Source organism: Pseudophryne corroboree, chromosome 12 (assembly GCF_028390025.1).
Source record: "Pseudophryne corroboree isolate aPseCor3 chromosome 12, aPseCor3.hap2, whole genome shotgun sequence".
NCBI classification, from domain to species: domain Eukaryota; kingdom Metazoa; phylum Chordata; class Amphibia; order Anura; family Myobatrachidae; genus Pseudophryne; species Pseudophryne corroboree.
Genome location: NC_086455.1, coordinates 120,876,521 through 120,948,609, shown reverse-complemented (window position 1 = coordinate 120,948,609; position 72,089 = coordinate 120,876,521). Strand labels below are relative to the sequence as shown.

The window sequence follows — 72,089 nt, the reverse complement described above, 5'->3', positions numbered from 1 at the left end:
ATTCCGATCCGTGGGTTTGTGAAACACCTCGGTACTCAGGACACCATTATCAGCCCTAATGGCAACATCAAGAAAGTGCGCATAACTAGTGCTGCAAGAAAAAGTGAACTTAATGGGGGAATCACTACCATTGATATCCGACATCAGTTTCCTAAAAGAACTTTCACCACCCTTCCATAATAGGAAAATATCGTCGATATAGCAACAGAACAATAGAATATTATCACTAGTATCCTGATTGTTAAAAAACAGTATCATCTCCTGGACAAACATATATATGTTAGCGTACGAAAGGGCCACAGGGGACCCCATCGCACACCCCCTGAGTTGCAAAAAGAACTGTCCGTCAAACAGAAAATAGTTACGACGGAGAGTTAATTCCAACAACCTGAGAAACAAATCATGATCAAACATATCAATAGGGAGATGGGAGCTCAAAAATTCCTGCATCGCTGCCAAGCCCTCAGAGTGAGGAATTACCGTATACAGACTGCATACGTCTAAACAACAAAGTAACGTCCCTTCAGGGAGTTGTCTAAAGTCCTGTAATTTCAGCAGGAACGAGGTGGTATCTTTCAAAAATGTTGATTGAAGAGGAAGATAGGGTTGCAGGATGGAATCCAGAAACTGTGCCACGGACCTGTACAAAGAATCAGGAGCAGAGATTATCGGCCTGCCCGGTGGTTTTAGACTATCTTTATGTAGTTTGGGCAGTGTGTATAACACTGGTACTTTAGGATATTTAACGGCCAGTGCTGCCGATATCTTAGCTGGTAATTTGCCCTCCTGCACCGCCGTTCTTAAAATACAGTCAAGTTCCTTCTGGTATTTGGATGTTGGGTCCATAGCCAACTTTTGATATACTTCCATATCCGCCAATTGAGAGTATATCTCCGCCTTATAATCTTCCAGGTTTAAGATCACAATGGCTCCGCCTTTATCGGCGGGCCTGATCACTATATCATCATAGGATCCCAACGAAGTGAGGGCTTGGGACTCTTCCCTGGAGAGATTAAATTTAATTTTGGACGGAGCGGCAGTAAATTTTATGATGGACTCATCAAGTAATCTGTGGAAAGCTTTTAGGGAGGCATTACTGGAAGGTGGATCATATGAGGATCTGGATGATTTTTTCAAAAAAGATGAGAAAATGGTAGTCTCAGAATCATCCCGTCGGTCTTGGAAATGTTCTTTTAGACGAAGCCTACGTGAGAATGCGTGGAGGTCCCTATTCCAATTGAAAGAGTCATGAAGATTAGTAGGGACAAAACTGAGTCCTTTGTTAAGGACCGCAAGTTCAGAGGTACTCAGCACCCGGCTTGAGAGATTAAAAATTAGCGGTTCTTGCGTTGTGTCACCGCTCTTACCCCTTTTGTTCTGGCCACCCCGGCGGGTGGGAGTGATCTTATAGGGGTTGCTGACTCTCGAGACGTGCCCTCTAAAGGGATATTTAAAGGGGCAGACACATCTTCCGTTTCTGATATTGCAAATTCACTCTCAGAGCTGGATTTAAGAGTGCCATCTTTCCGGTTAGACTTGCGGAACCACGGTCTTCTCATACGTGGCGGTCTTTTGTTGGAATCAGTAGGGTTTCCCCCAGATAACCAACGATAGACAAGATTCTCCTCGTAGTCAGTGTCCACCGTGAGTTTTTTATTCCTTTTGAATTTAAGGAGATCCCGTTTATATTGTGTGCACTGGTTCTCAAGTGTCACGATCCGGGTATCTGGACGCCATTTCTTACCCATCAGATGCCTCCTAAGGCTGGCTCAGCGCTCCAGGACCGGATCCCATCTGTTATCCTGATGTGTACATTCCTGTATCCTCTCCTGTCACTCTGGGACGCTGTCACAGTAAACGCCATATTACACCTGGCATGGCGTCTCCCGCGGCCTCCGCCGCCGTCCCTGAACTTCTGCATGCAGAGTGTCTGAGTGGCGATTACGTCAGCCGCGGCCTCCGCTGTGTCCGCGTGGTTGGATGTGCATCTGTCAGTCTGGCGCCTCCTGTCTCCGGTGGCCGGCGCCGCCATTACTGTTTTCATTACCACATGGATTACAAACCAAACTTCCCTCCAAGTGTCTGCATGGGCGCAGCCATCTTGGATTCTGTCAGCTGATCATTTCCACCAATCTGTTCTCAGTATTGATAATCTGCATAATTGCCTAGCCAATCCCTTCCTTGCTGCAGGTATAAATACACTGTGCCTGAGCAAGGAAGGCGTCAGTGCTTTGGTTGTCAAACCTAGTTCCTGTTTGTCTCTCTCCTGTGATTGTCTTCCAGGTTCCAGCTCCTGTCTCAAGACTTCCACCATAGAGACCCGCACCAGCATTCCACCTGCGGTGTAGCCTGACTCTCCAATCCATTGTGGATTCATCTGTTTCCAGCTACAACATTACCTGCTTCCAGCTCAGCTTCCAGCAGAGTACAGCTTCTCTTAAAGGGCCGGTGTCCTTTCTACACTTTACCACTCTCCACCGGTATTATTATTTCTCCGCTCTCAAGTTCTACATTTCAGTTCATATTTCATCGCTCCCAAGTTCATTTATTATTTAACTGGTTCCAGCCAGTATCCACTCCGTGCTAACAACAGTCTGGTTCCAGCCAGTATCCACAGCAGCCGTTTTATCTTCAGCAACCCAGCTTTTCCTGGAACACCAGCTGGCACAATCCTGGGTTATCTCCATTGCTACAGTCGGGCCTGGTAAGGACTTTCCATCTAGAAGATTATAAGAACTATCTCACACTACCAGTGCCCTGTGGCTCCTGCCATCCTGTAGTACCCAGGAACTGTATTTATTCTTTGCTGACTTTTACGTTTTCTTTTACTGCTGCTGTGTTGCGGAGTTGTCATAATAAACATCATTGACTTTTATCCAAGTTGTCGTGGTCACGCCTTCGGGCAGTTATTATTCATGTTACTTACATGTCCAGGAGTCTGATACAACCTCCCAGGTTCCGGTACATCTCAGCCCCTACAACTGAGGCTGCCTCCCGTCAGCTCAGGCCCTCAGTTGTGACAGTAAGCACTGACCTAATGAATCCAGCCGGAGACCAGGATCAAGCGGCCAGGCCGATGCAAGAACTGGCAGCCCGACTAGAACATCAGGAGGCTGCACAGGGCCACATCATCCGCTGTCTCCAGGATCTCTCTACTCGGCTGGATGGGATTCAGACAACTCTCCGTGGATCAGGCGCGTCTGGTGCGTCAACCACAGTGACTCCAGCTATAACCCCACCCACCTTACCCATTTCTGCTCCACGTCTTCATCTTCCAACGCCAGCAAAATTTGACGGATCTCCAAGATTCTGCAGGGGATTTCTCAACCAGTGTGAGATTCAGTTTGAGCTACAACCTGGCAATTTTCCCAGTGACCGTACAAAAATTGCCTACATTATTTCTCTTCTCAGTGGCTCAGCCCTTGATTGGGCATCACCGTTATGGGAGAGGTCCGACACCCTGCTATCTTCCTACACTGCCTTCGTGTCAACATTCAGGCGCATCTTCGACGAGCCAGGCCGGGTAACCTCAGCTTCATCCGAGATTCTCCGTTTACGCCAGGGGTCACGTACTGTAGGACAATATCTGATACAGTTCCAGATCCTGGCATCCGAACTGGCATGGAACGACGAGGCCCTGTATGCTGCATTCTGGCATGGCTTATCTGAGCGTATTAAAGATGAGTTAGCTACCAGAGACTTACCTTCTAAGTTAGATGAGCTAATCTCACTCTGCACGAAAGTTGATTTACGTTTCAGAGAGAGAGCAACTGAGCGTGGAAGATCATTTGCTCCAAAATCTTCTGCTCCTCCTCCTCGTCAACTGTCACCATCTAAAGATGAGCCCATGCAACTTGGCCGTTCCCGTTTAACTCCTGCTGAGCGCCGAAGACGTCTCTCCGAGTCTCTCTGTCTCTATTGTGCAGCTCCGTCTCACACCATTAATGCCTGTCCCAAACGTCCGGGAAACTCCAAATCCTAGCTCGCCAAGGAGAGGGCCGGCTAGGAGTAATGATCTCCTCTCCATCTCCTCAAGATTGTAATCTCCCAGTCTCGCTTCAAGTTGCTCAACGTTATCGGAACGTCATTGCCCTCCTTGATTCCGGAGCAGCTGGGAACTTTATTACCGAAGCCTATGTTAAACGGTGGTCCCTACCCACCGAGAGACTTCCTTCGTCCATTTCTTTAACTGCCGTGGATGGCAGCAAAATTTTTGATGCAGTTATTTCTTTAAGGACTCTACCAGTTCGTCTGAGAGTGGGAGTTCTTCATTCCGAACTTATTTCTTTTTTAGTGATTCCAAGAGCCACACATCCTGTGGTCCTGGGCCTTCCATGGCTCCGTCTTCACAATCCTACAATTGATTGGACGACTACGCAAATCCTGGCATGGGGTTCCTCCTGTGCTGAGACATGTTTGTTTAAAGTATTGCCTGTCTGTTCTTCCTCCCCCAGGTCGTCTGATGTTCCACCTCCTCCATATCAAGATTTCACGGATGTGTTCAGTAAAGCTTCTGCTGATATCCTTCCTCCTCATAGAGAATGGGACTGCCCGATTGATCTCGTTCCAGGGAAGGTTCCACCTCGAGGCCGAACTTATCCGTTGTCTCTGCCTGAGACGCATTCTATGGAGGAATATATTAAAGAGAACCTAGCAAAGGGGTTCATTCGACCTTCTTCTTCTCCAGCCGGCGCAGGCTTCTTTTTTGTAAAAAAGAAAGATGGTGGTCTGCGGCCGTGCATCGACTACAGAGGTTTGAACGACATTACCATCAAGAACCGTTATCCTTTACCCCTGATTACTGAGCTCTTTGACAGAGTTAGCGGAGCTACCATCTTTACAAAGCTGGACTTGAGAGGTGCATACAATCTCATCCGGATCCGTGAGGGTGACGAGTGGAAGACCGCCTTTAACACCCGTGACGGACATTATGAGTACCTCGTCATGCCCTTCGGATTGAGCAATGCTCCAGCTGTCTTCCAGCATTTTGTCAATGAGATCTTCAGTGACATTCTATACCGTCATGTCGTGGTCTATCTAGACGATATCCTCATTTTTGCCAACGATTTAGAGGAACATCGTTTTTGGGTTAAAGAGGTTCTGTCCCGTCTCCGTGTCAATCATCTCTATTGCAAATTAGAAAAATGCGTCTTTGAAGTCAAGTCCATTCCGTTTCTAGGGTACATTGTGTCCGGTTCCGGACTAGAGATGGATCCTGAGAAACTACAAGCAATCCAAAATTGGCCGGTACCCTTAACCCTCAAAGGGGTCCAGAGGTTCTTAGGGTTCGCCAACTATTACCGAAAGTTTATACGAGACTTTTCCACCATTGTGGCGCCTATTACTGCTTTCACTAAGAAGGGTGCTAACCCGTCCAAGTGGTCTGAAGAAGCCATGCAAGCATTTCATCTTTTAAAACAAAGGTTCATCTCTGCGCCTGTTCTGAAACAGCCTGACATCGACTCTCCTTTCATCTTAGAGGTGGATGCCTCCTCCGTTGGAGTAGGAGCGGTGTTATCTCAGAGGGCTAAAGATGGCCATTTACACCCTTGCAGTTTCTTCTCCCGGAAGTTCGCCCCAGCTGAGCGCAACTATGCCATTGGCGACCAGGAGTTGCTAGCCATCAAGCTCGCTCTAGAAGAGTGGAGGTATCTGTTGGAGGGAGCTTCTCATTCAATCACCATACTTACAGACCACAAGAACCTTTTATATCTGAAAGGCGCACAATGTCTCAACCCTTGTCAGGCCAGATGGGCACTTTTCTTTTCCAGGTTCGACTTTAAACTCCAGTTCTGTCCGGGCTCTCAGAATCGCAAGGCCGATGCCCTTTCCCGCTCATGGGAGCAAGAAAATGAGTCAGAGTCTTCAGACAAGCATCCTATTATAAATCCGTTGGCATTCTCCACGGTAGGGATGGACTCTACGCCCCCATCAGGGAAAAGTTTTGTGAAACCGATGCTAAGGAAGAAGCTTATGCATTGGGCCCATGCTTCCCGTTTTGCCGGACATACAGGTATCCACAAAACCCTGGAGTTTATCTCTAGGTCCTATTGGTGGCCAACTCTGAAAAAGGACGTCTTGGAGTTTATTGCATCTTGCCCAAAGTGTGCTCAACATAAGGTATCCCGCCAGTCGCCTGCGGGGCAACTGGTTCCACTATCTGTTCCCCGTCGACCTTGGACCCATTTGTCGATGGATTTTATTACAGATTTACCCATGTGCAACAAGTTCAATACCATCTGGGTGGTAGTTGACCGGTTCACCAAGATGGCACACTTCATTCCTCTCACCGGTCTTCCGTCAGCTTCCAAGTTGGCTCAAGTATTCATACAAGAGATCTTCCGACTCCACGGTCTTCCTGAAGAAATTATCTCAGATCGAGGAGTTCAATTCACAGCCAAATTCTGGCGAAGTTTATGTCAAGTCCTCCAAGTCAAGCTAAAGTTTTCCACGGCTTACCATCCTCAGACCAATGGTCAAACCGAGAGGGTGAATCAGGACTTGGAGGCCTTCCTCCGCATCTATGTGTCCTCCTCTCAAGATGACTGGGTTCAATTACTTCCCTGGGCCGAGTTCTGTCATAACAACCAGTATCATTCTTCATCTGCTTCAACACCATTCTTCACTAACTTTGGATTCCACCCTAAAGTCCCTGAGTTCCAACCGCTTCCAGCAACTTCTGTTCCCGCAGTGGATATCACCTTGCATCAGTTTGCCAATATCTGGAAGAGCGTACGATCAGCTCTGCTCAAGGCATCGTTCAGGTACAAGAAGTTTGCGGATAAGAAGCGTCGAGCAGTTCCTGCTCTCAAGGTGGGTGATCGGGTATGGTTATCCACGAAGAATTTGAGGTTAAGAGTTCCCAGTATGAAGTTTGCACCTCGCTATATCGGTCCTTTCAAGATTGAACAAGTCATCAATCCTGTTGCTTACAGACTCCAGTTGCCTCCCTTCTTAAAAATACCCAGGACATTCCATGTTTCCCTGTTGAAACCGCTGATCTTGAATCGGTTTCATTCCTCACTTCCTCCAACTCCGAAAGTCCAAACTCAACGAGGCGTTGAGTATGAAGTGGCCAAGATCCTGGACTCACGTCACCGTTACGGTCAACTACAATATCTTATTGACTGGAAGGGTTATGGTCCTGAGGAACGTTCATGGACCAATGCTTCTGATGTCCATGCTCCTGCCTTGGTCCGGAGATTCCATTCCAAGTTTCCTCAAAAGCCAAAGAAGTGTCCTGGGGCCACTCCTAAAGGGGGGGGGTGCTGTCACGATCCGGGTATCTGGACGCCATTTCTTACCCATCAGATGCCTCCTAAGGCTGGCTCAGCGCTCCAGGACCGGATCCCATCTGTTATCCTGATGTGTACATTCCTGTATCCTCTCCTGTCACTCTGGGACGCTGTCACAGTAAACGCCATATTACACCTGGCATGGCGTCTCCCGCGGCCTCCGCCGCCGTCCCTGAACTTCTGCATGCAGAGTGTCTGAGTGGCGATTACGTCAGCCGCGGCCTCCGCTGTGTCCGCGTGGTTGGATGTGCATCTGTCAGTCTGGCGCCTCCTGTCTCCGGTGGCCGGCGCCGCCATTACTGTTTTCATTACCACATGGATTACAAACCAAACTTCCCTCCAAGTGTCTGCATGGGCGCAGCCATCTTGGATTCTGTCAGCTGATCATTTCCACCAATCTGTTCTCAGTATTGATAATCTGCATAATTGCCTAGCCAATCCCTTCCTTGCTGCAGGTATAAATACACTGTGCCTGAGCAAGGAAGGCGTCAGTGCTTTGGTTGTCAAACCTAGTTCCTGTTTGTCTCTCTCCTGTGATTGTCTTCCAGGTTCCAGCTCCTGTCTCAAGACTTCCACCATAGAGACCCGCACCAGCATTCCACCTGCGGTGTAGCCTGACTCTCCAATCCATTGTGGATTCATCTGTTTCCAGCTACAACATTACCTGCTTCCAGCTCAGCTTCCAGCAGAGTACAGCTTCTCTTAAAGGGCCGGTGTCCTTTCTACACTTTACCACTCTCCACCGGTATTATTATTTCTCCGCTCTCAAGTTCTACATTTCAGTTCATATTTCATCGCTCCCAAGTTCATTTATTATTTAACTGGTTCCAGCCAGTATCCACTCCGTGCTAACAACAGTCTGGTTCCAGCCAGTATCCACAGCAGCCGTTTTATCTTCAGCAACCCAGCTTTTCCTGGAACACCAGCTGGCACAATCCTGGGTTATCTCCATTGCTACAGTCGGGCCTGGTAAGGACTTTCCATCTAGAAGATTATAAGAACTATCTCACACTACCAGTGCCCTGTGACTCCTGCCATCCTGTAGTACCCAGGAACTGTATTTATTCTTTGCTGACTTTTACGTTTTCTTTTACTGCTGCTGTGTTGCGGAGTTGTCATAATAAACATCATTGACTTTTATCCAAGTTGTCGTGGTCACGCCTTCGGGCAGTTATTATTCATGTTACTTACATGTCCAGGGGTCTGATACAACCTCCCAGGTTCCGGTACATCTCAGCCCCTACAACTGAGGCTGCCTCCCGTCAGCTCAGGCCCTCAGTTGTGACATCAAGCTTCACGATCCAATCCTGTGAACTATCCTCCTCCAGAGTTTTATATTGTTTTTTTTCAAACGTGTCAATCTTGGATCTGGTGTTAGACAATTCCTTGCTGGCCTCATCAATTACTAAAATCATCAGGTCGAATGCACATTTATTTAGTATGGCGATCCAACGGCGAACAAACTCCGGATTGTTGCGCCCTATGGTTGGCACATTTTGTACTCGGAAACCACGAGGGATTTTGTGTTCGCGGTAGTATTCAGACAAAGTGCTGCCGTGGAGTACAAAGTCTATTTCCCGGCGTTTAAGTTTCCAGATCTGATGGTACAGGATTTCTGGATCCACAGATTTATCCGAGAGAATAGCAGCTTCCTTAGACAAAATTTGCTCAATTTCCGCTTCAGAGAAGCTAAATGTCTCCCCTGTATCAGTAATGACCAGATTGCGGCAGCCAGGGAGCTCTTGTGGTGCTGACATCGTGTTGTCAGGGTGCAACCCCTCAGAGAACACACACCAAGTGCAAATAAAATCAGTCCCAGCGTAGGGTCATAAATGTATTGTTTTTCATGCTGGCGCCTCCGACCCTTTTTTTCCCCCTCGCAGACTCCCTCCCGTTTGAGTTCTGTACAGCTTGTAGCTGTGGAACGCATCGCTGTCCGACGATGGAACGCATGCTTGCGTTCCCTTGGCAACCGCCAGCCGTGAACACGGAAGTGACGCGGCGGATACAGCATGGTGTGTGATGCGAGATGGCGGAAATGAGGGACGGCGGCTTTGGCGGTGTGGGGTTCTATTTAAATCGGTAAGTGTGTTACCTTGTCTTCTTTGCTGTGTTAATGACCTGAATTAAATTTTTTCACTTCTCCAAGTTCTCTGAGTGCCGTTTTCGTCTGGATCAGTATATATATATCTATCTATATATCTATATATATATATATATCTATATAAAAAAAAATCAAATTGTGCTGAAATACCAGAATTTCCAAGAGTTACGTTAAATAACAAACATGCTTATGAGGATAGGCTGCTGACCCCAATTTGTCCCTTGCCAGTAAGGGCCATAGAATCTGATTATAGAATTGTGTGTGGGGAGTGCCTAGAGTTATAACTGCTAATAACCGCAGATTTCTTTAACAGTCTTTAAGTCCTTTATAAACCTTTTTGTAGTATGGAGATTGAAGTTGTATAATTAAGTCTGAGATAGAAACCCTCATATCAGAGTACACCCACATAAAATATTTCACAGGTTAAAAATGTATTACTAAAAACAGATGTTCTATCACATATCACACATAAGCGTATCCTTCTTGACCTTTGTGGGCCTGATGGTATAGAAACTTGCTGTCAACCCCAGCCTGGGAGAGATCACAGACAGTAAGTTAAACCATTCGGGTCAAGATGGTATCATCCAACGCATTTCGTCACTTGTGACTTCCTCAGGGGTGTCTTAAAGGAAAGTAAAAATGGGGTCTCAACATGGCCAGCAAACAAATTCATGCACAGAACATTTTTTCATATACAGACAATACAATAAATGTAATATCTTTACAATTCACATCTATTCAATTACATCTGTAACATACCGTTGTTATTATTTTGATATACATATCTATACAGTTACCATGAAAGAATAGATCTGATGATAATCAAGCTATCAGTCAATAACATCGGTATAGAGCTAAATTAATATTTTAATTCATCATTACTTATTTAGATATCTAAATAGCATACCATTACAAGTGTATGTATAATAGTAGTATTGGTCAACTATGTCTCTCTTAGTGAATTGATCAATAAATGACTTATTAAGTGTGTGCAAGGATCTCCTCTAGCAAATGCAATTGTTTACCAGTGACTGGTTACAAACTCTGCAAATAGACCACCTTTTTTTAATCACCTATTCAAAGTGTAGTCATAAAATAACACATATTGAAAATATACTTACAAATGGATAACTAAAACTTCTCAAGACTGGGAACCCCTTTCACAATTTTTGACTCCTATCAAAAATAATTAAGTCAATATTATTGGCGACCTAGACTTTTGTTATGAGGTCAATTTTAATTTAGAATAGTGAGCATTTTAACAAAGTTAACTGAGTAAAAACTAAAGGAATATTTTAGACTGAAAAATATAGTGAATGTGAAGCAATTACTATTCAGTAATAAACACAGTGCATGTGGTGCCAGTGCAGGTAAATGAGACTATGGTGGTCATTCCGAGTTAATCGCTCGCTAGCTGTTTTTAGCAGCCGTGCAAACGCTATGCCACCTCCCACTGGGAGTGTATTTTAGCTTAGCAGAAGTGCGAACGAAAGGATCGCAGAGCGGCTACAAAGTTTTTTGTGCAGTTTTAGAGTAGCTCAAAACCTACTCAGTGCTTGCGATCACTTCAGACTGTTCATTTCCTGTTTTGACGTCATGAACACGCCCTGCGTTCGCCCAGCTACACCTGCGTTTTTCCTGGCACACCTGCGTTTTTCCGAACACTCCCTGAAAACGGTTAGTTAACACCCAGAAATGCCCACTTCATGTCAATCACTCTGCGGCCAGCAGTGCGACTGAAAAGCTTCGCTAGACCCTGTGTGAAACTACATAGTTTGTTGTAATAGTACGCCACGCGTACGCATTGCACCGCATACGCATGCGCAGAAGTGGCAATTTTTTGCCTCATCGCTGCACAGCGAACGATTGCAGCTCGCGAACAACTCGGAATGACCACCTATGAGAGCTAGTTACCCTATTTATTCCAGTATGCTCATTACATCACTTCCTGTTTGTTTCTAAAGGAAAGGTGGTAATTTTTCTCTATTCGTGCAATGTGATGTATTCATTTTTTATCTCTGAAACCAATATTTACTAGAGAGGTCCAAAACAGTAGCCGTCTCAATTTTTTAATAATAATTTATCATTGAAACTAATTGACTGGAATGCATTCCAGAAACAGTATTTCCTGTTTCCTGGATGCATTCCACCCCACTTTTTCACCCACCAATAAATCATTTAGATGTCTTAATTGATTATGCATAATGACGTCTTGTTCGGGTGGTGCATGCGCTCATTTAAAAGTGGCGCTGTGTAATCCCGACGTGCTTTAAGCAAATAATCTGCTGTGTCTGTGTCCGGAAACCATCTTGTGGAACCCCCAGATCATCAATTGTTGTTGCGCTGTGCGGCGCCTGAGTCCAGAGACTGTCCTGAGGAGTGCTTTGCATTCCACCCCAGGCAGCACCTGTGTCCGGAATTAATCCTGTGGAACGCATTGCATTCCATTTGAGGTCAGTTTTGCCATCCCATCATTAAACTAGGAAGTTTCTGGTAGAACGCAATGCATTCCACCTCGGGGGGTGACATCTTGAGGACTAAAACAACATCCTGTTGATGCTGGGTGTAGTTTAGTATAGAAGACCCCACAATTAAAGGGATTAAGCTGTATAACTTTTTTTGCATACATTAAAAGGACAATATGTAAACCTAATTATTATACATAGCCGCTATCCTATAAATATATGGGATTTTTTTAAATCTCATTTTGATACCAGTGGTGTGAAACAATATTAACAGGCTCATTTATCAATGAGTGATAAATGTCACTGTGAGTGATAAATTGCACCAGCCAATCAGCTACTAACTGCCATTTTTCAAACATAGCCTGTAACATGGCAGTTAGGAGCTTATTGACTGGTGCAATTTATCACTCACAGTGAAATTTATCACTCTTAGATAAATGAGCCCATAAAAAAGGGGTTGAAGTGGAAACCGGTATGAATGAAATTGCCTACAGTACCCAAGGAGTGTCACAAAGATAGTTTAAACTCTGTGACACTACTGTGACAGCTGTACCCTCCCCAATGTCACCCAACCACATTCTCCCATCAATAAGTCAAATGATCTAAAGTTACATAAATGACCAAACTCTCTATTCGTGCAATGTGAAGCATTAATTTTATATCTATGAAACCAATATTTACTAGAGAGGTCCAAAACAGTAGCCGTTTCAATTTTTTGTTTAATAATAATTTATCATTGAAACTAATTGACAGGAATGCATTCCAGAAACAGTATTTCCTGTTTCCTGGATGCATTCCATCCCACTTTTTCACACACCAATAAATCATTTAGATGCCTTAGTTGATTATGTATAATGACGTTGACTTGTTCGGGCCATGCATGTGCTCATTTAAAAGAGGCACTGAGTAATCTCAGTGAATTTTTACACAACCGAGTTTTTCATTTCCACAAGATAATATAGGCCCTCATTCCGAGTTGATCGCACCAAGCAACTTTTTGCTGCTGCTGCGATCAACTTGACGCCGCCTATGGGGGAGTGTATTTTAGCATAGCAGGGCTGCGAACGCTTGTGCAGCCCTGCTATGCTAAAAAAGTTTCCTGCAAAACAAGACCAGCCCTAGACCTACTTACCCTGTGCGACGGATCCAGCGATGATGGGCATGGCTTTGACGTTAGACATCCGCCCTCCGTTCGCCTGGACACGCCTGCGTTTTCCTTAACACTCCCCGAAAACGTATCCAAACTGTAAGTTGCCGCCTCAGAATGCCTTCCTGCAGTCAATCTTCTTGTGGTCGCCACTGCGTCCGCTTTCTTCGTAGTCAGTATCGTTGCCCGGCGATGGCAACGATGTGCGTGCACATTACGGACCCTGCACATGCGCAGTGGTGACCCGGTCGCAGCTGTGCGAACGAAAGCATGCTGTGATCGGGTCGGAATGACCCCCATTGATTGGTTAGTAATGGGACTACATATCAATTGGATATTTCTTACTGTGGTCTACAATAATATGGCTCTTTTCAGAACTAGATGATGGTCACCAGAACTCTGATATAGGGGGATATCCAATTAGGCCCAGTTTTTTACCGGGGCTAATTGTCCCGTCGGGGGCTATCTAATTAGCCCCGATAAGATGCGGCAAAAGCGAAGCAGAATCCAAGGAAACAGCCCCATTTCCGGCTGAAAACGGGGCTGTTTCACCCGAAAACACACAGGTTTCACTGAACCTGTGTGTTTTCGGGAGAAAAGATTTTTTTTTACACCCGACTTAATAGGATAGGCTGTAAAAAATAAATCGGTGAAACATCGGAAATAAAGTCCGAAAAACGGCCGAAAATGGCCGTTTTTCGGACCCGATGTTTTAACGGGTATAATTGGATATCCCCCTTAAAACTGTACATTTAAATGATAGTCACTTTCTAGGCGGTCTTTTGTGTGTTTTTTGATCATACACCTCTTAGGGAACCTGATTAGCTGTCTCCTGGACTCTAATTGGGAATTGCCCGTTCAGAGACTCATTTCTGGATCAGGTAATTCTACAGGCATCTGTTTTTGCTGAAATCTGTTGGGAGTATTTCTCCTCTTTCTGCAGTCAGGAGTCCAAGTGACTCCTGACTGCACAGAGTGCGGGCCCCCAGTATGGGCCCCCTGTAACCAAAAAAGTCTATCACAAGTGTTCAGCGTCATATGAAAGTAATCTTCGTTACCATAACAAAGTTCGGGGCCACCACAATGAACGGTTGCCACAAAGATGGGTTGGCCTTGCAGCTGCGGTGGATCAAGAAGTGTTGTGTTGGCCACTACATTCCACAGATCTCACTCTATGTGATTTACCCTGTATCTAGGACAAAGTGAGAACAAACCCTCTTGTCGAAAGTAACACCCATTTACTCGAGCATAAGGGATTGTTTACTTTTCAGATACTGAGTTTTATTTGATAACTAGGCCACTGTAAGAGATAATACCATGAACAGGGAGATGCTCCAGACTTCTGTTCCTGCTGTTCTAAATAAAAAAAAAATGAATTTGAGCATTTATATATGTGTCTAGAAACAAGTTTCCAGTGATCTCTGCAGAGGACAAGGACGATCCTAGACAAACCATTTGCCAGTAACCTTACTGGAGGAAATCATAGCTTCCATCACCTGAGGCAAATCCCAGGGCAGGACCGCTACACAATAAGCCATTACAAAGCTGTACCACTCCTATTAGAGGTATGCAAAGCAGTCTCAGGCACATAGTTTTTCCCGAATCAATTGCTAGAGACACACATCAATATAATTCCCAATGAGAGAAAGGTCCCAGTTCCTCGGCCCAGTTAACAATCCATTTCCATATTGTATGTTAACATTATTTGATAACAAACAGCTTGAAACTATTGTCACCAAAGACTGTACACAGTGACATAATTTTGGCCTTTTTTTGTTTGTTCAAAAAGTATTATTAACCTCAATAACATTAATTTAAAGTAATTTCCGTTCAATTGTAACCACCTCACAGCTCACAATATTGGCTCTCATTCCGAGTTGTTCGCTCGTTGCCGAGTTTCGCTATATTGCGATTAGTTGCTTACTGTGCATGCGCAAGGTTCGCAGAGCGCATGCGCTTAGTTATTTTACACAAAAGTTAGGTATTTTACTCACGGCATAACGAGGATTTTTCATCGTTCTGGTGATCGGAGTGTGATTGACAGGAAGTGGGTGTTTCTGGGCGGAAACTGGCCGTTTTATGGGAGTGTGCGAAAAAATGCTGGCGTTTCTGGGAAAAACGCGGGAGTGTCTGAAGAAACGGGGGAGTGTCTGGGCGAACGCTGGGTGTGTTTGTGACGCCAAACCAGGAACGAAACTGACTGAACTGATCGCAATGGCTGAGTAAGTCTGGAGCTACTCAGAAACTGCTAAGAATTTTCTATTCGCAATTCTGCTAATCTTTCGTTCGCAATTCTGCTATGCTAAGATACACTCCCAGAGGGCGGCGGCTTAGTGTGTGCAATGCTGCTAAAAGCAGCTAGCGAGCGAACAACTCGGAATGAGGGCCATTGTTTTTATCCAGTTTAGGTCAAAAAGCTGCACCAAGCTAGCTGGCTGAGTAAGCTATGTAACAGTGAGGTGAGGCCTAGTGGCAAAAAAGACAATCAAAGAAGAATTAAAAAAAGATTAACTAATTGATTATGGTAGGCAAATGTATGGTCCACGTTATCCATATCAATGAACTCAACATACACAAGTTGTACAATTATAAAGAGCAATTCTTTTTTTACTTTTTTCGCAACTGACACATCATAGCGGAGAATCACTCTGCTTATATTTATTATGTCATCAATATAAGAAGAATAAAAAAATTGATTGTTTAATTGCTTGATTGTTTGTATTAGGCATTGGCAACTGTATGGTCCACTAGGTGCAGAAACTGGTGTGAATGTACTATTCTCTGTAAGGGGTGGTCTTCTGTATGCCGGCGGTCGGGCTCCCGGCGCTCAGTATACCGGCGCCGGGAGCCCGACAGCCGGCATACCGACACTTATTTTCCCTCGTGGGGGTCCACGACCCCCATAGAGGGAGAATAAAATAGTGTGGCGCGCGTAGCGCGCCACCGTGCCCGTAGCGTAGCGAGCGCAGCGAGCCCGCAAGGGGCTCATTTGCGCTCGCCACGCTGTCGGTAAGCCGGCGGTCGGGCGTAGTGAACCCTCTGTAAGGCCTAGCTGCAAAAGGACAATAAAAGAATAAGACAGTCACCAATGCAACCTATAATGAAAATAAAACAAGTAGTGTAAGATGGAATTGTCTTTGGGCCCTCCCACCCACTTTTATGTTTGATATTAAAAAAGACCTGCACAGTTTAACAAACCAAGCAGTTCAGCGAGAGACACTGACACTTTTTTGTGGCTAAAGTGCTTGGTTTGTTTGGGCCCCCACAAATCAATTTTTTTGGAAGGATTACCTCCGATCACTAGGAGGTTGATGATGAGGGTGTTAATTACATTCTAATCTTGTAAAATAATTTTCATGAACTCACCACAAATGACATAACATGGAGGAGGTGCCTAGATGGCTAATTTTTACTTGTACTGCTCCCCACATGTGCAGATGGTGCAGAAATGGTGGAAGGAGGCGAAAGAAGCTTCTTTATGAGGACAGTATGAGAAATGTTAGACTCACACATAGCTAACATGGACACCCCTAGACTCTCCTCAGGAATGTGTGATAGTTCTGAACACACAGTTTGTTCTACTGCCTTAGTGGTTTTAAAAAAAAATATATATATATTTTTTTTACACCTCTTCTATAAGATGCCTCACTAACAGTTACAGAACCACTTATAAATAAAGGCCAAGAACTGACTCTTTTCTTGCCACTGCATGTGGTGAATGACATGTTGGCAATTTTATGTTTTTCTGAACTAACCTTTCACTTTATTAAAAGTTTTTTTTTCTTTACTACTGTCAAATATTGTGTTTTTTTATTTCATGTGCCCTGACTTCTTTACCCTCTTGGGCATTGGCTTTAGTAGATGATGTTGAAAGACTTGTATCGCCATGACTGGGGCAGCAGCTGCAGCACTAGTATTTGCTTGCTGCTCCTGCTCTTCTCTTGACAGATCGTCGTGATCCATATTGATGAACACATTCAAGATGTACAAAAACTACAGTTTAATAGTCTTATTCATTTACTTGAACCTTTTTTTTGAACGTCACCTCTCACTGCAGAGTCACAGTACTTATATGTTATGGAAACGCAGTGGGGTACAACCTGTGTTGTCACAGTACTTGTATGTTATGGATACACAGTGAGGTATGGCCTGAAAAATCACAGTACTTGTATGTTATGGATACACAGTGGGGTACAGCACAAAAGAAAAAAACTTTCACTTTTGTTTAACTATCTTTCATTTGTTTTAACTTTTTTTTATGTGGATACACAGCTGGATATGGCCCACAATGTCACAGAACTTGTATGTTATGGATACACAGTGGTGTTCAGCACAAAAACATTTTTTTTACTTTTTTACGTTTTTTCAACTTTTATTTTTAATTTTTTTACTTTCCTTGACTTTTTTTTTTTTCAACTTTGTTTTCCTTTTTTTTTAACGCTGGATTAGATGGACACTTGACAGATGTGTTGGCAGCACTGGAGCGGATGGACACTGAAATGGTGTATCGGCAGCACTGGAGAGGATGGACACTTGATAGATGCGTTGGCAGCACTGGATGCAATAAACACTAGACAGGTGTGTTGGCAGAACTGGTGTGGATGGACACTGGACAGCCACTTAATGGACACCGCACAACCACTTTTGGATGGACACAGCACAGCCACTTAATAAACACAGCACAGCCACTTGTATATTGGGGGTCATTCTGAGTTGATCGCTAGCTGCCGTTGTTCGCTGCGTAGCTATCAGTGAAAAAAATGGCTAATCTACGCATCTGTATGCACCGCAATGCGCATGCTCGACGTATGGGTACAAAGAGCATAGTGGTTTTGCACAGGTTCTAGCGATGCATTCAGTCGCACAGCCGATCGCAAGAAGATTGACAGGAAGAGGGCGTTTCTGGGTGGCAACTGACCATTTTCTGGGAGTGTTTGGAAAAACGCAGGCGTGGCCAGGCGTTTGCAGGGTGGGTATCTGACGTCATTACCGTGTCACTCATCGCAGCAATCATCGTACAGGCTAAGTAACTACAGGGCTGGTCTTGTTTTGCACAAAATGTGTTTGCAGGCGCTCTGCTGCACGGGCGTTCACACTCCTGCAAAGCAAAAATACACTCCCCCGTGGGCGGCAACTATGCGTTTGCACGGCAGCTAAAAACTGCTAGCAAGCGATAAACTCGGAATGACCCCCATAGAGTCTGGACACAGCACATCCACTTTTCTGGAGTCTGGACACAGCACAGCTACTTGTATGGAGTCTGCACACAGCACAGCCCCTTGTATATGGCCTGGAAAGCACAGTGTCAATCTTTGCAGATGACACTAAACTGTGTAGGGTAATTAATTCAGAAAAAGATGTGGAGTCTCTGCAGAATGACTTATCTAAACTTGAAATATGGGCGTCTAAATGGAGAATGAGGTTCAATATAGAAAAATGCAAGGTTATGCATTTCGGGACTAAAAACAAACTTGCATCCTACATATTAAATGGGGAATCTAGGGGTAACAGTTTTGGAAAAGGATTTGGGGGTACTCATTGATAATAAACTTAATAACCATATACAATGTCAAAGTGCGGTAAAGAAGGCAAGTAAGGTGTTAGCGTGCATTAAACGGGAATTGAGACAAGGGATGAGGATGTAATTCTGCCGCTGTACAAATCATTGGTACGTCCGCACCAGGAATATTGTGTTCAGTTTTTGGCACCACTGTATAAAAAAAAGATATCGGTGAACTCGAGAGGGTTCAAAGGCGAGCTACTAAATTGATTAAAGGGCTTGAGGGACTAGATTACGAGGAAAGGCTTACTAGGTTGAACATGTATACACTGGAAAAGAGGTATCTAAGAGGAGACATTATTAATGTCTTCAAATATGTAAAGGGGCACTACAAAGAGTTATCAGCGGAATTATTTATTAAAAGAACACTGTTTAGGGCACTCGCTGAGGCTGGTGGAGATAAATTTCTGCACGCAACGAAGGAAAGGGTTCTTCACTGTTAGGGCAATCAGGATTTGAAATTCCTTGTCAGGGAAGGTGGTAATGGTGGACACTGTAAATGCATTTAAGAGGGGATTGGATGAATTTCTGACTGAAAAGGATATCCAAGGTTACAATTTAAAATATTGAAGTTGTTAATCCGGGTGTAACGCGATTTGTAGTTATTAACTAGTCATAAAATATCCTTCAGCAGGTACATTAAAATCAACTCTACTTAATACAATAAACAGGTTAAACGCGATGGGCATTTTTCCTCTTTTCAACCTCGAATATTATGTTACTATGTTACTGTGCTGAGTCACTGCCATAGGTCCCTTATATAGAATCCAAAACCTGAGAGAACACAACGCCAGGATGATGATGTCTTGCCTCGATTTGGAATCCGTGTGTTGCGTTAAAACCTGAGCTGCATCTTGGATTGACTCGGATTCCAGAAGTTAGGTCCAAGGAATCTGAACACAACAATAATGCTTTCTCTTATTCATGTCTTGGGTTCTGGTAAGTCTATGGCCCTCCTGTGAATTGAGTTTGAAAAAGTCTTCAACAAAGTAGACTGGAGATTTATGTTGGGGCTGCTGGGGACAATGGGCATGGGATCAACCTGCCCCCAGATGATCCTATCTATGTACACATCAGTTACCACCTGCCAGAATCAAAATAAATCAGTGGTTCTCAAACTCTGTCCTGAAAGACTCCAAATACTCTGCTCCCAGCCTTCAGATTAAGAACTAGACCACATTTCATATATGTAAATAATATACATGAAACAGGACTATGTTAGATGTTCTATCACAGCACCCCAAATTTTTGAGAGGTCATGAACCAAAGAAAACTGCAGGAACTTCAAATGAACTGAAATGAAAATGCAGCTAGTTCAGGAAGGGTAGAATGATGATCATAAATGATAACAAATGGTGAGGAAGAGGATGCTTCATGCTAATGATCACTATGTGCAAATTCCAGGGGTGCTCAACAAGCAATCCTCCAGCTGTTGCAGAACTACACATCTCAGCATGTCCTGCCACAGTTTTAGCACTCCCTATTAGCAAAACTTGGACAAGATATGCGGGGATGTGTAATTCCACAACAGCTGGAGAGCCACAGTCATTTGCTGACATATCAATTCTCGTAGAGCTCTTTTTTGACTCTTTCTGTTAAAAATATTGAATGGCATGGTCAGAAACAATTTCTTGAGGACATCCATGTTGGCAGAGTCATTATTTTATGAAGAGTGTTGATAAAATAAGGTAAAACCAATGGGAGTATAAAGTCAAATAGTCTACTACTACTCGAATGGTTTGTATACACTCTGCTGCCAGGAAGGTGCACAACAATGATATTCATAGACATCCGAGTCCATGGTATATCCGGATTATGTAATGGAAGATCACAGGGAGCTTGTCGTTAGCACAGACAGAACATGCAGAGAAGGCCACCAGTAACTTTGAGAAACGACCTCATGGTTGGAAAGATAATCTTTAGCTGTATGACCATCTTTAGGCACATCCCTGCTGTGAGATATAATATTTAGTGCCTCTCTATTTTGTCCTGGCCTCCCTTACCTGCAAACCCCCCTTCTAAGCTGTGTATAGACATTAGGCACACTTGCTCGAAGCGTAAACAAATAACCTACTTGTGATGTCCTCTCCTTATTTATAAAAGAATTTATATAGCACATACATATTTCGCAGCAGTTTAGAGAGAATATTTTAGTCATTCACATCAGTCCCTGCCGTGTAGCTTACAATCTAAAGGTCGATATGTAAAAGGTCAATAGTACAAAAGATTGACATGTGAAAGGTCGACAGTACGGAAGATCGACAGGTACAAAAGCCTGCGCAAAATTCAAATCCAGTGCAGACAAAGATTGACAGCGCATATGTAGACATTAATAAGATAGACAGTTAAAAGACAGTGCATCACCAGCTACCAATAAGAAAGTGTCATGAACTGACTGTCAGTCTTACTACCCGCAATGTGTACACCCCACAATTGGTAGCTGTCTACCCCTGGACGCGACCCCCGTACCCCGTAATAGCTATTACCCACGGGAGAAGGGAGAGATGCAGTGCCGAATTCAAGGCGCCCAGAAATTACGGGGGCATAGGGTCCCCAACAGATCAGGGCAAGGGTGGCTATGAGGGCAGTGTGGTACCTGTAGTGCCACATTTCAAAGTGGAGTCGAGCGGGCCCTTATTAACAGGGCTGTGCTGGCTTAGAATTTTGCACAGGCATTTGTACCTGTTGACCAAATGCTGTCAATCTAACGACTGTCTAACAACCTCCCACCACCCTTTGTTAGCAGCCAATCCACTTACCAATATGTTTTTGGAGTGTGGCAGCAAATCTTATAGCCCACACAAACAGAAGGAGAACATATAAACTACACACAACAGTCATGGTTGGGAATAGAACTCTTGTACTAAGGAACCCCCCACCATTAAGTTTTATTATTGGTAAAGAAGAGAGGAACCCTTAAACATTTCAAGGCTGTAAATTATTTCTCACAGTCTCTACTGCCCCTGTAACTGTGCAGATAGATATCTAAAATACTAATGTTCTTATAAAAGTCAACATTCTCATTTACAAGTTTCCAGGATCATTTGTTAGCGGCTACAGAGATGAAATACTGAACAGCCAAGCCTAGACTAACAACAGAAGCTACTGACCAAACATAAGTGCAATGGATCAATAAGATTCTATGTTTACTAATGTATCCTGGCATTATTTACTAATGGATTTATTTTGTGTCTGATGATCTAACAGACAAAGAATTCAACTGATATTTACTCCTAATTCCTCTTAGTTACCATTATTTAGAATGTTGTATAATAGAAACTGGTTGGACAGGATGAGCCTGCTGATCAGCATCTTTCTAGCAGTAACTCTGCCGTGCTGGCTGAAAGTGGTTTTTAGCATTAGTTAGAATTGCAGATTTAATCAGAGAAGTAAAAGGGAGAATCTATTGTTCATGGGTATTTTAAGCATGACATTAATTTACAGGCCTTTTTAATACACGTGCTGTAAATCTTATTATCAAATCAGATTAGTTTTGATTCATCTACCTTGTATTAGACTGTTCTAAAGTGGTATGAGATTAGCAAATGCCAGAAGGGCCGATGGCCAGGTGGGCCGGTCTGGCAGCAGCAACCCCTTCCTCTCGTCTCAACACTCCCACCTCGCTCCGGTCACTGTGCTCGCGGAGCGGAAAAGTCCTCTCCTCTCTCTTCCCACTTTCCCAGAATGCCGATGGGGGCGCGACGTTATCGCGCACAGCATTCTGGGAGTGGCCGCGTGATGGGAGAAGGGTAGATGCTAGAATCAAGTGGGCTAAGGGACTTTTTCCGTCTGGGGGAGGAGTCACAACACAAGGGGGAGGGTAGATGCTAGAATCAAGTGGGCTAAGGAACCTTTTCCGTCTGGGGGAGGAGTCACAACACAAGGGGGAGGAGCAAGGCCAGCGGGATAGTTCCTCTACTATCCACGCCACCAACTATTACCTTTAGTAATCAGGTGGCGAGCGAAGCGAGCCACCGAGCCCGAAGCGTGGTGAGCGAAGCGAGCCCGCGAGGGTACTTTTCGAGTACCCTGTTCGCCTGTAGCTCCTCCCCCTGGTGACGTGTCTCCTCCCCTAGGTACGTCAGAAGGTCCCTTCTCCCACTCCGAAATAGAATCAACCCTCCCTCTAGTCCTCACCTCTCTCTTTTGTTCTCACCCCCCCCCCCCTCTCTTGTCCTCACCTTTCTCTTTTGTCCTCACCCTCTCTCTGTTTCTTGTTCTCACCTCTCTCTTTTCCTCTCCCATCCAGATCCCTCTCTTTGTTTTGTCCTCACCCCTCTCTCTTTTGTCCTCACCCTCTCTCTATCTCTTTTGTCCTCACCTCTCTCTTGTCTTTTCCACCCCTTTTGCCCTCACCCCTCTCTTTCTATCGTCATAGCACAGAGCATTCTGGGAGCGGCTATGGGGGAGAGAAGTCCTAGGAGCAGCAGCACGGTGTCTGCCCACAAGCACCCAGATTACAGTCTGCCTGAGCCCCTGGCACTGAGGAGGAGACACGCCACCCACGCAGTCCCGGAACCCGGCCACAGCAGCACCACAGCACATGGTCAGCTGCAGCATCAGCACTGCAGGGAGAGCGCTGCCCCCCGCCAGGGTGAGTATGGGTATACCTATGCCATGGCTGTCTGTCTCTCTTTCTCTCTCTCTCTGTGCTATAATGTGAATTTCGGCTCATACTATGTGCCATAATGTGAATTTCGGCTCATACCGGGTGCTATAATGTACATTTCGGCTCATACCGGGTGCTATAATGTAAATTTCGGCTCATACTGGGTGCTATAATGTGAATTTCGGCTCATACTGGGTGCTATAATGTGAATTTCGGCTTATTCTGTGTCCTGTAATGTGAATTTCGGCTCACTCTTGTGCCATAATGTGAATTTCGGCTCGCTCTGTGTACTATAATGTGAATTTCGGCTCATACTGTGTGCCATAATGTGAATTTCGGCTCACTCTGTGTACTATAATGTGAATTTCGGCTCATACTGTGTGCCATAATGTGAATTTCGGCTCATACCGGGTGCTATAATGTAAATTTCGGCTCATACCGGGTGCTATAATGTAAATTTCGGCTCATACTGGGTGCTATAATGTGAATTTCGGCTTATTCTGTGTCCTGTAATGTGAATTTCGGCTCACTCTTGTGCCATAATGTGAATTTCGGCTCACTCTGTGTACTATAATGTGAATTTCGGCTCATACTGTGTGCCATAATGTGAATTTCGGCTCACTCTGTGTACTATAATGTGAATTTCGGCTCATACTGTGTGCCATAATGTGAATTTCGGCTCACTCTGTGTGCTATAATGTAAATTTTGGCTCATACTGTGTAGTAAAATGTGAAAGAGGCACCAGTACTAGATAGTATAAGGGGTCCTACTATTGTGGTGCATAATGCGTATAAGGGGTGTATGGTGTGGTAAACTACACGGAAGGCCACGCCCCTTTTGAGTGACCACGTCCCCTTTTCCGGAGCGCGCGCGCGCTTAATTACAAACTTCACATTTCCATACCCCCACTTAAAAATTTCCACTTCAACCACTGGTTGTGTGTATTTTAATAGAGAATGATGTACCCTTTTGTATGTTGTTAGAATATTAATTATATTTGTAAGAGCATAGACTAATAAGTGGGAGGAGTCAGGAATAGTAAGGGGAGGAGTCACAGAGGTGGGCCTGTGTGCTTCAAAAATACCAGGGCCTATTTTTAGTCCCAGTCCGGCCCTGGCCTGGCCAAGCAGCTCCACCTCTCGGCACTCTGCACAGAATGACTGCTGGGGCTGATTGTTAGCCCCAGCACGTCCCTGCATTTTACTGTAATACTCAGATGTGTAGGTATCAAACTATCAATTTTCTTGTTGGAATGATATGGTTCTAATATAACCACACTATAAATGTTCATTTTGAGACCACCTGTCCAGCAAAACCTTTACTTATTAATTAACAGTTTATTCTGTTGCGCTTTACAAATGGAGTAACAGTAATAGAACAAAACTGAGTAATAACACACAGACCTAGAGGTAGGAGGGCCCTACCTATAGGGAAATAGGCATTGATACACATAGATACAGTGCATCCGGAAAGTATTCACAGCGCTTCACTTTTTCCACATTTTGTTATGTTACAGCCTTATTCCAAAATGGAATAAATTCATTTTTCCCCCTCAAAATTCTACACACAATACCCCATAATGATAACGTGAAAAAAGTTTTTTTGTGTGATTTTTGCTAATTTATTAAAAATAAAAAACTAAGAAATCACATGTACATAAGTATTCACAACCTTTGCCATGAAACTCAAAATTGAGCTTAGGTGCATCCTGTTTCCACTGATCATCCTTGAGATGTTTCTACACCTTAATTGGAGTCCATCTGTGGTAAATTCAGTTGATTGGACATGATTTGGAAAGGCACACACCTGTCTATATAAGGTCCAACACTTGACAGTGCATGTCTGAGCACAAACCAAGCATGAAATCAAAGGAATTGTCTATAGACCTCTGAGACAGGATTGTCTCGAGGCACAAATCTGGGGAAGGATACAGAAAAATATCTGCTGCTTTGAAGGTCCCAATGAGCACAATGGCCTCCATCATCCGTAAATGGAAGAAGTTTGGAACCACCAGGACTCTTCCTAGAGCTGGCTGGCCGTCTAAACTGAGCGATCGGGGGAGAAGTGTCCTAGTCAGGGAGGTGACCAAGAACCCGATGGTCACTCTGTCAGAGCTACAGCATTCCTCTGTGGAGAGAGGAGAACCTTCGAGAAGGACAACCATCTCTGCAGCAATCCACCAATCAGGCCTGTATGGTAGAGTGGCCGGACGGAGGCCACTCCTTAGTAAAAAGCACATGGCAGCCCGCCTGGAGTTTGCCAAAATGGACCTGAAAGACTCTCAGACCATGAGAAACAAAATGTTCTGGTCTGATGAGACAAAGATTGAACTCTTTCGCGTGAATGCCGGCTGTCATGTTTGGAGGAAACCAGGCAGCGCTCATTACCAGGCCAATACCATCCCTACAGTGAAGCATGGTGGTGGCAGTATCATGCTGTGGGGATGTTTTTCAGTGGCAGGAACTGGGAGACTAGTCAGGATAGAGGGAAAGATGAATGCAGCAATGTACAGTGACATCCTGGATGAAAACCTGTTCCAGAGCACTCTTGACCTCAGACTGGCGTGACGGTTCATCTTTCAGCAAGACAACAACCCTAAGCACACAGCCAAGATATCAAAGGAGTGGCTTCAGGACAACTCTGTGAATGTCCTTGAGTCAGAGCCCAGACTTGAATCGGATTGAACATCTCTGGAGAGATCTGAAAATGTCTGTGCACCGACACTTCCCATCCAAACTGATGGAGCTTGAGAGGTGCTGCAAAGAGGAATGGGCGAAACTGCCAAAGATAGGTGTGCCAAGCTTGTGGCATCATATTCAAAAAGACTTGAGGCTGTAATTGCTGCCAAATGTGCATCAACAAAGTATTGAGCAAAGGCTGTGAATACTTATGTACATGTGATTTCTTAGTTTTTTATTTTTAATAAATTTGCAAAAATCTCAAAGAATACATTTTTTCATGTTGTAATTATGGGATACTGTGTGTAGAATTTTGAGGGGGGAAATTATGTATATACTCGAGTATAAGCCGACTTTTTCAGCACATTTTTCTATGCTGAAAAAGCCCCCCTCGGCTTATACTCGAGTCAACTGCTACAGCAGACGCCGTGGGCTGTGTGGGCATCCGCTGCAGCCGGCTCCAGGGACAGACACTAGAGGTCATTATTGACCTCTAGTGTCTGTGCTGCGTTGCTATGGGAGAGACGTCATGACGTCTCTCCCATAGAGATGATCGGGTGCCGGGAAGCAGGCGCCGGAGCGGGCGGCCAGACGGAGCGGCGGCCAGACGGAGCGGGCGGACAGACGGAGTGGAGCAGCGCAGCAGCAGAAGAAGCGGTCGGGAAGCAGGAGCGGGGCAGTGGTAAGTATTGTTTTTGTGTGTGTTTGTGTGTTTGTAAGCGGCGACGGGGGCACAGCAACAGGGGGCAAAGAAAGAGGGGGCACAACTACTGGGGGCAAAGAAAGGGGGCACAACTACTGGGGGCAAAGAAAGAGGGGTCATAACTACTGGGGGCAATGAAAGAGGGGGCACAACTACTGGGGGCAAAGAGAGGGCATAACTACTGGGGGCAATGAAAGAGGGGGCACAACTACTGGGGGCAAAGCAACGGGGGCATGTTTTTATCTGGCACTGTGGGGAGATATCTGTCACTGGGGGTATATGTGGCACTGGGGGCACAACCCTAGCAACAAGCATTACCCCCTGGCAACAAGCATAACACCTACCGCATGAAACCCCTGGCAACAAGCATGACACCCTGAGCATGAAAACCCCTGGCACCGTGCATTTCCCACCCTAGGCTTATACTCGAGTCAGTAATTTTTCCCATTTTTTTGTGGTAAAATTAGGTGCCTCGGCTTATATTCGGGTCGACTTATACTCGAGTATATACGGTATATATTATTTATAATATTATTTATAAGGCTGTAACATAACAAAATATGGAAAAAGTGAAGCGCTGTGAATACTTTCCGGATGCGCTGTAGTTGCTACCTATTACATAAGGATTACATACGGTATCCCAGCAGACGGGATGCCGGCTGTCAATTTCCCGACAGCGGCATCCTACCTGTCAGAATGCCGGGAGCAGGACGAGCACCAAGAGTCCCCTTGCTGGCTCTCTGCGCTCGCCATGCTGCAGGCTCAGTGGCTCGCTGCGCTTGCCACAGGATGTATTCCCATTCTATGGGTGTCGTGGACACCCACGAGTGAGAATAGCCCTGGTGTGCCAGGATTCCAGCTGGCGGCATTGTCGGCTGGCGGGATTTTGGCGTCGGTATCCTGAACGCCTGGATCCCGACAGCCGGTATTGTCACTTCATCCCATTACATAATGGTCCTGCCAGATTGCAGAGGTTCTTAATGGGCTGTATGATATGGTGACCCAGCAATGATGGCCAAGGGTCAGGAGGATGTGAAAGTGAGGAAAGAAAAATCTGTGAGGTTATGTGTGGGCTGTATACAGAGGATGTAATTACATAGGAGACATCAGAGGCGTAACTAGGGTTTTTGGAGCCCAGGGCAAGAACAACAATGGCGCCCCCCCCCCCCCCTCACCCGCCCCCCCAAAAAGAAAAAAAAGGAAAGTATGTGCGCACACCACTGGTGTCACTGTATATAAAGATGTCAGGGTGTGTATGTATAGATGTAGGTACAGTGGATCGAAGTGGAATTTTTGAAGAGGGAATGAAAAAGTGAAGGTAGCAGTAATGCGCGCGCCAAAGGCGCTCGCGCGCTCTGGAAAAGGGGGCGTTGTCACTGAAAAGGGGGCGTGCCCTTCAGTGTAGTAGGTCCCCTTATACTATCTAGTACTGGTGCCCCTTTCACATTATAGCACACAGTATGAGCCGAAATTCACATCATAGCACCCGGTATGAGCCGAAATTCACATTATAGCACCCAGTATGAGCCGAAATTCACGTTATAGCACACGCTATGAGCCAAAATTCACATTATAGCACATGGTATGAGCCGAAATTCACATTATAGCACACGCTATGAGCCAAAATTCACATTATAGCACACGCTGTGAGCCAAAATTCACATTATAGCACACGCTGTGAGCCAAAATTCACATTATAGCACACGCTATGAGCCGAAATTCACATTATAGCACACGCTGTGAGCCAAAATTCACATTATAGCACACGCTATGAGCCGAAATTCACATTATAGCACATGGTATGAGCGAAAATTCACATTATAGAGTGAGGGGAGCCTACCCCTTAATTAACAAGGCCTGTGGGGCACTGTGGTGAGGCGAGCCTACCCCCTTAATTGACTAATTGCAGAGTTTAGCAGCGGAAGGGTTGCAGCGGTTTCTCACCCCAAGCTGCGGCGCTTCTGCCACCTCCGACACTCCACGTCTTCGGCGCCACCCGGGATACAGAGCACCGCATCGGGAATGCACCCTTTTCAGTATGGTCTGCTGTGCTCCGAAGGGGGATCTTCTCTCCTGCTGCAGGATCCCGATGTGTGCCGTCCTCCCCGCCATTTTCTTTAAGCCAGCCAGGGTCTTCTGCGGGTCCTTGCTCCGGTAAGCGGGTGTCCTCCGCGATGCCGGTGCTCCAGTCGCTGGTCAGTCTCCTCCCTTGCTGCAGGGTCCTGGTCCACTGAAGGTTGGATGTCCTTACCCAGTCTACGGCTGGCTGGACTCCTCCTCTTCTACGGCATCTTCTCCACTCAGCGCGGACGGCTCTAGTCGCTCTGGTGACAGGCAGCTCCTCCCTGGCGTTGGTCCTCTCCTGCTCCTGCGGCTCGCTCCCTAACGTCTCTCCAGCTGGTGCGCATGTCTCCGCTCCTCCTCCGGTCTTCGGTGAGTTCTCCAGGGCTCCTTCCTACGTGCTGCTGCTGTCTGCTATGTAAAAAAAATATATAAACTTCCGGGTCAGTCGCTACTTCGAGAGATTATATATATATATATATATATATATATATAGTACACAAAGTCCACGGCACTCCCAAATCCCTAAGAAGGCTGGAAACAAAGCTGAAAAGCCGGTGCCCTCCCAATGGCGACAGCGGTGCTGCGTCCCTTAGAATATCCTGACGAAAATGCCGATATGACATTGAAACGTTGAACATCAGACCCCTGTGTCTGTCTTTATTTCATACGCCGTGAGTGCCGCCCGTGTTCGCAGAATATATATATATATATGTGTATATGCACATGTCACTTTGGAAATTGACACTGCGGTGGGCAGTGTTCAGCACTATGACACTTTACTCATTCCCATGAAGAAGATAGTCGAAACAGCTGTCGGAATGTTGAGTATTCATTGATTTATTTATATGCTGCTATCATCATGTGTGCCAAATGCTTGCTACTCTTTTAAAACTTTGTGTTCCTTTTGTGAACAGTAAAACACTTTTTGCATTCAAGTGGTGTGCTGGTTTCTCTGGGTCTAATCCCTCTGGTGGTTATTCTTGGAATTTTTCAATATTACTATACTGACCGAGCACCTGCATTCAATTCAAATGAAAGTGAGAAGCGGCTTCTTATGTGGATTTATATATATATATATATATATATATATATATATATATAAATATATATATATATATATATATATATATATATGGATGCGGTATAGACCTAATTATGCGCTATATATGAGCTACAAACCTTATGACGTACGCTCTGTTAGCTAGAGTACAGATAATAGGATACAAAAATACAGAATGTCAAAGGGAGCTGTATATGTTGATGATATGAAATACTCTTCCGGATTATGACCACAAAGTGATAAAAAACACTTGGTTTATTCACATATTATCTATGCACATTATACTTTGATGAACATAGATTATCACATAAAAATCAAATGGTAAACATATTAAAATACAGATTCCAATTTTGTTGAAGACATGATATAATCAGTGTATTCCATCCAATAGTATTTTATACAGGATGTCTGATGTTCTCACAGAAAAACCATACCCTAAAGGTTCACTGCACTTGTGAATATGGCACAATTCTAGGTAAGTCCAATTATTCAGAACAATAGGTCAGAAATGGGGTGGCTCCTGGGGTACGGGGCCTCCTGGACTGCCGTGGCTGGGCGACAACAGGGCATCGCAGCATTACATTTAATTTGGTACTTTCACCGTTTGTTTATTATACATGTTACACATTTTTTTCACTTATATTAATTCACCCCATAACACCCCTTTTTTCTCACCTATCCCTTAATCCTTCTCACTACACACAATTATTCCCTGCGATGCCCTGGGGTTGCTTGGCTGTGGTTTTTTGGGGGGTCCCGTGCCCTAGGTTTGAACCCCTATAGTGTTAGGTACTGCAGCAGAGTGGAGTCCCTTGCCGCGGGGCTGCAGCTTCATGCATTGATCAATTCATAACTAAACTCCACTATTTATTATATGCTAAGCTATATGATATCAGTAATGCTAGAGACAGTGCACCTACAACTCCCCACTCATTGTGTGTTTTAAGGTAGATGAAGGGGTTAATAAACAATCAAATAAGATGCTTCTAACTTACTAATTCTTAAGGCACCTGTAAGTAAATCTGCTCTTAAACTAATCAGGTCAGAATGTATTTTCTCAGTCATGTGAGGAGAAAAAAAAGAAGTATAAAACCTAAGTTCGTTTTCAGAAGTTTGTCTCCTGTTTGCATATGAGTCGGGAATTAGGGGTGCATTTATGAAAACGAGAAAGTTCTTTCTCAGGCGTTTGCTACGCTCAAGTTTTTGAAGTCTACTTATGATCCTTCACACTTTAGCCCAGAAGTGCCACTGTGTATCGCCATACATTGCACCGATAATGTCTTTTTGCCAAATGTTGCAGTGATAAGCAATCTCTTTTTAGGGTTATTTATTAAAATGGTCTCAGTTTACAGCCCGCAGCAGTAACGAATGAAAACTTATAGCTTGCTAGAATTTTCAGGTTTGGACGCAGCTTTCCCACTGCTCATGTGCAAGTAAGAGACGGACGGGGAGGTATCCAAATATTCCTCTCCACTGAAAAAATTGTGAAAGGGTAGCCTATAGGCTAAAAAGCTGTGTGGCTGTATACAGTGGCATGGGGCTGTTTATTGCAGGGATGAGTCTGTTACTCTGGTTATTGAGCCTGCACGGGCTTGCACCTGGTATAATGCAGATTGCCTAACATACCAGCATTGCATAATATAAGCAGCGCTCTGCCAGAGCAATACATGGGCACAATGTTTAGCCAACCATGTAGCACACAGATTAAACTCTGCTTTCAGATGTTGAGGAGGGAATGACGCAGACTGACAGGGTAAGGCTTTGTGAACCTGCTTGTCATTTAAGACTGGTTTGACCTGTTATAGAGAGAAATGGGCAGTAGGTATGTGGCGTTTCAGCCCGGGAAAGAATGTTAGTTCTATTTCCATTCCAGAAACAACCTAAAAAGGACAAATATGAAAACTGCTTTGTTTCGAGCAGTACAGAACACAAGTAAGATTCCATTTTCAATGTTTCTTCATTGTAGTAACAGCAGGGCGGCCATGATAATTTAGGTTTATCTCAGTGTCTGAGACTAGATAGTTCCAAGTACAGTATGTACAATGTGCAGTTTCTTGACTTATGGAGAACATTGTTTTGGATCACTCCACACGCATCATTTAACTGCAGTAAGTCCAGTCATAAGGAAAGTCAGTTTTAGTTCATGTCTTTGATATTCAAACCACTAATTAATGTCTACTACCTCTTTCCCCTTCCATGTTGGGCTGTATCCAATATCAGAGTCTAGTCTGGAGTAGGAGGAGCTCCAGCATTGCTGCTCCGCATTGGAGGAAATAACAGCCAACCAGAGGTGGCCTGCAGTACACGTCCGGGACAGTATGAGAGGTTGGGGACAGATACAAAGTACCCAGGCCTAGCCCGCGATGATGCCATGAATGAGGCTTCAGCTCCATCTGCCCACTCACAGCCCCATCTGAGCTAGATTGTGAATGAGTGGAAAGTGGCTCTGCATGCCAATTGCTTCCCGTAGATCCATGTGACAGTGGTCTTACCTCTCTAATCTTGAAGCATAGCATACAGCATAGGGGGTGATCGGTATGGTCACACATACCAGGAAATACCCTCACCAGGGCTTAGGGTTGCTCTTGGCAGCCCAGCACCCACAACCTAAGAATGTAGCAATCATTTTACTTAATTTTTTTTTTTACATTGTTTTAGATGAGCACACAATTGGTGCCTTATTTGCAGAATACTTTTTGCATGGTAAAAGCCTTGTAGTATATTAATCAGAATGTTCATCTCTGGCAGCTTATGTGTGGCCATAACATGAAATGTTGTTCATGCTGATCTTGTGCACAATTAGGTGTGTTATTACACCAATATGCTGCAGTGGGTAACGATCCTGCACTGAAAGCACCAGTGTGCATCCTGCACCCCGGTATGATAGGTATTGGGTAATAAACAATCAATTGAGATAAATGTATATCCTTGCTGGTGCACTACTGGCCCTAGCAAGCCTTGTTATGCTCAGCATATGGGTGAAAATACATTACTACAAGTGCCAAAAGTCCTCTAGTTTAACAAAGAAGGCACAGATATATAGGGACGCTCTGTGCACCAGGGTAAAGCAATGGCAGAGTATAACTTTTAAATAAGAGATAGGAACTGATAAAAAAAATAGGAATTTGATACCTACCGGTAATTCCTTTTCTCCTAATCCGTAGTGGATACTGGGGTCTTGTACTTTAGTACCTTGGGGTATAGATCGGATCCACTGGAGCCTGGCACTTTAAAAACCTTTAGTGTGTGTAGGTGTGTGCTGGCTCCTCCCCTCTATGCCCCTCCTACCAGACTCAGTCTAGGAAAACTGTGCCCGAGGAGACGGACATAATATGAGAGAAAAAACAATACAACAGCGGTGAGGCAACAAGACAACACACAACCATGAACGAAAGGAGGGCGCTAACCAGAACAGAGGATAGCAACAGCAACCTAACCAGGATAGCACAGCTATCCCAACAACATAATGAGACTGCAACGCCGGTCCAACCAAATACTTACACAGGTAAGCAGGAACGAAGTACTAAGGCGGGCGCCCAGTATCCACTACGGACTACGAGAAAAGGAATTACCGGTAGGTATTAAATTCCTATTTTCCCTTACGTCCTAGTGGATACTGGGGTCTTGTACTTTAGTACCATGGGGAAGTCCCAAAGCTCCCAAACAGGTGGGAGAGTGCTGAGACCCCTGTAAAACCGCCTGACCAAACTGAAGGTCATCCTTGACCAAGGTATCAAACCTATAGAATTTAACAAACGTGTTCAAACCACACCAAGTAGCAGCTCGGCACAACTGTAGGGCCAATACTCCCCGGGCAGCCGCCCAGGAAGAGCCCACCGACCTCGTCAAGTGGCCCTGATTAGACATCAGCAAGGGCAGAGCCACTGAAGTATATGCCTGTTGAATGGTGAACCGGAGCCAGCGAGCAATAGATTGCTTAGAAGCCGGCCGACCAACCTTGGAGGCATCATAAAGGACAAAGAGCAAGTCATATTTCTGATGACGGGCCGTCCTTTTGACATAAAGCTTCAGGGCCCTGACTACATCCAAGTACTCAGGACCAACAGAAGCGTCAGACAACACCGGAACCATAATAGGTTGATTCACATGAAAGGCTGACACCACTTTTGGCAAGAACTGAGGACGGGTCCTAAGTTCCGCTCTGTCTTCATGAAATATCAAATAAGGGCTCTTACAGGATAAGGGCCCCAATTCAGACACACGTCTGGCAGACGCCAATGCCAATAATATCACAGTCTTCCAGGTGAGAATTTTGAACTCCACCCTATTTAAGGGTTCAAACCAGTCCAACTGAAGAAAGGACAAAACTACATTTAAATCCCACGGAGCCGTGAGAGACACAAAGGGCAGTTGCATATGAAGAACTCCTTTTAGAAAAGTTTTTACTTCGGCAACATAGCAAGTTGTTTCTGGAAAAAAAATAGAGAGCGCAGAAATCTGGACTTTGATGGAGCCTAAACGCAGGCCCATATCCACTCCCGCTTGCAGGAAAAGTAGAAACGATCAATTCTAAATTCCACGGGAGAAACCTTTCTACTCTCAAACCAGGAAACATATTTTTTCCAGATACGATGGTTATGTTTCGATACAACCATCTTCCTGGCCTGGACCATGGTGGAAATGACCCTGGAGGGAAGACCTTTCCTAGCTAGAATTTCCCTCTCAACTTCCAAGGCGTCAAACGTAGCTGCTGTAAGTCTGGATAGACAAACGGACCTTGTTGAAGATCTTCTCACAGCGATAGAGGCCAGGGATCCTCCAGAGCCATGGCTAGGAGGTCCGAGTACCACGCCCATCGAGCAATTATAATTGCCTGAACGCTTTCCCTTCTTAGTCTTTTGAGAACTCTTGGGATTAGCAGTAGAGGAGGGAACAGGTATACAAACTGGTACATCCACGGCGTCGTCAGCGGGTCCACTGCAACAGTCTGCGGATCCTTCGTTCGGGAACAGTAACGGCATAGCTTCTTGTTCAGTCGAGAAGCCATCAGCTCAAATCTGCGGACAGCCCCACCGGTGAATTAACTGTTGAAACACCTGGGGATGTAGGCTCCATTCCCTCAGATGGAGGTCATGCCTGCTGAGGAAGTCTGCTTCCCAGTTGACCACTCCAGGAATGAATATGGCTGAGATGGCCCTTGCGTTGGCCTCCGCCCAGAGGAGGATTTTTTGCCATTCTGCTTCTTGTTCCCCCTTGTCGGTTTATGTACGCCACCGCTGTGGCGTTGTCCGACTGAACCTGGATCGCCTGACCCTTCAGGAAATGAGAAGCCTGCAGAAGAGCATTGTAAATTGCCCTGAGTTCCAGGATGTTTATCGTCAGAACAGATTCCTATCTCGACCATATCCCCTGGAACTGGGCTCCTTGGGTCACAGCCCCCCAACCCCGGAGGCTAGCATCCATTGTCAGTAGAAACCACGAGTGGATATTGAAAATCCTGCCCTCTACCAGGTGAGGAGGGAAATCCAGGCTTTCGGAGATAAGGTCACTTCCTGATGCACATGAAGGTGAGACCCCGAGCATTTGTCCAGCAGATCCAGCTGAAATGGCCGGGCATTAAATTTGCCGTATTGGATTGCCTTGTTAGCAGCTACCATCTTGCCCAGTAATCGGATGCAAAGATGTATGGATGCCTTGCAAGGACTGAGCACCGAGCAAACCATAGCCTGGATAGTTAAGGCCTTGTTCATTGGGAGAAACACCCTTTGAGACACTGTATCCAGAATCATTCCCAGGAACTGAAGACGTTGGATCGGTTCCAGGTGAGATTTCTGAAAATTTAGGATCCACTCATGATCCGTAAGTAGGTGAGTCGTCAGATCGATGCCGTGCAGCAGATGCTCCTTGGACACAGCCTTTATGAGGAGATCATCCAAGTAGGGGACTATGTTTACTCCCATCATGCGCAGTTACAGCATCATCTCCGCCACGACTTTGGTGAAGACCCTCGGCACTGTAGATAATCCAAAGGGTAAGGCCTGAAACTGGAAATGGTTGTCCAAGATGGCGAACCTGAGGTAAGCCTGATGAGGGTGGACACATGGGAATGTGCAGGTAAGCATCCTTGACATCTAGAGATTCCAGGAATTCCCCCTCCTCCAGACCGGACACCACTGCCCGCAGGGAATCCATCTTGAATTTGAACACCCGCAGATACGGGTTTAGAGACTTCAGGTTCAAGATGGGGCGCACCGAACAGTCTGGTATGAGAACGACAAAAAGACTGAAGTAAAACCCCTTGTTGCGTAGCGGAGGAGGTACTGGAACCACCACCCCTGTCCGCAAAAATTTTTGAAGGTAACTTTTGCTGCGGGTAAAGCTGGAAAGCCCAACTTGAAAAATCTGTGAGGAGGGAGGGCTTGAAATTCCAGCCGGTATCCTTGGGAAATGAGGTCCCTCACCCAAGAATCCCGCAGGATTCCGCCCACACATGGGCGAAATGTTGAAGGCGAGCACCTACCTGAAAGTCGCTCTGCTGCTGGGGCCAACCGTCACGCGGAAGGTTTAGCAGCAGGTGATCCGGTGGTCTGGTCCAGGGAGACAGCAATTGCAGGTTTACGGGACTGACCACGAGATCCTCTGGGAGTGGTGGAGACCCCTCGGCCCCTGCGTCTGAACCTCACCACACGAAAGGACTGCAAGGAGGGTCCGATGTAAGAACGTCTAGCAGGTGGCGCAGCCGACGGCAGATAGGTAGATTTACCCACCGTTGCTTGGGAGATCCATTTATTTAATTTGTCTCAAAACAAGGCATTACCTGTAAAAGGAAGATTTTCTACACCCTTTTTGGAATCGGCATCTGCCGACCATTGACGTAACCACAGAGCTCTGCGCACTGAACCAGCCATAGCAGTGGTGCGGCCATTTATCTTACACAACTCTTGAATAGCCTCGCTCATAAAATTTGCAGCATCCTGTATATGTTGGAGCAGAGTAATAACTTCATCCCTGGGCAGAGAGTCTAAACCATCAATAACAATATCAGACCACTTGACTACCACCCTGGAAATCCACCCACAAACTATTGTGGGGAGCTGCGCCTGCTCCCGTATAAATTGCCTTGAGCGTGGTCTCAATTTTACGGTCAACTGGCTGTTTCAGAGATATAGCCCCTGACAGTACCAATTTCTTAGACAGTCTGGATTCCGATGTATCGACTGACGGGGGATTTTCCCATACCTTCCTGTCCTCAGCTGGGAGGGGAAAAGTAGTCAAAAACCTCTGAGGATTTTTTTTTTTTATCAGGGTTCAACCAAGCCTCCCTGACCAGGGAGTTTAATTGCTTAGACCAGGGGTTCTCAAACTTGGCCCTCAGGACCCCACACAGTGCATGTTTTGCAGGTAACCCAGCAGGTGCGCAGGTGTATTAATTTCGCACTGACACATTTTAAAAGGTCCACAGGTGGAGCTAATTATTTCACTTTTGATTCTGTGAGAACTGCAAAACATGCACCGTGTGGGGTCCTGAGGACCGAGTTTGAGACACAGGAAAAGTTGCTGAGGTCTTGGGTCTAGCATTAAATTATAACTCCTCCTCTGGTTCTGCCTCCTGATCCGGTATGTGAAGGACCTCTCTTACAGCAAAAAATGAGAGCCTCCACCCTAGGGGACAGAGAACTGTCCTTATAAATATTATCATCCACATCAGGCTGATCAGAATCAGACTGGAGCACCTGTGGCAGTGAGCGTTTATGTGAAAGTACTAGAGGGGGCTGAGAAGCCTTCTTGGTATCTGCTGCTTTAGCCACAGAATTAATAGAATGTTATAACACCTCTCTCTTTTAGCTGCAGCTAATTCTGAAATTACTTTCTGAATCATGCTTTAAAGCTATCTAGCCAGTCAGGTGCTTGTGAGCTAGGTCCCTGTGGAGATAAGGAACATTGCTCACATATGAGTGACCCCGCTGAGGGCGGGGTAGAGTTACAAGCAGCACACATAACCATGTCAACAGACATCCTACACAATAGCAACTCACTGACAATACCTCCACACAGACCCTAGAGAGCCCTTGGAGTGACACTGAGGAGCGGACACCAGCACACAGAACACAGCAGCACAGTGTGTAGAAATAAGTGTATGACCTGTAAATAGTGCAGCGGCGCTACCGCTGGCGTGCTCCCCCCTTTCTATGACCCCCTGGTACCAGTTTTATAATCTGTAACAGCATGGGTCCTGGAGTAGCAGTGTGCATGCAGCCTTGAAGATCCGCAGCAGCAGGAAATGGCACCTTCTCGCCACTGGTCCCGCTCCGGGAAGCCCCGCCCCTTGTAATGGCTCGCGGTCCCTACCATAGTTTATACTGGCCACGTAGTAGGATATGCATTGTACAGTACACACAAAGCCTTGAGACAGTGAGCACTGTGGGGCAACAGCCCTGAGCCAGTTTGTCCGTGTAACTTGCTGCCAAAACTGCACCGGGGACCCGCTAACCGGGACCCCGGTGTAACACTCACCCCACCTTGTAACTGCGGCATCTGTTAGAGGGTGGTGGCTAGCTGCTGGCATGGGCACACATACTAACGATGTGTGATCAGTACCTCAGGAGCTCAGTGTCCTGGCAGCTGGGATTACATACCATTAACCCTCAGGAGGTTGGTTCGGTCCCCCCTCTAACTCCCACAAAGCGGGTAGCCTGGTTGCCCACCAGAGCTACCTGAAAATAATAAACTTAAAAAAAATTAAAGGAAAAATCTCTGGAGCTCCAGAGAAATGCACCCGGCTCCCTGGGCACATTTTTCTAAACTGAGTCTGGTAGGAGGGGCATAGAGGGGAGGAGCCAGCACACACATGCACACACTAAAGGTTTTTAAAGTGCCAGGCTCCAGTGGACCCGATCTATACCCCATGGTACTAAAGTACAAGACCCCAGTATCCACTAGGACGTAAGAGAAAATAAAAAAAAATTTAGAATTAGGAATCAAAACAAATAGGAATGTATCTAATCAACATCATCATTAGTCAAAACCTTAAAGAAAAGGTCTACTTAAAATTTAATTTTCAGACCCTAGCCCCCATTAATAACAGAACTATTGCTGCCAGTGCTAGGAATAATTGCAGCTTGAGGTTACAGATAACCCCCTCATGCTGCAGAAGACCCGGTCCACATGTCAAACATACAGGAGACCTGAAAAAGTAGAGACTGCACAGGAGTATTTAATCAGTGCCTTGTATTAGAAATGAACATGGCACTGTTTGCATTTCTTCTACCCAGGAGATGAGCTGGTACGTACTCTAGCTCATCTCCTTGGGGCGAGGAGTGTGTGTGTGGGACGGGGAAGGATGGGGGACAGCAAAGAGTCCCACTCCTCCACTGCTAAATCAGGCTTGTTCCTGAGAATGTTATATTGGGCAAGTCTAGATTTGATTTTCTATTCTGACAATTTTAAAATAGCCAAGTAAATTAATATAAAGTTGCTTAGAATGTGCAAGCAACAGTATAGAAATATGCCATATTACATTAATTGTACATGTGTTTGAAACGTAAAAAAAATATTTGTACCAGAACATTATCATGGCTCAGAAATACATTACACATTTTGTGTATGGATATATTTAATAGAAACAAAATTTGTTGCAAACTGGTTCTTTAAAGGGTGACTCCACTCAAACATATCAGTCACTTCTTGGCAACCTCTGTAACCATGAAAACAAATGGATACCTCTGCACTTCTTGGCAACCTCTGTAACCATGGAAACAGATGGATGCCTCTGCAATTCTTGCCAACCTCTGTAACCATGGAAACAGATGGATGCCTCTGTACTTCTTGACAACCTCTGTAACCATGGAAACAGATGAATGCCTCTGCAATTCTTGCCAACCTCTGTAACCATGGAAACAGATGGATGCCTCTGTACTTCTTGGCAACCTCTGTAACCATGGAAACAGATGGATGCCTCTGCACTTCTTGACAACCTCTGTAACCATGGAAACAGATGATGCCTCTGCAATTCTTGGCAACCTCTGTAACCATGGAAACAGATGGATGCCTCTGTACTTCTTGGCAACCTCTGTAACCATGGAAATAGATGAATGCCTCTGCACTTCTTGACAACCTCTGTAACCATGGAAACAGATGGATGCCTCTGCAATTCTTGGCTACCTCTGTAACCATGGAAACAAAAGTATGACTCTGCAACAAATGGTTGTTTCTAATAGCTTCAATCCAATTGGCGTATTTCCAGGCTCCACAGCAAAACTCGGGTGAGGGTCCAGAGTCGCTGATATAGATTCCCATAGTGCTTGTCTGAGAGAACAGGAGCCTGTTCTGAGAATATGTGGGTGGGTCTAATGATGTGCTTGAAAGCCCAGACTGGGAGTAGAGCAGGGGGCTCAGAAGGGTTACCCGTAATTGTCAGCCAGGACCTGTTGCGGTGGCATCCCTTGCAGTGACTTTCGTTTGTTCCACCACTGGCAACAGCCACATAACAATTAACCAAATGCCACCTTTGGAGTTAACCGAGTCAACTGAGATACCCTGCATCATGATGTTATTTAGCCAAGATACATTTTTATCACTTTGCTTGAAATGGTGTAGAAGTCAAATGATTCAATAAATAATTATGAGCAAATGCAATAAACAATGCATTAGATATAGAATATAAACCATCCCCCCCAAAAAAGTATTCACATTACCACAAAATTTCGTCAGTGTCTCTATAGGGCTGTGGATTTTTGATCTCCATAGGTAGACGTCCCACAACATGACTGAATCGGCCTGGGGAGAGCATTCTGAGAGATTCTTTCTGTCCAGTTGGCAATAAAATGAATGAGCATCACATGCCATGGAGGTAAAGCACCCAAATATCAATAGTCTTTCATTTTGCTGCAGGATTTAAAGCAGCAATTCTTGTAAAGACTCAATCAACCTGGTTTTGCCATAAAAAAAATTGCTATTTTAAATCAAATTGCAGAAAAATCGGGACTTTCAGCAAATCTGTGGCTATTACATTTGTCTCCATCATAGCGGTTACCAGGAATAACCAATACACCTGTAGAGGTTTGTAGGCCAATTGGGATTAATAAGGAAAGTATGTTACTAGGACACGTATTGAGTCCTCTAAGAATGCATCAATTTGATGTAGATTTCCTAACATTCTGCGAATATTAAATATTTGTTGCTAATTACAGAAATTAGATCAAATGTTTTAAAGTGATAGAATGCATATTTATAATACTTTTATGCCTTGTTTCAGTTATTTTTTCTGGGGGAGGGATAGGGTTATGCTGTGGGAGGTGAGTTAAGGGTTTGGCAGTAGGAGGGTTAAGGTGCCCATACACCAAAAGATTTATCTTCCAATCTGGCTGGCTGGCACAAAAATCTGGTAAGGGATGGGAGCAAATGACATGGATAGAAGCAAATGACAGTTGACCATTTAAAATGGTCAACTGTCATTTGCTCCGATCCCTTACCAGATTTTTGTTCCAACCAACCAGATTGGAAGAGAAATCTTTAGGTGTATGGGCACCTTTAGGGTTAGGCACTAGTGGGAGCGTTAGGGTTTGGCAGTAGAAGGATTAGGGACTAGGGGGAGGAATAGGGATTGGCAGTAGGAGATGGGTTAGGCATTAGGAGAGAGACACTAGCGCACGCAGGGGGGGGGGGGGTTCTGAGTAACCAGAAACCCTCGACAGGCCGATTTTCTTTAAAACAGCTACCTGCCACTCGCGGCAATCGAAGCCCCGCCCCTTGTTTCGCTTCTGAGGAAGAACCCAGTGAGGTTCGAAATGCATTAAGCGGTGTGGCTTCTTTTCTACCTGGTGGACTGAGGCATAGGATTGATCCTGAATTTGCGCTTAGGAGTATCCGGAACTCTGTGGGCTTTCTGGATCGATGAGTATACAGCCATCTCTAGCACCAGTGTTACTACATGCTTTTAAATTTCTTTTGTTTGTGAGTGCATTTTTTATTAAAAAATCTTTTCCTTGAATGGGAAATCTGCACTATTGTTTTGCCTTATTCTGTTTCAGCCTGAAGTTCAGGTGGATATCAGAAGAATCCCTCAAGCTGAAACTTACTATATGCTTGCTACTCATTGACATATTGTGAGTGTGGTACACAAAGAACCATTCTGTTTTTTTTGTTGAATTGGATGTCTGCACTATTGTGTCATTATATTTCTTTCAGTTCTAATTCAAATACAAGGTGATATCTGAGAAGTTATTCCCCATAAAGAACTATAAGGGAAGTAAAGCTCTTCTATTTTATGTAACCATTTAGGACTAAATTTGCGCAATCCATACACCTAATACTACAGCGTGCCCAACCTTTGCTGCTTCTTCCTGCAGCACAGCAAAGCGAGATCTGTGTATATATAATGTATATATACTACAGGTATATCCTTCCTATACTACAGGCTCATTGGTACTGTATATATAAACTACAGGCTGGTGGCATTCATGGCACTTAATATATAAAAATTGCTAATTGCAGCACTCTTTTACTCCAGTTCTTTTATTTGTAGAACTTTCCACAGAGATTATATATATATTAAGTAAATGAGTGGAGCAAGTAGCATTTTCTATACATTAACAAGCCCTGTGATTGCCTCTAGTGTTTCCAAAATCTAAATATAATTATTTTTGGTGTGGAGGGCACCTGGGCATCATAATGTGGCTGAATGGAGTTATTTATAAATATATATGTATATTTGTTTGTTTATATATGTATGTATATGGAAACCCCCCTTACCAAATCCTGCATTTGCCTCTGCTAAGGGGGAACGAAATGGTTAGGCTGCAGGAGAGGGTAGAGTTAGGCACTTGGAGGAGGGTTAGGGCTTGACAGTAGGGGAGGGTTAGGCACTTGGGGGAGGGTTAGGGCTTGACAGTAGGTTAGGGTTAGGCACTTGGGGGAGGGTTAGGGTTAGGCAGTAGAGGGAGGGTTTAGTAACGGATTGCTGCACCACTGTGACTGTTTTTTTTCAATATAATCATGTCAACATACTAAGCTATTGCAGTTGCACTCATGTCAACCAATTAGACTGAACCAGTATAAACTGTTAAAGGAAGACTGAAGGTGTTACACATACTGGAGTAACCAAACACTGTATAGTCTTACACTAATAAATTTAAAACGTAATTATGTAAAGTATATTGATTTAACTTGCTAAAATGATTTAGGGTATAGCGTACAATTGTGTGGCACTTTGCACATAGCAACTATAATATCCACAGCTTGGAAAGAAGAAACAGTACTCGCTCATAGAGGAACTTCTCCCTACTGACAGCAACAGACGGATTCCTTCTTTTTGCATCTTATGTTAGGTGCAAGTAAAAGAAGTCTTGTATTTCTTGCCAGGAATCCTCCTGAGCCTGACAGTGAGCTTTCATCTCTCCACCTCCTAAAATAGGCACTCCTAGAACTCTATCGATGGCAGCTGGACAGAAAGGCGTGCATGGCGGGTCTATCCTATGCCCAGCACCAGGGTAAGAAAGCAGGCTAAACTGAGTCTTTCCGTTTTCCTGTAAGCGCTGTATGGCTGCTTTTGCGTAGACAGAACTCTTCCAGTTAAGGTCATTTTCTCCTACAATAAACAGGAATGAACCTTGGGCTCTCTCTATTGGGATGAGGCTCTGGCTATTAACTGGATCCAGGGGATCATCAAGAGCCTCAGAGACATCGAACACTCCTGTTTCCGAAATTCTGATTCGGCTCATGTTGTATCTCAGACCTGGGATGGTGAAATCTTTGTAGTTCAAGTTGGCAGCTGTGTTGGAGCAGCAGCCGGAGACACTAACTGCAGCAACCACCTGGGGCAAAAAAGTAATCATAGAAAGAGCCAGATCCGCCCCTTTTCCAGTCCCAATTACACCAATGCCAGGCCCTCGCACCTATCAGAGAACAGAAACAAACAGATAAGGATTTGGAAAGGTGACTGGTTTCAACATTTTAGAGATCTGAGATTGTGATATCCTCATGAAAGTAAATAGCAAGAAGCAGAACACAGAACATAATACACAGAAAGAGGGGTAAAAGGAATAGCCTGTGATGATCTTTCTGCGACTTCGATGTTGCTACAAATTGTGGGAACTTTGGCCTCCAAATATGGAGATTGACTTGTGAACCTGCGGTGATTTGCGGTGAGGGTTTGAAGCCACACATTCACCATTCCTGCGTGTTTTTAGTGCTTTAAAAATATATGTAGTAAAAAAAAAAACCTCATGGAGCAATAGCAGTACCTAAAGACCTGATTCAGATGTGGTTGCTAATGCAATAGCAGATACATTTTATTTTACACAGCTACCGTTAAAGTATACTACAGTCACAGCCGCCTGGAAATGTACTGAGATGACCACTGGAGGCCTCGCAGATCCCAGCAACTGCGTACACATAGGCATCTGAGTAACCCTATAGTCGCGCAGAGTGGCCGAGGGAACAGAGACCTTGGGGGCCATCTTTTCTGTGTACAGGATCGCAGATGTAGGTGGAGATGCCCCTAAAACGGCTGTAGCATGCCTGCATTTACCTCCCCTAACCGGACCCTGACTGTCAATCACTTTGCTGAAATCTTCACTGCAAGCGGCATTACAAGGTACCCTGGCAAGTGCGCAGTCAGCTGATAATCGCTCAAGTCTGTAAATATCGGCATTCCATCCACATCTGAATCAGGCCCTAGGCTGGTATTAAAAATATCGGAGGGGAAAAAATAGTCACCACATGACTGGAATACTTAAGGAAGTGGGGTGTGCATAAAAAAAAAAATGACACCCCTTGGGCAGCAGGTGCGGGATTGATATGTGGTAAGAAATAGATTTAATAATACACTACAAGTACCAGCTAGCCCCATCATGCTCAATTTTAAGAGCTGTCAGGGCATTCTGTCTCTTGGAGAACTACAAGTTCTATCATGCCCTGGCAGACAATGCCTGCTAGCACCTGTAAATAAAATATTACCAAAAGCACACATTGTAGGAAAAAAATCCTTAAATAAAAAAAAAGTGAGCTCTGATTGGTTGGAGCATGGGAGATGCCATTCTCTGACCAATCAGAACACTCCTATTCATTTCAATGGCAAGCGATTATATCCCTCCCATATACGCAGTCTCCTCCTTTCCTTTTCATTCCCTTCCTTACTGAAGGATGCCGGTATTCAATGTAAATGGTGATGTATACATAAGAAGTAGATAAATAAAAGTGAGCTGAGCTGCCTTCTCTAATTGCCAAGGACTGGGGATCTGACATAGAAACAACAATATTAACAGCAACATTTTTTATTTAAAGGAGCATAAAAAAATAAGATTTTACTCACCGGTAAATCTATTTCTCGTAGTCCGTAGTGGATGCTGGGAACTCCGTAAGGACCATGGGGAATAGCGGGCTCCGAAGGAGGCTGGGCACTCTAGAAAGATTTATGACTACCTGGTGTGCACTGGCTCCTCCCACTATGACCCTCCTCCAAGCCTCAGTTAGGACACTGTGCCCGGACGAGCTGACATAATAAGGAAGGATTTTGAATCCCGGGTAAGACTCATACCAGCCACACCAATCACACCGTATAACTCGTGATACTATACCCAGTTAACAGTATGAATATAACTGAGCCTCTCAACAGATGGCTCAACAATAACCCTTTAGTTAGGCAATAACTATATACAAGTATTGCAGACAATCCGCACTTGGGATGGGCGCCCAGCATCCACTACGGACTACGAGAAATAGATTTACCGGTGAGTAAAATCTTATTTTCTCTGACGTCCTAGTGGATGCTGGGAACTCCGTAAGGACCATGGGGATTATACCAAAGCTCCCAAACGGGCGGGAGAGTGCGGGTGACTCTGCAGCACCGAATGAGAGAACTCCAGGTCCTCCTCAGCCAGGGTATCAATTTTGTAGAATTTTGCAAACGTGTTTGCCCCTGACCAAGTAACAGCTCGGCAAAGTTGTAAAGCCGAGACCCCTCGGGCAGCCGCCCAAGATGAGCCCACCTTCCCTGTGGAATGGGCTTTCACCGATTTAAGATGCGGCAGTCCAGCCGCAGAATGCGCCTGCTGAATCGTGTCACAGATCCAGCGAGCGATAGTCTGCTTAGAAGCAGGAGCACCCAGCCTGTTGGGTGCATACAGGATAAATAGCGAGTCAATTTTCCTGACTCTAGCCGTCCTGGAAACATAATTTTTCAAGGCCCTGACTACGTCCAGTAACTTGGAATCCTCCAAGTCCCTAGTAGCCGCAGGCCCCACAATAGGTTGGTTCAAGTGAAAAGCTGATACCACCTTAGGGAGAAACTGGGGACGAGTCCTCAATTCTGCCCTATCCCTATGGAAAATCAGATAAGGACTTTTATATGACAAAGCCGCCAATTCTGATACACGCCTGGCCGAAACCAAGGCCAATAACATGACCACTTTCAACGTGAGATATTTTAGATCCACGGTTTTTAGTGGTTCAAACCAAAGTGATTTTAAGAAACTCAACACCACGTTGAGATCCCAAGGTGCCACTGGAGGCACAACCGGGGGCTGAATATGCAGCACTCCTTTTACAATGTCTGAACTTCAGGTACTGAAGCTAATGCTTTCTGGAAGAAAATCGACAGAGCCGAGATCTGTATCTTAATGGAGCCTAATTTTAGGCCCATAGACACTCCTGCTTGTAGGAAATGCAGAAATCGACCTAGTTGAAATTCCTCTGTTGGGGCCTTTTTTGGCCTCACACCAAGCAACATATTTCCGCCATATGCGGTGATAATGTTTTGCAGTTACATCTTTCCTGGCTTGAATCAGCGTAGGAATGACTTCCTCCGGAATGCCCTTTTCCTTTAGGATCCGGCGTTCAACCGCCATGCCATCAAAACGTAGCCGCGGTAAGTCTTGGAACAGACAGGGCCCCTGCTGCAGCAGGTCCTGTCTGAGCGGCAGAGGCCATGGGTCCTCTGATATATTTTCTTGAAGTTCTGGGTACCAGGCACTTCTTGGCCAATCCGGAACCACGAGTATCGTTCTTACTCCTCGCCTTCTTATTATTCTCAGTACCTTTGGTATGAGAGGCAGAGGGGGGAACATAAAACGACTGGTACACCCACGGTGTTACCAGAGCGTCCACAGCTATCGCCTGAAGGTCCCTTGACCTGGCGCAATATCTTTTATAGCTTTTTGTTGAGGCGGGACGCCTTCATGTCCACCTGTGGCCTTTCCCAATGGTGTACAATCCTTTGGAAAACTTCTGGATGAAGTCCCCACACTCTCGGGTGGAAGTCGTGTCTGCTGAGAAGATCTGCTTCCCAGTTGTCCACTCCGGGAATGAACACTGCTGACAGTGCTAACACATGATTTTCCGCCCATCGGAGAATCCTTGTGGCTTCTGCCATCGCCATCCTGCTTCTTGTGCCGCCCTGTTGGTTTACATGGGCGACTGCCGTGATGTTGCCTGATTGGATCAGGACCGGCTGGTTTTGAAGCAGAGGCCTTGCCTGACTCAGGGCATTGTAAATGGCCCTCTGTTCCAGAATATTTATGTAGGGAAGTCACCTGACTTGACCAAAGTCCCTGGAAGTTTCTTCCCTGTGTGACTGCCCCCCAGCCTCAAAGGCTGGCATCCATGGTCACTAGGACCTAGTCCTGTATGTCGAACCTGCGGCCCTCTTGAAGATGGGCACTCTGCAGCCACTACAATAGAGATACCCTGGTCCTTGGAGACAGGGTTATCAGCCTAATGCATCTGAAGATGCGACCCGGACCACTTGTCTAACAGGTCCCCCTGAAAAGTTCTTGCATGGAACCTGCCGAATGGGATTGCTTCGTAGGAAGCTAACATTTTTCCCAGGACTCGCGTGCAATGATGCACCGATAACTGTTTTGGCTTCAGGAGGTCTCTGACTAGAGATGACAGCTCCTTGGCTTTCTCCACCGGGAGAAACACTTATTTCTGGTCTGTGTTCAGAACCATCCCCAGGAACAGTAGACGTGTCGTAGGAACCAGCTGTGACTCTGGACTGTTTAGAATCCAACCGTGCTGTTGTAGCACTTTCCAAAATAGTGCTACCCCGACTAGCAACTGCTCCTTGGACCTCGCCCTTATAAGGAGATTGTCCAAGTACGGGATAATTAAAACTCCCCTTTTTCGAAGGAGTATCATCATTCCGGCCATTACCTTGGTAACACCCTCGGTGCCATGTACAGTCCAAACGGCAGAGTCTGGACTTGGTAATGGAAATCCTGTACCACAAATCTGAGGTACTCCTGACGAGGATAGTAAATAGGGACATGCAGGTAAGCATCCTTGATGTCCCGGGATACCATGTAATCCCCCTCGTCCAGGCTTGCAATAACCGCCCTGAGCGATTCCATCTTGAACTTGAATTTTTTATGCATGTGTTCAAGGATTTTAAATATAAAGAAGGGTCACACCGAACCATGCGGTTTCGGTACCCCAAACCGTGTGGAATAGTAACCCCGTCCTTGTTGAAGTAGGGGCACCTTAAGTATTACCTGCTGGGAATACAGCTTATTAATTGCCTCTAGCACAGCCTCCCTGCCTGAGGGAGTTGTCGGCAAGGCATATTTGAGGAAACGGCGGGGGGAAGACATCTCGAATTCCAGCTTGTACCCCTGAAATACTACTTGAATGAAACAGGGATCCACCTGTGAGCGAGCCCACTGATCGCTGAAATTTTTGAGACGGCCCCCCACCGTACCTGGCTACACCTGTGGAGCCCCCGCGTCATGCTGTGGACTCAGAGGAAGCGAGAGAAGAATTATGATTCTGGGAACAGGCTGACTGGTGCAGCTTTTTCCCTCTTCCCTTGTCTCTGTACAGAAAGGAAGCGCCTTTGACCCGCTTGCTTTTTTGAAGCCAAAAGGACTGTACCTGATAATACAGTGCTTTCTTAGTCTGTGAGGAAAACGGAGGTAAAAATATTTCTTCCCAGCTGTTGCTGCGGATACGAGGTCCCAGAGACCATCCCCAAATAATTCCTCACCCTTATAAGGCAGAATCTCTATGCGCTTTTTAAGGTCAGCATCACCTGTCCAGTGACAGGTCTCTAATACCCTCCTGACAGAATAGACATTACATTAATTTTGGATGCCAGCCGGCAAAATATCCCTCTGTGCATCCCTCATATATAAGACGACGTCTTTAATATGTTCTCATGTTAGCAAACTAGTATGTTTGACAGGGTCACCGACCACGCTGCAGCAGCACGCTCTGCAGGTTTCAGTCTAGTACCTGAGTGTGTAAATACAGACTTCAGGATAGCCTCCTGCTTTTTATCAACAGGTACCTTCAAAGTGGCCGTTCCTAAAACGGCAGTGCCACCTATTTTGACAACCGTGTGAGCGCCTTATCCACCCTAGGGGATATCTCCCAGCGTAACTTATACTCTGGCGGGAAAAGGTACGCCATCAGTAACTTTTTAGAAATTACCAGTTTCTTATCAGGGGGAACCCACGCTTTTCACACGCTTCATTCATTCATCTGATGGGGGAACAAAACACTGCCTGCTTTTTCTCCCCAAACATAAAAACCCCATTTTTAGAGGTTAATGTCAGAAATGTGTAACACATTTTCTTTATTGCCGGGATCAAGTCACGGATGTTCCTAGTGGATTGTGTATATGTCTCAACCTTGTCGACACTGGAGTCAGACTCCGTGTCGACATCTGTGTCTGCCATCTGAATGAGCGGGCGTTTTTGAGCCCCTGATGGCCTTTGAGACGCCTGGGCAGGCACGGGCTGAGAAGCCGGCTGTCCCACAGCTGTTACGTCATCCACCCTTTTATGTAAGGAGTTGACACTGTCGGTTAATACCTTTTACCTAACCATCCACTCTGGTGTCGGCCCCACAGGGGGCGACATCACATTTATCGGCATCTGCTCCGTCACTATATAAGCCTCCTCCTCAAACATGTCGACACAGCTGTACCGACACACCGCACACACACAGGGAATGCTCTGACTGAGGACAGGACCCACAAAGCCCTTTGGGGAGACAGAGAGAGAGTATGCCAGCACACACCAGAGCGCTATATAATGAGGGGATTAACACTATAACTGAGTGAATTTTCCCCCATAGCTGCTTGTATATACAATATTGCGCCTAAATTTAGTGCCCCCCCTCTCTTATTTACCCTTTGAGCCTGAAAACTACAGGGGAGAGCCTGGGGAGCTTTCTTCCAGTTGCACTGTGAAGAGAAAATGGCGCCAGTGTGTCTGAGGGAGATAGCTCCGCCCCTTTTCCGCTGCCTATTCTCCCGCTTTTTTCTGGATTCTGGCAGGGGTATTTACCACATATATAGCCTCTGGGGCTATATATTGTGGTATTTTTGCCAGCCAAGGTGTTTTTATTGCTGCTCAGGGCGCCCCCCCCAGGCGCCCTGCACCCTCAGTGACCGGAGTGTGAAGTGTGTATGAGTAGCAATGGCGCACAGCTGCAGTGCTGTGCGCTACCTTGGTGAAGACTGATGTCTTCTGCCGCCGTTTTTCCGGACCTCTTCTTGCTTCTGGCTCTGTAAGGGGGACGGCGGCGCGGCTCCGGGACCGAACACCAAGGACTGGGCCTGCGGTCGATCCCTCTAGAGCTAATGGTGTCCAGTAGCCTAAGAAGCCCAATCCGGCTGCAAGCAGGTAGGTTCGCTTCTTCTCCCCTTAGTCCCTCGCTGCAGTGAGCCTGTTGCCAGCAGGTCTCACTGAAAATAAAAAACCTAAATCTATACTTTCTTTCTAAGGGCTCAGGAGAGCCCCTAGTGTGCATCCAACCTCGGCCGGGCACAAGATCTAACTGAGGCTTGGAGGAGGGTCATAGTGGGAGGAGCCAGTGCACACCAGGTAGTCATAAATCTTTCTAGAGTGCCCAGCCTCCTTCGGAGCCCGCTATTCCCCATGGTCCTTACGGAGTTCCCAGCATCCACTAGGACGTCAGAGAAATAAAAGGTAAATAATGTGTTAGAAGAGAACAGACTGGCGCTACACATACTTACTTTGGGGTGCCGAGACAAAAAGTTAGCAGCTTCCTCAAAATACTCCAGATGAAATTCAGTCATTGTAGGTGGAAGGTCTTCAAAGGCAAAATACGGTAATGCGAGAGATGCGAAACCACGGCTGGCTAGCAGGCTGGAACGATATTCTACCATGCCACCATCATCCCCAAACATGTCAATCACTCCAGGAAAGGAGCCCTCACCTAGCAATGGAATGACGAACAGTCGTTAACCACCTAGATTAAACAATGGTCAATGTGTATAAAACAAAGTAAGTAGTTACTTGTCTAAAAACTAGTAAAGTCAAAATAACGTAAGTTTAGACTTACTATATATTGTTAATCGTGAGGAAAGAAAACGAAACAAGCAGAAACAGTTACAGACACCCACCACACTAGGAAGAAGAGGAAAGACTTAAATACATGCTACGGCAATTCACTTAGAGGTTATGCCCTCTGACATGTACAAGTGCCGGGATTTTTACTGTAGGCCTTCAAATTCTTTGAATCAAAAATGTATGATAGTCCTGATTGGTTTCGGGGGGTGTCTCAGCCGATCCTGCACACCGTAACAGTGGCTCTGATGACTTTCTTCCTGCGCCCGTGCAGCGTGAGGAAGAAGTAACTCAGAGGCCGGATAATCGACTGATCTGCGACTGGCGCTGGGTCTTTGTACGTAGCCACTTGGAATCGCACAGACACCGGTGGGCTTCTCAATACAAATCAAGAACTACTTACGTTCTAACTGCACATACTGAGATTATAGTAAATCTGCCTCTTCTGACTCAACATTCTGTGAATTTATATTTGAGTTTTTATCTCTATTCACTACAAATATAATGGGATTAGATTAAAATAATGAAACGGTTGCAAAATTCAGATATTTCGTATTTCTTATAAGTCATAGTGGATGTTGCATTGGAAATTTTGTTTTTCCAGTATCTTGTGTTTGTTTGTTCAGACTACACAGCTGACTGACTTCATATACTCTTTAATGAAATCTAGATAATTTATAACTAGTGCTTGCCGGATATATTTTGTCTACTATGCTGCCAAATCCAGAATATAGGTAAGCATTAAGCTAAATTAGCTAGCCTTATCTTGACTACAAATGTCTAATATGGGATCTTGGAGGCAATTGGAACCACCTTAGGTGTCCGCACTCAAGAATCCACCATTGTACACATGGAAAAGGTCCCATACCAGCACCATGACAAACAGAACACATTCAGTAAGGGTTTGGCCCCCTGCTTTGTTTTTTACTAACCCACAAATTTTACTACAGAAGATCTATCAGTAAGGTTCACACTTTAATGCTGACTTGGCCCTGGTCCATATTATAAAACAGAGCATTACAGGGCTCAACAATCCCAGGGTACAGGTCTCCATGGCCCCTAGATTTTGCTGCCTGGCTACCAGATTATGCAGGAAGGGAGGAAGCAGACCCTCTTCAGCCCCAGCAGAGATTCATGAGTGTGCCTGTATTTCACGCACAGGAGAGCATGTGATAAGTGCCCGTCCCGGCCTGTACTGACTGCTGCGCATGTCTGTCCAAGTTTACGCTGTCTACTGTCTCCAAACTCTGGCAGCATACAGCCCTCCGATACAAGGGTCTATGTGAGGCCTGGGATTTTGGCTGCAGAAGGAGGTAGTGATGTTCAACAGGATGAGGGGGATTGTTTAACCAGGGTGTGGCCAAGGAGGGTCGGTTTGACTGGGGTTATCCCATTAGATGTGTGGCCGTGGGGGTTGGCTTGCCTGGGGGGGTGGGGGAAACTGCTCAGTAATGTAGCTGCCGGGGGGGGCAATTATTTTATGTTTTTGGGGGGGAGGGGCGGGGGGACGGTGGTCTGGCTCCTACACTTTCATCTTGGCTCCTACATTGTAGAAAAATTTGTCAAACCCTGGAGAAATAGACACCTCTCCTCCTATTCCAAACTCCACTTTAGGATGCACAACATGCCCCTCATCTTTTCACATTGCCCCAACATACGTTACCTCAGTTTCCACTTCAACAAGAGTTGGGAGCAAAGACAAAAACAAGTAACTTTGCACCTTGGTAAAACCATGCATCACTGTGGAGGGGGAATGTGCAGAGTCAGATTTGAGAGGGGCGTGTCCTAAGCTAAATATAAATTGCAGTCAGGGTTGGAAAAAAATAATTTAAAAAAAAAAAAACAACAACACTTTTTTGTTTAAACCAGTTTTTTTTCTTTACATTAATGTTTTAATGGAAAAAAAATTTGAATCATGTATTAGAAACCTTGATCAACCTTGGTTGTAATGCTTCCTAACATTACTAATGTTATTAGGCTTTGAGTTGATTCATTTTACAACTATCAATAAAACCAATTTTTTGCAGCTTATTATTCCTATCACATTTATATGTAGATAGACTAAACATACATACAAAGTACTCTGAGAAATAGATTAAATTGAAAATAAGAACAAGTTAATGTTAAGCATTAGTCCTACTTATTACTTATTATAATAAAATAAATCTGAATAGTAATACAGAATAGAAAATGCAAAAGCACTTCCAGAAATAAATAAACACACACACACACACACACACACACACACACACACACACACACACACACACACACACACACACAACAATATAATGTGTGGCCAGAGACTAAAGTACAGGATTAAGTAATTTAAAAATATACATATATGAGCTCATTTAAAATACCCAACAGGGCAAAATTAAAAAAAACAGGGGTTCGGCGACACTGCAGGATCCTGGCTGAACTCGGATGATTTTTTTAAAGGGGCAATCACTGGCATGAAACATTTTTGTTTATTGAAATGGGCTTTTTTTAAAGAAGTCATGACCCCATGCCTACAGTTTATTCACCGCATAATAACAAGTGTTTAAAAAAAAACAAAAACAAACATTTGGCTTAAACCATGGTTTAAACCAGCCAACCCTGAATTTGCAATGTAATAATAAAGTTGTCCAGTATTTGTGGGCTACATGCAAAAGCAGCCAGTATCTAACCTTCATGCAAAAAAGTAAATGTATTTGCATCCCTTGCATTGCAACATGGTTTGTCCAGGTGCAAAGTTAAACGCTGTTTTTGCTTTGCTCACAACTCAGAATCAGGTCTGTGTGTCTGCCAGACTATTACAAATGAAAATAGCAGCTCATTCATACGGGCTATGCACCCAAAAATAGTCAAATGAAAAAAGGGAGGGAGACGAGCACTTATATTCAAACAGGGGAATAATCCTGCTGGCAGGTGCGTCACCCAGTGTTCTTTTTTCCGTGTTCTTGAAAATAACAGGTGACTCACCAGTCGACAGGATGATCCTCTGGAGGTCACCTCTGTCACCAGCCCAAACAACTACTGTGCACAGGAGCATACCGGAAACTCAGAATCTGTCCCATAGAATACTTTATATCAGAGTACTTAACCTTGGAGGGACTATTCTGATTTGCAGTCCCAACAATTACCGGAATCAATACATTGTCCTCCTCCTCCTCCCCCCCCCCCCCACCCCCCCTTTTCCAGTTCCCAGTGATGTTGTACATTTTTTAGTCTCTGTACAAATGTTTATTTTACATTTTTAATTCATGGTACTGGCAAGCAGAGCCGGCCCTAGGCATAGGCAATTGCCTAGGGCGTTTGGTGTGCCTAGAGGCACAGGCAGCTTCTGATGATTAAAATGGTATGCAGCATGCCTATATTCTGTGTGTAGCATTTCATATGCAGATACAGCCATAGTCACACACAGTATATAGGCATGCCGCATATCCTTTTCATCAGCAGAAGCTGCTTGTACATCCTAGTCACATAGCAATGCAAATAAGATGCATTTTCATCAAAAATAGGCACCCGACGTTAGCAGAGCTGCCAGCTGACTCACGCCAGGCATCTCCTGCTGCATGGTGTATTGAGGCAAGATGTATAAGGACACATCTGTATCCAAGCATAGGCAGAGATCACAGTGTTAGCGGCCGTGTGAGTGCTGTGTGTGTGAGCAGGTTGGTTGTGCAATAATGTTCGGCATATGTGTAGGGTTCATCATGTGTATAAATGCATTAATAATGTGCTGCAAATGCGTAATGGGCACTATGTGTGTCATTATATGTATAAGGGCATTAATAATGTGTAACAAATGTGTAAGGGGCACTGTGTGTCATTATGTGTATAAGGGCACTAATAATGTGTGGCATATGTGTAAGGGACAATATGTGTGTCATTATGTGTATAAGGTCATTAATAATTTGGAGTATATGTGTAAAGGACATTATGTGTGTCATTATGTGTATGAGGTCATTAATAATTTGGAGTATATGTGTAAAGGACATTATGTGTGTCATTATGTGTATGAGGTCATTAATAATTTGGAGTATATGTGTAAAGGACATTATGTGTGTCATTATGTGTATGAGGTCATTAATAATTTGGAGTATATGTGTAAAGGACATTATGTGTGTCATTATGTGTATGAGGTCATTAATAATTTGGAGTATATGTGTAAAGGACATTATGTGTGTCATTATGTGAATGAGGTCATTAATAATTTGCGGCATATGTGTAAGGGACATAATGTGCATAAGGGCATTAATAAAGGTTGGCATTATGTGTAAAGCGCATTGTGTTTAAAAGGACATTAATAATGTGTGTCATGTGTAAGGGCCATTACTGTTTGGTGTTATGTGTATAAATGCATTACTAATGTGTTTCATTATGTGTATAAGGTGCTCTACTGTGTGGCGTACCATATAGAAATGGCAATACTGTGTGGTCTAATGTGGAAAAAGGGCAATATGGTGTGGTGTAATGTGAACAAGGAGCAATTCAGCGTGATGTTATGCGAATAAGGGGCACTACTGTGAGGAGTAACGTATATAAGGTAAAGTGGTACTACTGTGTGATGTAATATGAATTAGGGACACTATCACATGATAAATTGTGAATTAAGTTGCAGTACTGTGTTGCGTAATCTGAATTGTGGGTACTATTGTATTGCCATGCCCCTGGCCAGCAAAAACACACCCCTTTTTGGGCTGTGCGCCGAATGTGCACACTGATCCTATTTAAAATATAGGGGGTAGGAGCACCAAAATGAGGACTGCTATAGGAGAGCGGTGATGGTGCTGAGAAAGGGGTGCAGGGTCAGAGCCGGAACTAGCGGTGGTGCTAGGGGGCACCAGCTAAACATCTTGCCTAGGGCATCATATTGGTTAGGGCTGGCATGTTTTGAGACAATAAAAGTTAAATAGAAACCCGGAAATCTGGCCAAACTTTAACAAACAGCAGCGCCACCTGGAGGACATAAAAACATACTGTCGTATGAAGATCTTTCAATAACTATTACACTAAAGTATATTGTGAAACAAAATGTTACTTTTTACACTTCTATACATTGAAAGCATTGGTGGGTCACCAGCTGGATGCCTAGATCACATCAGGACCTCTTCCTGGGAGTCACCACTGTTCTACGTTGTAAGTATGAAAGCAAAGCCTTTTATCAGTAGCAGCAAAAATGTTATATTTCTGTGACACAAGAAAAAAATCATTTAAAGGTATTACTGATATAATGAAAAAGAAAGTTGACAATATATTTGGTTTTAGGACTGTGATACATGTCTATCACATACCTACTATACTTGAAAATATTCCATTTCACCCAGCAAGTACAGTAAATACAAACGTTGCTTCTTGCCAGGGGCGTATCTACAGAGGAGGGGGCCTGTGTACACCTCCGGGTGGGCCCCCTCCTCTGTACGGCGCTGTAGACTCCGGCATTGTGCCGGAGTCTACTGCGCATGCGCAGGTCTCCGGAAACATGGCACCCGCCATGATCCAGAGACCAATTTGGCTACCGCGCATGCGCAGCGGCCATTTTGGTCGCGATTTCCGCTGCTGGACTCCGGAAAGGTAAGTGTTAAAATGGGTGCAATGGGTGCGGTGTGGGCCCCCCTGGACCCAGGGGCCCGTGTGCACCGCATCCATTGCACCCATTATAGAAACGCCAATGTTTCTTGCTACTTTTAGCTACAATGCAAAGTTATATATTACTTTAACTCAGAGGCAGCAGCTACCCAAATAGATGATTTACTAAAATGTTTCATTAACCGGGGATATGATTCTAAAAACGTACTAGCTACAAAGGCCAAGGTAATGCTATTGGATCGAGACTCACTCCTAAAGAAGACAAGTTCATGCAAAAACCAAAGTTACCATGGAAGACCCAGTACAATGCTTCTTCTGAAGAACCCAACAGAATTTCTAAGAAACGTTGGCACCTTATTCAAACAGAGAGGAACCTGAATCTACACGATACGGAATTGATGCCCTGTTTCATGCGAGCCAGGAACATTTGGGATGGGCTAGTTAAAAAACAGCCATCTCATGTAAGAATACACAACAGACTGCTAACTTCTTACTGCATAAAAATAGAGGGCTGCTTGAAATGTGCATGTACCCAGTACCGGACTTCCCACTAGGCACGTCTCTAGGGGTGGCACAGCAGGTCTCCTCCCACCCCCTCCCCATGATGCTGGCTCTCTGCACGTGGAACTCGCACCCTGCAAAGCCAGCAGGTACGATCCAGCTGGGGGGTCAGACCAGACAGGGGGCATCAAAGAGACAGCGGTACAGGGAGACAGCATATATAGGCTGGCAGCAACGGGGGACACACATCGCCCTCCAACATCCTGTTTCTCACACCTCCCAGCGCCTTCCTCCCCTGAGTCCCTGCTTCATTAGCTCAGCCCCCATTGTGGAACCCCTGATCCCCCAAACTACCCTCCTGTTGTGGCACTCCCAACCCTCCCCTACTCATCCTCTTATCCCGGCACCACCAACACCCCCTTTGGTGGAAACCCAGAACGCCCCCTCAATCGAGGCACCCCCCCTCCCCCGTAGTGGCAACTCAAATCCCTCCCATCTCCCCCTATGCGGGCCACCCACTGCCCACCCCAAAGAACACCCGACCACCCCCCTCACTCTTCATACATAATGGGTCGGCGGCCATGCCTTGTAAGTGATTGCCCCTTTAAAAAAATCGTCCGAGTTCAGCCAGGATCCTGCACAGCCGCCGAACTCCATTTTTTTATTTTGCCCTGTTGGGTATTTTAAATGAGCTCACATATGTATATTTTTAAATTACTTAAGTCTCTGGCCACACGTGTGTGTGTGTGTGTGTGTGTGTGTGTGTGTGTGTGTGTGTGTGTGTGTGTGTGTGTGTGTGTAATAATGTTGTGCCTAGTGGCGAACAGAGCCCTAAATCCACTTCTGCATGTACCACGTGCAAATATTTGATAACAGGAGATACATTCTGTCATCTTCATCTGGGATTCAAGTATAACTTCAAACATAATCTAATTTGTGAGTGTACACATTTAATATATCAAACTGTATGTCCTTGTGGTCTGACCTACATAAGTAAGGCTACAAGAAAATTCAAAGAGAGGCTGACCGCTCACCGATCTGCGATAAGAGCAGCACTAACCAACAGATCAAGCAATCAACCAGTGGCTTCCTTGTCTACGATACTGGATGATTGACTATATACCCCTTCAATAAGGGGAGGCAATGGGAATCAGGCCCTGTTAAGGTGCGAAGCCAGATGGATTAAAAGATTGGATGTCTTCAGCCATAAAGGTCTCAGTGACATGTTACCTTTAGCCTGTTTCCAGTAACTTTACCCTATTTTTTGGGTGGTATTCATGTGACCGGCGGTCGGGAGACCGACGGTCACATGACCTCCACCAACATCCCACCCCCTCATTACCCTGACGGTCAGCATGCCGACCAACAGGGACTATTTCCACTTGTGGGTGTCAGGTGAACTGCGGAGACAACCTTCGGCAGGAACTGCTGTCTAGTACGGAGCTCTGCTCTGTCCTCGTAAAAAATCAAGTATGCACTTTTAGACGAAAAGGCCCCCAATTCTGAGGCACGTCTAGCAGAAGCCAGGGCTAGTAACATCACCGTCTTCCATGTGAGGTACTTGTCTTCTACCGTCATAAGAGGTTCAAACCAGGAGGACTGTATAAATTCCAACACTACATTCAAATCCCAGGGTGCCGTAGGCGGCACAAAAGGAGGTTGTATGTGGAGTACCCCCTGCAAGAAGGTCTGAACTTCTGGCAACACTGCCAATTTATTCTGGAAGAAAATGGAGAGTGCTGAAATCCTGGACCTTAATGGAACCCAGACGTAAGCCTTTTTCCACACCAGCCTGCAGGAAACGTAAGAAACATCCCAAGTGGAACTCCGCAAGCGGAAACGTGTGTTCCTTGCACCAAGAGACATTTCTTCTCCAGATATGATGATAGTGTTTTGACGTCACAGGCTTCCTGGCCTGAACCATGGTAGCAATAACCTTTTTGGGAAAGCCCTTGTGAGCTAGGTTGTCCCACTCAACCTCTGTGTCATTAAACGAAGTCGCCGTAAGTCCGGGTAGAGGAACGGTCCTTGTTGAAGAAGATCTCTTCTGAGAGGTAGAGGCCAAGGGTCTTCGACGGACATGTCCAGAAGATCCGCGTACCATGCCCTCCGAGGGCAATCCGGGGCAATCAGAATTGCCTGGACTCCCTGATTTCTGATGTGTTTGAGCACCCTTGTGAGCAACAGAATCGGAGGAAATAAGTAGATCAGCCAGTAAGGCCAAGGCGACGTCAGTGCATCTACTCCCTGGTTCGTGATTAATACCAGTGAAGCTTCTTGTTGAGACGAGAAACCATCATGTCTATCTGTGGGTAGCCCCACCGGTGGACAATCTGCTGGAAAACCTGCTGGTGGACACCACACTCCCCCAGGTGGAGATCGTGACGACTCAGGAAGTCCGCTTCCCAGTTGTCTACTCCCGGAATGAAGATTGCGGACAGTGCTCTTGCATTTCTATCCATCCAGAGGAGTATCCTTGACACCTCTTGCATGCAGGCTCTGCTTTTGTCCCTCCTTGCTGAGCGACGTACGCCACTGCTGTGGCGTTGTCCGACTGTACTTGGATCGCTTGATCCCTGAGCAGAGGAGAGGCCTGAAGCAGAGCATTGTAGATCGCCCAAAGTTCCAGAACGTTGATCAGAAGGAGACATTCGTAGGCTGACCACCTGCCCTGGAACTGCGCCCCTTGGGTGACAGCTCCCCATCCCCTTAGAATCGCATCCCCTTAGTCGTGAGGAGGTCCAATCCTGAACTCCGAAACTCCGGCCCTCCAGTAGATTGGAGGACTGCAGCCACAACAGGAGGGAAATCTTGGCCTGAGGCGACAGCCATATCATCTGGTGCATATGAAGATGTGATCCGGACCATTTGCTCAGGAGATCCAGCTGAAAAGTCCTGCCATGGAACCTCCCATATTGGATCGCCTTTTATGAGGCGACCATCTTTCCCGACAATCTTATGCAAAGATGCATGAACACGCGAGTAGGTCGGAGCACCATGCGGACCATCTCCTGAAGTGTTCTCATCTTGTCCTCTGGTAGGAACACCTTATGGGCTACAGTAACCAGCAACATCACCAGGAACAGGAGCCACTGAGTTGGCTGCAGGTGGGACTTCTGTAAATTGAGGGGATCCACCCATGGCGTGACAGAAGTTGGATAGTGCGGTCAATATGGAGCAACAAAAGCTCCCTGGATCTTGCTTTGATCAGAAGATCGTCCAGGTAAGGGACAATATTGACTCCCTGGACCCGGAACATCATCTCCGCCATCACCATTGGGATCACCCTCGGAGCTGTGGATAGGCCGAAGGGCAGTGTCTGGAATTGGTAGTGATTGTCCAGCAGGGCAAACCTCAGGAACGCCTGATGAGGTGGCCAAATCGGAATATGGAGGTAGGCGTCCTTGATATCCAAGGAAACCATGAATTCCTGTTCTTCCAAGCCCACAATCACTGGTCGCAAGGATTCCATTTTGAACTTGAACACCTCCAGGTAAGGACTCAATGACTTTAGATTCAAAATGGGCCTTTACGAACCATCCGGTTTCGGTACCACAAACAGGTGTGAGCAATAACCCTTGCCTCGTTGTGGTATTGGTACTGGAACAATGACGTGGGACTGGACCAACTTTAGGATGGCGTGTTGCAACGTAACCTGCATATTTTCCAAAGCTGGTAAGCTTGATTTGAAAAATCGTTGGGGAGGAGCACTGTTGAACTCCAGCTTGTAGCCTTGAGAAACAAGATCCCTGACCAAGGTATCCTGGAAGGAAGCCTCCCAGACGCGACTGGAGTGACGCAGACAAACTCCCACCTTGAGATCCCCTCGGGGTGGGTGGGGACTGTCATGCTGAGGCCTTAGTGAAATCAGAACTGGTGGTCTGTTCCTGAGAGCTGGTGCTTGCAGGCTTCCTTGACTTACCTCTGGTGCCTCTAGTTGCATTGGAGGCACCTTGACCTTAGATTGAAATCTGCGAGACCGAAAGGACTGTACAGATGGCCCTGGGTAGGAGTGTCTCGCCGGCGGGGCCCCAGAGGGGAGAAACGTGTATTTCCCAGCTGTAACTTTGGAAATCCATGTATCCAATTGAACCCCAAAGAGCCATTCCCCTGTAAAGGGGAGGGATTCAACACTGCGTTTGGATTCCGCGTCCGCTATCCACAGACGCAACCACAAGGCCCTGCACGCCGACACTGCCATGGCAGAGGTCCTAGCCTTAATGTTCCCCATCTCCTTGAGGGAATCACAGAGGTCGTGTGTAGTGTCCTTAATGTGCTTTAGGAGGGTCACCATAGTGGCCCTCCTCAATTAGAGTGTCCCATGAATGAATGGCATGGGTCATCCAGCAACCCGCAATGACTGGTCTTTGCGATACACTCAAATCTATTTACATGGCAGCAGGTGTATCTTCTATTTTCCTATCCCCAGGATCCTTTATGGTAAAGGAGCCCAGGGCAGGCAGCACCACCTTTTTGGACAGTCGAGAGACAGATACATCAACCCCGGGGGTTCCTCCCAAAATTTCCTACCTTCAGGAGCAAATGGGAAAGTGCGCAAAAACTTTTTTGACACTTGGAATTTTTTGCCTGGATTTCTCCAGGCTAACTTGAATAGGTCATCTAACTCTGCAGAATCAGGGAAAGTGACATTAGGCTTGTTTTGTGCAAAGAAAAACGACTGCTGTGATGCAGTGTCCTCTAGAGGGAGCTTTAACACGTCCCATATAGCCAGAAGTAGGGGTTCAATACCCTGGCAAAATCGGTATCCCCACTAATGATGGGGATCAAGTCCTCCCCATCCTCCTGTATATCCTCATCTGTGTCAGATAGTACAGCAGGCAAACCATGCTTCTGTTGTCCTGCATGAATGGAGGGGGGCTGAGCAACATCTGCCCAAGCAGCTAAACTGCAACAGCCTGTTGTAGTAGCTGAGTTTTCTGAACATTAGCAGTGAGCTGGGATGACATATCAGACATCATAGTTTTAAGAGACCCTAGCCGGTGGGGCTCTGGACCCTCTCCCCCAGCCCCTTCACTGATTTGTGAAGATTGGCTGCATTGTTCACATGAAACAGAATCAGATGATAATGGAGAGAATCTGGTGTGGCATACACTGCACAGCTTGTGTTTACCCATGTTTCACAGTAAGCACAATCACATACACACAGACAGTAATATATTGCAAGCCTGCCCTACTGTATGTGAGAGGAGACACACAGAGAGAAGGACACCAGCACACCCCTAGGGAGCTGTACATCCCCAGTGAGGCTGTCAGCTAACCTTATCACAGTCAACACTAATAAATCCTGCCCTGTAGAGGACCCAGATAGTGTTCAATAGCGGCTCTCCCCCTTTGCTACACCCTGTACCAGATATCCAGCGTGTCTAAGGAGTCAGGAAGCGCTGTGTGTGCTGTCCATGGCTGCAGTGAGCAGAGGGAGGCGCCAAAATACCTCTGGTCCCGCTCTGAGTTAGCTCCGCCCCCTCCAAAGGCGCCAGAGCTATAGTTATTATTTATACTGGCAATGTCTCCTTTCAGCTTAAAAACATCACAACAAGTGCTAGTCTAAGCCAGTCTACACGGGGGATCTTAGCGGGACCCCCCCCCAGGGTGGTCTTACTATGTATGGCCCTGCTGTCTAGAGCTTGCGGGTCATACGTGTTCTAGCTGGCTCCCAATTCAGTTACCCGGGACTGACGTCACTTCTGGAAATGTGTTCCAAGTGCGCTCCACTGCCTACCTGGATGGCGGGAAGCGCAGGAGTCATTAACAAAGAATGTCCTCAATAATTGAAGTTATCATTATGGAATAGGCACACATTAATACTATATGCAAAACGGAACTTCTGCTAAACACTTCCGGTTTCGAGTTTAGCCAACGCGAGTCAGCTGATGATGTGACCAATTACTGATATCAATGGGTATAAATATCTGGACAGTGATGAACCTCTCTTTACTCTCTTTGAAGAAGTCCTAGAGGGACGAAACACGTCGGTATTCCTCCCTATCCACCTGATACAACGTATGGACTGCTTATCTCATATTATTGAGCCATTGGGACTTTGAGAGACTCTGTTTGCACTGACCAGTGCTGTTTTTAAGTGGTGTTCATTGTTTTCCTTTTTTTTATTCCCTCTATGTGTAGTCGTAACTGTTTTTTTAATTATATAACTGTATGTGGACACATTTTTATCTAATCCACTAGGTGAATATAGTAACAGAGTATTTGAGGTTGAATAGAGGCAAATTGCCCATCGTGTTCAACCTGTATTAAGTTGTGATGATTCTACATACTTGCTGAATAATGTTTTTTGACTAGTTAGCTACTATAACTCATGTTACTCCCCGGATTAACCACGTTGATATTTTAAGTATTATAACCTTGGATAGCTTTTTCATTCAGAAATTTATCCATTCCTTTTTTAAATCCAATTACAGTGTCCACCATTACCACCTTCCCTGGCAGGGAATTCCACATCCTGATTGCCGTAACAGTGAAGAACCCTTTCCTCCGTTGCGTTCGGAAATTTCTCTCCTCCAGTCGCAGCGAGTGCCCACGTGTCCTAAACTGTGTTCTTTTAATAAATAATTCCTCTGATAACTCTTTGTGATGTCCCTTTACATATTTGAAGATATTAATAATATCTCCTCTTAGGCGCCTCTTTTGTAGGGTATACATATTCAGCCTAGTAAGTCTTTCCCTATAGTCCAGTCCTTCTAGGCCTTTAATCAATTTAGTAGCTCGCTTTTGAACACTTTCGAGCTCACTAATGTCTTTTTTATACAATGGTGCCCAAAACTGAACACAATATTCCAGGTGCGGACGTACCAATGCCTTATACAGCGGCATGATAACTAGTGATGAGCGGATTCGGTTTTACTCGGTTCTCAAAACCGAATTTTATTGACTCACTGATGTCACGTGTTTTGGATAGCCAATAAGATTCGGTTTTGAGAACCGAGTAAAACCGAATCCGCTCATCACTAATGATAACATCCGAGTCCCTTGTCTCAATTCCCCTTTTTATGCACGCTAGCACCTTACTTGCCTTCTTTACTGCGTTTTGACATTGTGTATGGTTATTAAGCCTATTATCAATGAAAACCCCCAAATCTTTTTCCAACTCTGTTTCCCCTAGGCGTTCCCCATTTAATATGTAGGATGCAAGTTTGTTTTTAGTCCCAAAATGCATAACCTTGCATTTGTCTGCATTGAACCTCATTTTCTATTTAGACGCCCAGAGTTCAAATTCATACGTATTATTATGCTACCACTACGCCGATAAATGTGAACATTTTTGAAGCTATAAAATACTACACTGAGATGGAAACCCACGACATTCTATCACTCATACCAAGCATATACGCACATATGATGTTACACTAAACCCTATCTACTACACTATCAGGCGCCTCTTCCTCACCTTCTAGAGCTACATAAACCGATTTGCCTATCAGCCAACGTTTCTGGGTCAAATCAGACCCTGGCTTCAGGACCAAGGAGTAGGAGCCAGTGGCTTTATTATGTGACTTCTAGCTGTTATTTTGTGGCTCCTACTCCTTGGTCCTGAAGACGGGGTCTGATATGACCCAGAAACATAGACCTGTCAAGGATTTCTAAAAGTTATGTGAGCTGACCAGTATGTATATTGGACCACTGTGTTGAATACACTATGGGGGATATTCAATTGTTTGAAAAGTCAGTTGGGCATCTGTTTTTTCCTATCTAATAGACAGGAAAAAACAGACACCCAACTGACTTTTCAAACATTTGAATTCCCCCCTATATGGGGGTCATTCCGAGTTGTTCGCTCGCTAGCAGATTTTAGCAGCATTGCACACGCTAGGCCGCCGCCCTCTGGGAGTGTATCTTAGCTTAGCAGAATTGCGAACGAAAGATTAGCAGAATTGCGAATAGAAAATTCTTAGCAGTTTCTGAGTAGCTCGAGACTTACTCCTACACTGCGATCAGATCAGCCCGTTTCGTTCCTGGTTTGACGTCACAAACACGCCCTGCGTTCGGCCAGCCACTCCCCCGTTTCTCCAGACACTCCCACGTTTTATCCTGGCACGCCTGCGTTTTTCCGCACACTCCCAGAAAACGGTCAGTTTCCGCCCAGAAACACCCACTTCCTGTCAATCACACTCCGATCACTACAACGATGAAAATTCTTCGTTCGGACGTGAATAAATCTACTAAGTTTTGTGCTAAAATACTTAGCGCATGCGCACTGCGTACCATGCGCATTTTTGCAAAAATCGGCAACGAGCGAACAACTCTGAATGACCCCCTATGTCTTTTTTCTAAATCCTGGAGTCTGTGATATTTAGACAGGAGGCAGTCTGCCTATTTGAATCTATTTAAATTTAACAAGGGCACACAGGTAGTTGGCTGGTATATATTATTGGAGTGCCGGTTTGTGGGACTTTGTATGTATGTATATATATATATATACATACATACACACACACACATACAATATATATATATATATATATATATATATATATACACATATACACACATATATATATTTCTCTACATATATAATAAAGAGAAAGAAATGATTAGCTTTTAAGATGGACATTACTATACCTGGAGGTAGAAACAGGCTGCCTCTGACTGCTCCTTCTCTCAGTCTGATCCTTCGCACTCCAGGGGCACAGAACCATCTCTGGATTTTAGTTCTAGCTACCACATCCTTTGGTATAGCTCTAGGGCTCATGTGCCCCTTATGTACCAACAGATCAATCCCCATAGGAGACTTGTGCACACTTCTCTGTTCCAGTCTCTGGTAGGGCTTTTCCATGACAGAGGGAGCCAGGCTCCAGAGGAGGCCCATGGGCAGCACCCCTGTATAGTCACCCCCAAGAGAAGGCTCCCTGTGCAGATGCACTCTGCCGAAGTGATCAGCCTCATAGTGTGCACAGGAGTCATACAGGCAGCTGTCCTCCTCCACCAGAGCCCTCACTGTCACCGCTTCCCGCGCGCTCAGCCCCTGTACTGTGATCTGCAACTTCTCGTCTGCAAAGCCAGCCTGGGGGCTCACCGACACCGACACCGCCCGGCTGCCTGTGTAACTATAGGGAGCTTTCCGGAGCTCTGCAGCCCAGCCGCGTAATACACGGCAAAGCATTCTCCCACTGTGTGTACACTAGCACAGCAGCACTCTGATCAGCTGACGAGAGCAGGCAGTCATGTGACCAGCAATGAGTCCGACTTAGCCGATCACAGAGCGCATACAACTGTCATGCTTTGTATTTGTGTATCAGTACATTGATGTAGGCTACACATTGCTGTCTGTAATACTTTGGGCAGGGTTGGCAATAATGTGTCTCCCACACAGTGCGGCAATATAGTGTATTATGTATTACATGATTTTCACCTTTCAGAGTTATATTGTTTGAGGTTTTTATTTTATTTATATAGTTTATGAAGCACGTGCACCGCCTGGAGCTGTCAAAATTATCTGCAGCAGATCCCAGTGTTTCCACTTGTATTAATATAAAAAACCCTATTATTTCGGATCCATTCAGCTAATGTGGTGAGGGCTGCAGTTTATTATCCCCATCTGTCTCCTGTTATATTTTTTTTCTCCCTCTCCTGTGCAGCACTTACTGCAGTGTATCCCAAATGTAGTCCTCAAGGCACCCTAACAGTCCAGGTTTTAAGACTTTCAATGCTTATGCACAGATGACTTAATCAGTACCTCAGTCAGTTTGATTATATATTATGCTATCTGTGTACAAGTATGGATAGCCCTAAAAATAGGATTTTAATTATCTACCGGTAAATCCTTTTCTCGTAGTCCGTAGAGGATACTGGGGTCCATTTAGTACCATGGGGTATAGACGGGTCCACTAGAAGCCTTAGGCACTTTTCGAATTTGATAGTGTGCGCTGGCTCCTCCCTCTATGCCCCTCCTACCAGACTCAGTCTAGGAAACTGTGCCAGAGGAGACGGACATACCTTGAGAGAAGGATTTAAAGGACAGTGGTGAGATTCGAACCAGCACACATAAAACAAGAGGAAATCCATGCTAACCAAACTTGATGAGGAACAGCAACAACTGAACCAACAACAGTACTTAACAAGTAACAGTGCAGGAAGAACGAAGCACTGGGTAGGCGCCCAGTATCCTCTACGGATTACGAGAAAATAATTTACCGGTAGGTAATTAAAATCCTATTTTCTCTTACGTCCTAGAGGATACTGGGGTTCCATTTAGTACCATGTGGTTGTACCAAAGCTCCCAAACAAGGTGGGAGAGTGCTGAGGTTCCTGCAGAACTGATTGACCAAACTGAAGGTCCTCAAAGGCCAAAGTATTGAACTTGTAGAACTTAGCAAACGTGTTCGAACCTGACCAAGTAGCTGCTCGGCAGAGCTGTAAAGCCGAGACACCCCAGGCAGCCGCCCAGGAAGAACCCACCGACCTAGTAGAGTGAGCCTGTACAGATTTCGGAACCAGCAAACCAGCTGTAGAATAAGCATGCTGGATAGTAAGCCTGATCCAGCGAGCAATAGACTGCTTTGAAGCAGGACACCCAATTTTATTGGGATCATAGAGAACAAACAGCGAGTCTGATTTTCTGTGACGAGCTGTCCGCTTCACGTAGATTTTCAAAGCCCTCACAACATCCAAAGACTTTGAAGTAGCAGAGGTGACGGTAACCACCGGAACCACAATAGGTTGGTTGATATGAAATGCAGACACCACCTTAGGAAAAAATTGTTCTGAGTTCAGCTCTATCTTCATGAAAAATCAAATAGGGGCTTTTGTGAGACAACGCCCCCAGTTCCGACACACGCCTTGCTGAAGCTAAGGCCAATATTGTGACGGTTTTCCACGTAAGAAACTTCATGTCAACCTCCTGTAAAGGCTCAAACCATTCTGACTATAGAAACTGCAACACCGCGTTGAGATCCCAAGCTGCCGTGGGAAGCACAAAGGGCGGTTGGATGTGCAGAACACCATAAAAGAATGTCTGAACCTACAGGAGGGAAGCCAATTGTTTTTGGAAGAAAATGGACAAGGCGGAAATCTGGACTTTTATGGAGCACAAGCGTAGGCCCACGTCCACCCCTGACTGCAGTAAAAGAAGAAAATGTCCCAGTTGAAATTCCACCGCAGGAAATTCCCTGTTTTCACACCAAGAGATGTATTTTTTCCAAATACGGTGGTAATGTTTAGAAGTTACCCCCTTTCTGGCTTGGATCAAAGTTGGAATAACCCTGTCCGGGATCCCTTTCCGGGCTAGAATTTTATGCTCAACTTCCATGCCATCAAACGTAGCCATGGTAAGTCTTGATAAATGAACGGCCCTTGTTGCAGAAGATCCTCGCGAAGAGGTAGAGGCCACGGGTCCTCTAAGAGCATCTCCAGTAGATCCGCGTACCAGGCCCTTCTTGGCCAGTCCGGAGCAATGAGTATTGCTTGAATCTTTTTATTCTTTTGAGAATTCTTAGGATCAATCGAAGTGGTGGAAACACGTAAACCAAACCCATGGAGTCACCAGAGCGTCCACAGCCTGTGGGTCTCTCGACCTGGAACAATACCGATTGAGCTTCTTGTCGAGACGAGAGGCCATCATGTCGATTTGAGGAACCCCCTACCGACGTGTCAAGCACCTGAACACCTCCGGTTGAAGGCCCCACTCTCCCGGGTGGAGGTCGTGTCTGCTGAGGAAGTCTGCTTCCCAGTTGTCCACTCCCGGAATGAAGATTGCCGACAATGCCACAGCGTGTCTTTCTGCCCAGAGGAGAATCCTTGTTACCTCTGAAATTGCTGCTCTGCTCTTCGTTCCGCCCTGCCGGTTTATGTACATTACTGCCGTCACATTGTCCGACTGAACCTGAATGGTTTGATCTTGAAGAAGATGTGATGCATGTAGAAGGGCATTGTATATGTCCCTTAGTTCCAGAATGTTGATTGGGAGAATGGTTTCCTGACTTGACCATTTTCCTTGGAACTTTTCCCCTTGGGTGACTGCTCCCCAACCTCTGAGGCTTGTGTCTGTGGTTAGCAGAATCCAATTTTGAGTCCTGAACCTTCGGCCCTGTCAGGTGAGAAGTCTGAAGCCACCACAGAAGAGAAATCCTGGCTCTTGGCGAAAGACGAATCTTCTGGTGCATGTGGAGATGCGATCCGGACCATTTGTCCAACAGATCCAGCTGGAAGGGCCTTGCATGAAACCTTCCGTACTGCAGTGCCTCGTAAGCGGCTACCATCTTCCCCAGAAGGCGAATGCATAGATGCACCAATATCCATATCTAGTATTATCCCCAGGAACGGAAGTCTCCGTGTTGGTTCCAGGTGAGATTTTGGTAGGTTCAGAATCCACCCGTGATCCCGGAGTAGACGAGTTTAGAGGGCAATGTTGTCCTACAACCTCTCCCTGGATGGTGCCTTTATCAGCAGATCATCCAGGTATGGAATTATGTTCACTCCCTGTTTGCGGAGGAGAAACATCATCTCTGCCATTAACTTGGTGAACACCCTCGGTGCCGTGGAGAGGCCAAATGGCAGGGCCTGGAACTGGTAGTGACAGTCCTTTAATGCAAACCTTAGATAAGCCTGATGAGGCGGCCAGATTGGAATATGAAGGTACGCATCCTTGATACCCAGAGACACCAGGAATTCCCCCTGCTCCAGACCTGAGATCACCGCTCTCAGAGACTCCATCTTGAATTTGAACACCCGTAAGTACGGGTTCAGTGACTTGAGGTTTAAAATGGGTCTTACCGAACAGTCCGGCTTCAGTACCACAAACAGGTTTGAATAATAACCTTTGTTGTGCAGATGAGGTGGAACTGGAACAATGACCTGAGTCTGTACCAGTTTTTGAATTGCATCCTGTAAAGTCATACTTGCTTCCTGAGAAGCTGGTAAGCCTGATTTGAAGAATCTGTGAGGTGGGAGTACCTGACTCCAGCCTGTACCCCCGGGTGATAAGATCTTTGACCCAGAGATCCTGGCAAGATGTCGCCCATATGTGACTGAAATCTTTTAATCGGGCTCTCATCTGCCTGTCTACCAGGCAGTGTGGTCCACCGTCATGCTGAAGGCTTTGAGGAAAGAGAACCTGAGTTCTGTTCCTGTGAACCTGCAGTTGCTGGTTTTCTGGGTTTACCTCTATTGCCTATGGAGGCTGTAGAGCAGTGATTTTCAACCTTTTTTTACTCGCGGCACACCGAACAATATTTTAAAATTGCCAAGGCACACCACAGTAAAAAAAAAAATCCCCACAGACATTGGCCTACACAGAAAGAAACAATCACATTGCTCCCCACATAAATCTTATTGCTCCCCAAATAAATCAATCACATTGCTTCCCACATAAATCCATAAATCCTTATTCTCCCCACATAAATCCTATTGCCCCCCTTCCCCCCACAGGAGAAATAAAATAACAAATATTAGCCCCTACCGGTCAGCTGTCCTCCTCCTTGTCCCTTAGTGGCGGGGGGTTTTCATAGTGGAGTTCTGCGAATACTGAGCAGTGGGCGGTCGGGTATGTGTGGATGTGGGTGGGCAAAGAAAGCTGTGTATGCAGGCAGGAACTGGAAGATGCATATGTAGGCGGGCTGGCTGGGTGGTGTGACGTGGCGGCCTTGACCTATGATATCACACCGCCGCGTCTTCAAGGCATATGTCGGAGCACGACTGATCCTCTAAGAAGAGCCTGGGCCAACAGTTCACTCTGAAGGTGCAGGAAGCTGCTCTGGCTCCGCGGCACACCTTGCAACTGGTCGCGGCACACTAGTGTGCCACGGCACACTGGTTGAAAAAGCCTGCTGTAGAGGAACCTCTGGTTTTATTTTTAAATTTGGCTGTCCGAAAGGACTGCAGAGTTGGAGCCGAGTAGGTCTTCCTAACTGGGGGGCTGCGAAAGGAAGATATGTAGACTTACCCGCCATAGCCTTGGAAATCCACGTATCCAGTTCATCACCAATTAGGGCCTCACCTGTGAATGGTAGGCTTTCCACGCCCTTCCTGGAATCCGCATCCACAGTCCACTGGCATAGCCATAAGCCCCTGCGTGCTGACATGGCAGTGGTGCGTGCGTTGAGCAAGCCTATTTCTTTTATGGCCTCCACCATAAAATTCGCAGAGTCCTGTATATGTTGTAGGAGTAAAACTGCCTCCCCCCTGGATAAGGAATCTAATCCCTCAGTTAGGTTACCTGACCACTTTGAAATGGCCCTAGTGTTCCATGCACAAGCAATAGTGGGTCTTTGGGCCACCCCAGCAGCTGTATATACAGATTTGAGAGTGGTCTCAATCTTGCGGTCGGCCGTGTCCTTTAAGGAGGCTGCCCCAGGGACAGGAAAGATTATCTTATGTGATAACGTAGATATCGATGCATCAACAGTTGGTGGATTTTCCCATTTCTTCCTATCATCCTGAGGAAAAGGGAAGGATGTGAGTAACCTTTCTAGGATCTGAAATTTCTTATCAGGATTAACACAAGTCTCTTCAAATAGGGTATTCATCTCTTTTGATGCAGGAAAAGTAACAGAGGATTTCTTTTTTACATTAAAATAAGATTCCTCATCCTCCTCTGTCACCTTATCAAGAATGTGCAGGAAGTCTCTAACAGCTTCTATCAGAGCCTGTATTCCTTGTGACAGAGCAGCATCCCCCCTCCTGAGTCCACCTCACCCTCCTCTGCATCTGATATGTCATCATCAGTGTCAGCCTGCAGGATCTGGGCCAGTGTACGCATTTGCGGACAAATGGTAGGGGTCTGAGACACCGGTATGGGGACTGAATCTCTAGTCATCAGGTCATCCACAGACTGCCTTAAGTATTGCGTCTCTCTTTCATTATGGGATAATTTATTCGAAATATGTGAGATCATCCCTTTAAGGGAATCCAACCATGCTGGTTCGGACCCACTAGCTTGAGAATGTGTAATATCTTGAGTACACTGTAGTGATCCCCCTGAGGAAGAAAGACACTCTGCCGTGCATGAAACACACTCCTTGCCTGACATTGTAAATGTGAAGCACACACACAGGAAAGGTTAAAACACAGTTAACCCACACAGA

General features: G+C 45.5%; 1 protein-coding gene across 1 annotated transcript; it reads right to left on the bottom strand.

Moving 5' to 3' along the window:
- Positions 1–38,847: 38,847 nt before the first annotated feature.
- Positions 38,848–66,270, bottom strand: LOC134980915 (acyl-coenzyme A thioesterase 1-like). The gene is made up of 3 exons (XM_063947944.1): positions 65,632–66,270; positions 50,625–50,827; positions 38,848–43,539 (listed from the first exon to the last, which is right to left on the bottom strand). The coding sequence occupies exons 1-3, from the start codon at positions 66,170–66,172 to the stop codon at positions 42,964–42,966; spliced, it is 1,320 nt and encodes a 439-aa protein (XP_063804014.1). The 5' UTR covers positions 66,173–66,270; the 3' UTR covers positions 38,848–42,963.
- Positions 66,271–72,089: the final 5,819 nt, after the last annotated feature.

Excerpts from the sequence above, each read along its gene's own strand:
- LOC134980915 (XM_063947944.1), bottom strand. The coding sequence starts at position 66,172 with ATGCTTTGCCGTGTATTACGCGGCTGGGCTGCAGAGCTCCGGAAAGCT. Across the intron at positions 50,828-65,631 it reads CAGCCTGTTTCTACCTCCAG|GTGAGGGCTCCTTTCCTGGA; the intron begins GTATAGTAATGT and ends TTCCATTGCTAG. Across the intron at positions 43,540-50,624 it reads TTTTGTCTCGGCACCCCAAA|GTGCGAGGGCCTGGCATTGG; the intron begins GTAAGTATGTGT and ends GTTCTCTGATAG.